At 38.8% G+C, this 72089-nt stretch overlaps 1 protein-coding gene across 10 annotated transcripts; it reads right to left on the bottom strand.

The window, feature by feature from the left end:
• Positions 1–7420: 7420 nt before the first annotated feature.
• On the bottom strand, positions 7421–57378 carry LOC106094446 (bridge-like lipid transfer protein family member 1). Of its 10 annotated transcripts, none has more exons than XM_059364179.1 (32): positions 56967–57378; positions 50490–50625; positions 50287–50430; positions 50098–50225; positions 47838–50033; positions 47408–47776; positions 46869–47338; positions 46585–46797; positions 46261–46390; positions 45780–46199; positions 45439–45722; positions 45254–45380; positions 44657–44752; positions 37662–38239; positions 35274–35610; positions 34059–35201; positions 30543–30707; positions 30271–30472; positions 26336–26435; positions 26067–26176; positions 25692–26006; positions 22392–22729; positions 22194–22326; positions 21259–22123; positions 20628–21183; positions 19757–20554; positions 19559–19681; positions 16415–19423; positions 15702–16353; positions 15294–15488; positions 15087–15217; positions 7421–8891 (listed from the first exon to the last, which is right to left on the bottom strand). In XM_059364179.1, the coding sequence occupies exons 1-32, from the start codon at positions 57069–57071 to the stop codon at positions 8169–8171; spliced, it is 15291 nt and encodes a 5096-aa protein (XP_059220162.1). In that variant the 5' UTR covers positions 57072–57378; the 3' UTR covers positions 7421–8168. The 10 variants fall into 10 exon arrangements, with proteins under 10 accessions (XP_059220162.1, XP_059220164.1, XP_059220163.1 ...); XM_059364181.1 differs by having other exon boundaries at positions 20634–21183; positions 26067–26122; positions 30220–30472; XM_059364180.1 differs by having other exon boundaries at positions 26067–26122; positions 30220–30472.
• Between the last annotated feature and the right edge of the window lie 14711 nt (positions 57379–72089).

Below are 72089 nucleotides of genomic sequence, written 5' to 3' on the forward strand. Positions count from 1 at the left end.
GGGTATACTAATTTCGTCATTCTGTTTGTAACTACTCGAAATATTCGTCTGAGACCCCATATAGGATATATATTCTTGATCGTCGTGACATTTTATGGCGATCTGGCCATGTCCGTCCGTCCGTCCGTCTGTCTGTCGAAAGCACTCTAACTTTCAAAGGAGTAAAGCTAGCCGCTTGAAATTTTGCACAAATACTTTTTATTAGTGCAGGTCGGCTGGGATTGTAAATGGTCCACATCGGTCCATGTTTTGATATAGCTGCCATATAAACCGATCTTGGGTCTTGACTTCTTGAGCCTCTAGAGTGCGCAATTCTTATCCGATCGGAATGAAATTTTGCACGACGTGTTTCGCTATGACTTACAATAACCGTGCTAAATTAGGTTCAAATCGGTCAATAACCTGATATAGCTGCCATATAAACCGATCTTGAATCTTGACTTCTTAAGCCACTAGAGGGCGCAATTCCTATTGGATATAGCTGCCATATAGACCGATCTCTCGATTTAAGGTTTTGGGGCCATAAAAGGCGCATTTATTGTCTGATGTCGCCGAAATTTGGGACAGTGAGTTAAGTTAGGCCCCTCGATATATTTTTGCTATGTGGCCTAGACTGATCAAGATTTGCATTTAGCTGCCACATAGACCGATTTCTCGATTTAAGGTTTTGGGCCCATAAAAGGCACATTTATTGTCCGATGTCGTCGAAATTTAGGACAGTAAGTTATGTTGGGCCTTTCGACATTCTTTCTCAATTTGTCTCAGATCGGTCCAGATTTGGATATATTTGCCATATAGACCCATCTCTCGATTTAAGGTTTAGGGGCCACAAAAGGCCGAAATTTGGGACATTGTGTTGTCTTAGGCTCTTTGATATTTTTCTGCAACTTGGCCCAAATCGGTCCAGATTTGTATATAGCTGCCATATAGGCCGATATCTCGATTTAAAGTCTTGGCCCCATAAAAGGCGCATTTATAATCCGATTTCATTGAAATTTGACTCAGTGGCTTATGTTTGGCTTTTCGAGATCCCTGTCATATAAGGTTCAGATCGGTTTATTTTTAGATATAGCTACTAAAAATATCAATATTTTGTTATAGACAATTGACCAATGACTTGCACTTATTAGTAAATGGAATTTTTTTTTGCAAATTTTGCCCATGTACATCCCAATAAGGAACAGGGGCAAACTTCTCACATATCAATGAGTGCATTCCGATTCAAGTTTAAGCTCAATGATAAGGAGCCTCCTTTTTATAGCCGAGTCCGAACGTCGTGCCGCAGTGCGACACCTCTTTGGAGAGAAGTTTTACATGGCATAGTACCTCACAAATGTTGCCAGCATTAGGAGGGGAAAACCACCGTTGAAATTTTTTTTTTCTGATGGTCTTGCCGGGATTCGAACCCAGGCGTTCAGCGTCATAGGCGGACATGCTAACCCCTGCGCTACGGTGGCTTCCGTACTTATTAGTATTTGATCCAAATCGGAACATATTTCGATATAGCTGCTAAGGGCCATAAGGTATGCATTTTTCACCGGATTTTGGTTTTACTTATATACGTTTTTTTGGTTTTACTTATATTCGGCCGGACCGAACTTAACACCTTTTTATTTATTGTTTTTTGAGCTTTTAAGAATGTACAGGTTTATATCGGCTCGCGACTTTCTGATAGATCAATTAGATTATAAAATTTGTTGAATTCAAGGAAGAGGCGGCGCAGGGGCCATTTTGTGCATAATAAGTTGGATATCATCTCACGGCAGCGCTCGCCATTCACAGTTACATTACCTTTGAAGAAGTACGGTCCAATGATGCCACCAGCCTACCGCACCAAACTGTGATTTTTTCTGTATGCATTGGTAGCTCTTGCAATGCTTCTGGCTGATCTTCACTTCAAAATCGACAATTCTGCTTATTAACGTACCCATTGAGCCAAAAGTGAGCATCATCATTCAATGGAAGAAGAGCCCTATGAATTAATAGAGCATTTAACTTTTTGATAATAATATTCCATTTGAAAGCGTTGTTCGTTTGTAAGACGGTTAAATTATAGACCAAACTGACAGTGAAACAAAACACAAAACGTGTGTAAGATGTTTAACCAGTGTTACCAAAAAGATAATAGTTAAAAAAAAACCCTTTATTTATAAACCAAAGGGAAAACACTTTTGTAACCCTCTTTCCAACCTAACCTAAGGTAAACTTTTCAGACAACATATTGTGTTTTTCACAGTGACAACAAATTTGCCACACATGGTCCGAATATGTCCATATTAGTCAATCTCCCAACTTGACTTCTTAATTCTCAGGTTGCAAACATTTTTTACCGATTTTCCAATATTTTACCAATTTTAGTCATCATTATGCAGTTGTCGCAAATTTAAAATTAATGTTGGCATTTAAACTCTTACCCGAAATGATATCGACAATGTAGCAATGCCTTCATGTTTCCCCATGGCCTTGTCATAGCTTCCATATTTGATATTGTAAAACACCAAGTGCAATTCAGCAGGTAAGCTCACATTGTTGAATCCCCATTCATCCGGTGTTTTCGTCAGCCAATGAAAATACATATGATAAAAACGATACGTGCCTTTGCCTTCCAAGGGTCCATCGGTAATGGTGGGTATTTTTTTCAATTCGTCAAACATAAAGGTAATTAATAAAGTTGTACCCTGATTTGTTATTACAGTTGAATCTGGTAGTTCTCCAAAACCTTTGAATGATAGTGGAGAGTATACTCGATCCACTGATTCTTCAGTTCGAAATGGTGAATTATATTTTCCAATACATATCGTACTTTCGGCAATCAGATCAGCTGCAAAATGGCATGGAAATTTCGAAATAAACTTTACTTTCTATATATAAAAAGTAACAAGTAAGAACGTGCTATGTTCGGCCCGGCCGAATCTCAAATATCCTCCACCTTGGATAGCATTTCTCGAGTTCTTTTCCCGGCATCTCTTCTTAAGCAAAAAAGGATATAAGAAAAGATTTGCTCTGTTATTAGAGCGATATCAAGATATGGTCCGGTTTGGACCACAATTAAATTATATGTTGGAGACCTGTGTAAAATGTCAGCCAATTCGAATAAGAATTGCGCCCTTTGGGGGCTCAAAAAGTAAGTAGAGAGATCGATTTATGTGGGAGCTGTATCGGGCTATAGACAGATTCAGACCATAATAAACACGTATGTTGATGGTCATGAGAAGATCCGTCGTACATAATTTCTGGCAAATCGGATAATAATTGCGACCTCTAGAGGCTCAAGAAGTCAAGATCCCAGATCGGTTTATATGGCAGCTATATCGGGTTATGAACCGATTTGAACCTTATTTGGCACAGTTATTGAAAGTAAGAATAAAATACGTCGTGCTAAATTTCAGCCAAATTGGATAGGAATTGCGCCCTCTAGAAGCTCAAGAAGTCAAGTCCCCAGATCTGTTTATATGACAGCTATATAAGGTTATGAAACGATTTGAACCACAATTAGCACAGTTGTTGGATATCATAACAAAATACTTCGTGCAAAATTCATTCAAATCGGATAAGAATTGCGCCCTCTATAGGCTCAAGAAGTCAAGAGCCAAGATCGGTTTATATGGCAGCTATATCAAACCATGGATCGATATGGCCCATTTACAATACCAACCGACCTACACTAATAAGAAGTATTTGTGCAAAATTTCAAGCGGCTAGCTTTACTCCTTCGGAAGTTAGCGTGCTTTTGAGAGACAGACGGACGGACGGATGTCTAGATCGACTTAAAATTCCATGACGATCAAGAATATATATATACTTAATGGGATCTTAGACGCATATTTCGAGGTATTACAAACAGAATGACGAAATTAGTATACCCCCATCCTACGGTGGAGGGTATTAAAACGTATTAAGTTCGGCACGATCGGAACTTTAGTTACCCACCACTATAGCCATATTCATATCCATAGTTATATCCTAATATGGGCTGATTTGTATCATATTTGATTCGAGCACTGAGAAGCCTTATACAGACCACAGTTTCAGCAAAATCGGTTTAAATAGCAGCTTTGTTTAAACAGAGTCCAATTAGAACCGTAAATGGCAAGGATGTCAAGGGATCTTTTATAACGCACTGTTATTAATTTCAGAGAAATCGGGCTATAAATGAGACTTCTATAAGTTACAGACCCTAATTCGTGAGGTTGGTCTATATGACAAATTTGCAAATTTTGCCCATGAACATTCCACTAAGGAACAGAGGCAAACTTCTCACATATCAATGAGTGCAGTCCGATTCAAATTTAAGCTCAATGATAAGGGGCCTTCTTTTTATAGCCAAGTCCGAACGGCGTGAACGCAGTGCGACTCCTCTTTGGAGATAAGTTTTACATGGCGTAGTACCTCACAAATGTTGCCAGTATTAGGAGAGCAAACCACCGCTGAAAATTTTTTCTGATGGTCTCGCCAGGATTCGAACCCATGCTAACCTCTCCGCTACGGTAGGCTCCTACATCAAAATATGGTCCAATCTGGACTATTTTGAGTTAGGGTGCGGAATGTTTTAATACAACTCACTATACCCAATTCTAGCGAAATCGTTTAACAAAAGCTGCATTTACGAGCGTAAGACTCTTAATCGGCCGAACGGTCTATATGGCAGCTATATCTAAATATGGTCCGATCTGGAGCATATTCGGCTTGGATATCGGGGTCTAATCATGACAATATGGGACTCGAATTAAAGGTATTTGAGACTAGAAAACGAATCTGATATAAAATTTTGGGTTTCAGAGTTTGGGTGTTTGAGGAGCCGCCCAACCTCGAAAAACTTCCCAAACCGGACATATTTACCGACCATAGCAATATGGGACTTAAGTGAAAGGTCTTTCGAAGTAGAGCACGAATCTGATATCAACTTTCGAATCAAGGGTCTTGCAGCCACCCTACCCCCATAACACCCCTCTAATAAGACATATTTGTTGAACTTGGCAATATTAGGCTCAAATAAAATATATTTCAGTGTAGAGCACGAATCTGATAGTTTTGAGAGGGACCAAATCTCTGGGTGGCCGCCTTAGCCCCAATATTGCCATAGTCGGACAGATATGCCGATATTTGCCAACTTTTGAAGTAGAGTAAAAATCTGATATCCATATTTGGGGCAAAGGGCCTGGCTACCCCAATCCACCAAACCGGAAATATTTACTTACTGTGTTAATAAGTGGCTCAAATAAAAAGTATTTGGAAATAGGGAACAAATTTTATATACACATTCGAGGCGAAAAGCTTGTGGGGACGTCCCACTCTGAAAATCCCAAACTCCGACTACCAAAATCAGAACTAAAATGACCTAAAACGGCTGAACCGATTACCTTGAAATTTTCACAGATTGTGTAGGTTGGTCTGGAAAGAAACATAGGTTGGTCTGGATAGAAACATGGGACAGTGAGTTAAGTTAGGCCCTTCGACATTCTTCTTCAATTTGGCTCAGATCGGTCCAGATTTTCATATAGCTGCCATATAGACCGATATCTCGATTTAAAGTCTTGGTCCCATAAAAGCCGCATTTATAATCCGATTTCACTGAAATTTGGCACTATAACTTATGTTAGGCTTTTCGACATCCATGTCGAATATGGTTCAGATCGGTTTATTTTAAGATACAGCTACTAAAAAGACCAATATTTTGTTATACACAATTGAACAATGACTTCTACTTGACTTGTGTTTGGTTCAAATCGGAACATATTCCGATATAGCTGCTATGGGGCATAAGGTATTCATTTTTCACCGGATTTTAACGAAAGTTGGTTTACATGTATACCCGAGGTAGTGGGTATCCAAAGTTCGGCCCGACCGAACTTTAAAGAAGGCACTTATTTCAACTGCCTGTCTATACGTTGTCAATATATGACCTTTGTAGAATTAGTTAAAAAATAATTAAATAACTTTATCATCATTTTTATCAGTCACAAACTTACCCCTTATTAAAAATGTATACAGCTCTCCATTGCCTAAAAAAGCTATGAAATGATGAATATATAAGATTTTTGATTAAAAAAATAACAAGTAAGAATGTTCTACCCACCACCACGGATATATACAAATGTACAACTTATCCAAATTTTGTCTTAATAGAGTAATAACTACTCATATTATGGACTAAAGACCTTCAATCGGAAGATCGATCTTTATGGTAGCTATATCCAAATATGGTCTGATATAGACCATAATTGGCAGGAATGTCAAGGTGTCCGAACTAACTTGCTGTTCCGAATTTTGTCGAAACCGGAAAAAAAATTCTCCCATACATATATCGATCTATATGCCCGATTGAGAACCCCCAAGAATATAACGAGGGTTTGACCAAACCAATAATTTGGGCAAATTTTCAACCCAATATCTTTATTTGTAAAGGTTGTTGAGGGATTACAGCAATCGGACTGCGAACAGATAGATGGACACTGGTCACAAAATTAAGACGATTAAGAGTATATACACTTTTTTGGATCTAGAAATGATGCAAATCTACATATATCGGCATGATGGTGGGTTTAAAAAATTTAGAAATTATTGTAATAAAAATAAATGTCTTGTAGCTACTTACCAAGTACGAAAATAAATTGCCGCAAGCTAAGTGTTTTCATTGCCTTTGTGTTGACTCTACAAAGTTATTTGGTTTAATAACAATAATTTGGTTTACGTTTGTTCTGAATACCATTTAGAGATTAGCTTACCTCTTGGGGAGTTATTACAAAATTTACTAAATGAAATGAGACATTTTAGAAGCATGAAACTTTAATGTTATTAAAATGATGGTGGTTTATTGCTAGAATGATATTAAAGCGAAACGGAATATGGATTTATAACTAAAACAGGTAAAGGAGCTTTTGGATCGGGTTAGCCGAAACATAACTACACGCAAAAAATTAAAACGTTTGGGAAATTTTTACAAAAACAAAATACTTTTAGAACGAAGATTTGTCAATTTTTAAAGATATATCCATCACAAAGTTGGTATTTAAATGTGCGAAAACAACAACAAAAGTTTTTTTGTTTTCTTTATTGCATTCTCTTTGTTTTTATCTTCTTACTCGCATATTCTCTGTTCAAGTACGCATACGTGTACGCAACGCAACGCTTAAAAACAAAGCTCAACGCTCTCATTCTGTTTTGGCCTTACGTCTATCTAGCCATGCCGCGATTGCATTCGTAGCGTTCGAATGTAGTGCTGGACAAAAGATTTCTTCATCATATTGGTGCCGATCTAAATCGCAAATCTAATTTCAACCATAACTGACAAAAACAACAACCAAATTTGTTTTATTTATATTTTTTTTAATATTTATTTTAAATATTCCCCATAATAATTGATTGGTTGTATAATTTATGTTATATTATGATTACTTTTAATTTAAAATGAATGTAATTTTTTTTTATATAAATTAAAATGGGTTACCTTCACATTCACTTAAAACAAACAAAAAAATTTAAAACTAAAAAATATGCTAAGGAATATTCAACAAACAAAACTCAATACAAAAAAGGCAGAATATATTTTTTTGGCTAATTAAATACTAAAAAATTATTTAATATATATAAATTGTAGATACTTTGATGCTTGATCTTTTTCTTTTTGATAATGATTTTCCTCTACATTAATACTTCGAGTATTAGTTTGTTCCAGTAGTAAATAGGTATTTTTTTTAAATATTTATATAAGTGTATATACGGTATATAGACAATGAAAGTAGAAAATGGCTACGAATACATAACATCACCTCTCGCATTGTTCTTTTTTCGTTTCTTTTTTAGTTTTTTTTTTGTTTATTAATCTTATACAAAAGCTTACATACATTATACAAAGTTATAAATATATATTTAAATTTCAACTAATAGCTTAAGGATTAAACTAACACAGGGATCTTCGTTAGAAAAAAGATCGATTAAACGATATAAGAGAATTTTATATAGAGTAAGAGAGTCAGGACTATTAGATGTAGGTATATATATTATATATTGCCATAAAAGTTACTTGGTATTGGTATTATATATGGTATATGCATGTAATTATGTATGCCTGTTTAAACTACCACATGTATGTGTAATATTTCGAAACTAATTTCAAGCTATAGTCTGTAGTATATGTATTATCTCAATCGATATAATTTATTTTTCTCTTAATTTTTGTTATTTTTCGTGCTAGACTCTTGTTTATTTTCCCTAATCATATTAAGCAATTGCAGCATCATTAAAGCCTGTACCTTGTCCAAGGGGTCCATGAAACCCCTTTGCAACCATTTGGGTATGGTGGTTCGAGCATGGCTGAATCCCAGCTTGTTGAGTATGTAATCAATGCCATATGGTTCAATGGATTTACCAGCCCAATATAAAATGCGCACCGTGGGCTCCAAATGCCATGTCTGGCACTCGAAATGCCGCCAATCACGGAAAAATGATTCTAAATCTGTATCGTTACTACTATCACCAGTTGCTGTATTTTGAGACGTGGATGGTTGATTTTGACTGCTACTTGCAGATGCCGCTGTCGCACTTGTGGCGCTATTACTGTTAGTGTGGGAGAGAATTGGTGCAGCGGTGCTTGTTGGATTCATGTTAATGTTTGATGCTTTATTTGTTGTTGAGTCTTTGGTATCGTTGTTTATGTTGTGATTACTACTTGTCAAATGTTGTGCTGTCATGGACTGTTGCGATTGATTTATATCCAGTGCTGTAGAACTTGCATTTTTGGATGAGAGAGTATTTGAAGCCGATGAGGTATTTGAGTTTGATTGCAAGTTCTGTGGTTCTTTGTGAATTTCATCGGCGACATAAGGTTTCAGTTGATGTTTTAGATTTTGAGATAAATTCGGCGAAGCAGCACGCGCAGACTGAGCTCCGATCTGTAATGGAAAGACAATTAAACGAGGGCGAATTTATATTAGTAACTTAGGATTCGACACACAACATTCTTACATATAAAAATCAATTTGTGCTTGTTTGTTTGTCTGTTCCGTATAGACTCAAAAACGGCTTAAACGATTTTCTTGAAATTTTTGCAGATGGCGCATAATGATCCCGTGGTGAAAATGGGGTACTACATTTCCCCTCCCCCTTACCCTGATTTTCAGAAACACCAGATCTCGGAGATGGTTGGTGCGATTTAAGCGAAACTTGTTCGCCCTATTATAGTAACCTTAAAATAAAAATTGGGGATCTAAATTACGGGTGGGGTGCCTAAGGGGCAACCAAAACCCACCAAATATATATTTGGACCAATCTCGACCATATGGGAATGAGTAGAAAACGTATATGATAAGAGTAGAAAACGTAGCTGATAAGAGTAGAAAACGTATCTGATAAGAGTAGAAAACGTATCTGATAAGAGTAGAAAAGGTATCTGATAAGAGTAGAAAACGTATCTGATAAAAGTAGAAAACGTATCTGATAAGAGTAGAAAACGTATCTGAAAAGATTAGAAAACGTATCTGATAAGAGTAGAAAACGTATCTGATAAGAGTAGAAAACGTAGCTGATAAGAGTAGAAAACGTATCTGATAAGAGTAGAAAACGTATCTGAGTAGAAAACGTATCTGATATCAAATTGTGGGACCAAGTATTTGGGGGACCGCCCCAGCCTCCGAAATACCTCCAAATCGGATATATATATCGACCACTGCAATATGGAACTCAAATGAAAGGTCTTTGGAAATAGAGCACGAATCTGATATCCAAATGCAGCACCAAGTGTTTGGGACCGCCCCTCCACCTAAACACCCCCCAAAGAGGACAAATTTACCGACGACCATAGCAATATGGGGCTCAAATGAAAGATATTTGGGAATAAAGCACGAATCTGATTTCAACATTCGGGAAAGTGTCTATGGGGCCACCCTACCTCATAACACCCCAAATAGAACGTATTTGCTGACCATTGCAATATGGGGCTCAAATAAAAGGTATATTAGAGTAGAACACGAACTTAATATATTTTAATATATATATTTAATATATAATATATATATTTTCAGGGCCAAGTCATCCCATCCCTCAAAACAACCCCACCCCAAACCGGACGTATTTGCTGATTTTTGCAATAAGGGGCTCAAATGAGAGGTATTTGTGATTTGAAAACGAATTTGATATCCAATTTTGGGGCTAAGAATAATAAAAGATATTTGAGAGTAGAGCACGATGCCAGGGTCTATACGACCGATCGCCGCGGGAACATGAGGGCCATTGGTTATTTAAAGGCGTCAATAACTCGCTTTGTTGAATCGAGCATCATAGGCACAGTATTTAAGCAAGAGCCGGTGCCTCACGGCCTCTCACTGAAACTCTCCACTCGATACCGTTGATTTGCCGCGACTGCAATTGCAGCTACTCCGTATGGAGCATTCCACTATCCGCAACCTGTGAACGCGCCTGGTAAATCCCAGCTAAGCTTCTCGTGATAATGAAGAACACCACACAGATTGGAGGATTGTTCTCAATTTCCTTTTCAATCCTTGATAAGAGGATACTCTTTCATTCATATATCGAAAAATTTATAATACTACTTTTATGACAAGACCATGCTAGATTATCTGTGGAACCTTTTTTGAGTTTATACGAATCACAGGAACAAATAATACAAAATTATTTTTATACCCTCCACCATAGGATGTGGGTATACTCGTCATTTCGTTTGTAACTTTTAGAAATATTCGTATAAGACCCCATAAAGTCCGGCGGTCGAAAGCACGCCAACTTTCGAAGGAGGAAAGCTAGGCGCTTTAAATTTTGCACAAATACTTTTTACTAGTGTAGGTCAGTTGGGATTGTAAATGGGCCATATCGGACCATGTTTTAATATAGCTGCCTATAAACTGATCTGGGGTCTTGACTTCTTGAGCTTCTAGAGTGCCCAATTCTTATACGATTTGGCTGATATTTTGCACATATCGTTTGGTATGACTCCCAAAAACTTTGTCAAGTATAGTCTAAATCAGTCCACAAGAATTACTCCTTCGCGGCTTTTGATGGCGCTAAGTGGCAGAAGGGCGCCAAGGTCATCGGATGCGGTATTAAGAAAGCTTTGGATTTTCTTTCGACCTGCATTGGTGCCCTTGACTCTCTTTGGCCTAGCATGAAGATAGAATTAGTCCCGATTGATCAGATCCCCGCTGGACGACGCTGCGAGAGTAAATTCCTCCTCTCCATATACCTACCCTACGATGTGGACAACCCCCATACAGACACAGTCCGGCGAGAAGAAGTGGCATGACCTTTGGTAGGGGGTGACGCCAATGCACACCATTGCTTCTGGGGAAGCACGGATACCAAAGGATTTTTAGATTACATTTTGTCCATGGGCCTGGTTGTATGCAATAGGGGCAACGCCCCTAATTTCTACAACCGGATCTGGAAATTGATTATAGATATAACGCTCGTGAGGAATAGTGACTCGGTGAAGGTTTTGGACTTGAACGTCTCCACCCAGTGCTCCTTTTCGGATCACTATAGGATTTGTTTTCAGGTCGAGCACGAAAGGGGGAAGAGGATACCATACAGAAACCCGAGATGGGCCGACTGGGAGAAGTTCAGGAAATAGATGCAGAAACTAGGGTCTGTTAGAGGGCCTCTGGAGGACGCAATAAATCTTGTCACGGGATGTCTGAACGAGGCCTTTTTAAAGGCATGTCCCGTACGAGTACCTGAAGGTGCTCAGGAGAGAAAGTAGAAGGCTTTTTTATAAGGCCAAGAGAGAGAACACGGCAGAGGACTGGGACAACTAGGCAAGATCAAAAACGAGACGAGGAAGGCGACGGGGAGTTTCTGGGCGAAATTCTGTGAGAAAATGGAAAGCACTAGTGAGGAATCTAGGTTGCGCAAAGTGCTCTCGAGGGATCCCATCACGCCTAACTCCCTGAGGAGGGAGGACGAGACTTACACCGGGAGTGGCCCGGAGACCGTGGAACTTTTGATTAAGGCGCATTTCCCTGGTGGCCAAAAAGAAGTCGGCGATCAATATATCGCAATACCTACATATGTGGCCTTAACAGATGACCTCATCAGGCCTGCCCTGACTCGAGCGGATTTTGCTAACGAGCCTGGCATGGTCCTACATATCAAGGGCTTGGAGGCAGGTCAAGGTGGTCTTTATCCCCAAGGCGGGAAAAATTAACCACAGTACGACGAAGGATTATAGGCCCATTAGTCTGTCATCGTTTTTGCTGAAAACACTGAAAAGAATGATTGACCTGAAGGTGAGAGGGAGACTGATGCCGGAAAACTTCCTTGGGGTACAACACGCACCTCAAAGGCAGCTCAGGAGAGATGGCCCTTCACGAGGTGGTACAGGAGGTCGAGACATCTCTCCGACAGAAAGAATACACTTTGGCGGCCTTCTTGGATATTAAGGGGCCTTCAATAAAGTGGAGATAGGATCGATAGTCGCCGCACTGCAAAGCACGGGGATTCACCCTATAATCTCTTAGTGAATCAATAATATGCTTTATGGCCGGACTTTTAATGCGAACCTGAGAGATAGTGTGGTCGGAAGCAGAGGAACCCCCCAAGTAGAGGTGTTCTCGCCGATATTATGGAACCTCGATATTAATGAAATCCTGTTGGATCTCGGTGGGGATGGCACGGGGATAATCGCTTATGCGAACGACGTTGTTCTGCTGGTTCGAGGCAGGTTTCTGTCGACGATATCATTGAAGGGTCCGTGAGGAAGTTGTCGCGATGGGTTACCAGAAATGGGTTGAGGACCAAGACAGAGCTGGTGCTCTTCACGCGTAGATATAGAATACCGAAGTTCAGACTCCCGTCCTTGGACGGAGTCACCCTGCAGCTGTCGAAGGAGGCGAAGTACCTTGGCATAGTGCTCGATTCAAAACCGTCCTGAAAGAGGAATACCGAGAAAAAAGGCCGTAGGGCACTGTGCGCTTTCTACGCCTGCAGGAGCATGTTCGGTAGGAAGTGAGGAATAACCCTCAAGATGTTTATTGGATATATACGGAACACTGGTATGGTGGAAGGCCGTAGAGAAGAGGAAACGTGCGAGGGAGTTCCAGAAGGTCCAGAGACTGGCCTGCGTCGGGGTCACAGGGACACTGAGATCCGCACAGCAGGCAGGCCTGGTAGCGATGCTAGATACGCAGCCCATTGAGGCCCATATTCGATTCTGCGCCGCCAAGGTAGCTCTTAGGCTGAGGGAGCTCGGCATGCTGAAGGAGGATGGCTTCGGCCACAGTTCGATTCTGGGTATTATGGATTATGGTCTGAGGAGGATCTCCCACTACCTGGCACCAGTGCCGACTGGGGTGAGAACATTGGCGATTCGTTTTCTTTGGAGGGATAAACGGAGAATGAATGCTGTACTTGAGGAGAATGCGACCTCGATCGACACCAATTGCTCCAAGATGGAGCCAGGGACTTTATTGGGGGTCTACTCTGACACACTCAATATCGGTATGTCTCTGAGACTGCCGGACTAGTGTACGGTCTTTCAGGCAGAGGTCTGTGCCATTACAGTTGCCGCAAGAGAAATTCTGGTAAGGGATTTACCGCTCTCAAAACTTAGGATTTATTTGGACAGTATGGCTGCGCTTAAGGCCTTGTGGTCGAGATGCGTGGCGGATTGTTTGGAGTCCCTGGATAGGCTTCTAGCCCACGATGTGACGCTGATATGGGTTCCTGGACATGAGGGAGTTCCAAGAATTAGAGGGCGGCCGAGTGCGCCAGGAGGGGTTCGTTTGCGCCGGGCGCACCAGCCACCGGTCTTGCCTACGAGCCATTTGACGAGCTACTGAACACAGTAAAGGGCATGGCCACGGTGACGTTGGTGGTGGGATGGTACTCGACCTGTCATCGACCGCAGAAGGACGAGGGAGTTGATGGCGTTCGATAAGAAGTCGATGAGTACCTTAACTGGGGTCATAACCGGCCACTGCGCCATAGGCCACATGGTGACGCACATGGCATGGCACAATGACTTCTGTCTCAATCAGAATGAGAAGGGGACTATCGAATACTTGCTGTGTCCGGATTTGCAGGGACGTAGGCCCTCCTTTCTGGGGTACCGTTTCTTCTGCGATCTGGATGAACTTGCGAACGTACCTCTGGTAGGTCTCCTGAAATTTGTTGACGGAACAGGATGGTTCCGACGGGGGGTGCCATAAGCTCCGACGTAGATACATCCGTGCTTGCGTGGGAAAGGGCATTCTTCACCCCCGCTGGGGTTCTCCATTCTACCTAATTTTCGTCTATTCATGTATAACCTCTAGTCCGAGGTCTCACATCTTCTTTCTCTTCCCTTTCTTCCTAGGGTACCACTATGGGCCAAACTGGCCTCCGTTCGGACACACCTTTGGGCAACCCACTCAACCTATCCTTCCTAAACAATAATTTGTTACTAAACAAAGGGAGCAACAGATACAGTACTGTGTTATGTAAAGTAATTCTTTCTCCCTAGTTTAAGGTTTGTTTAGAAAAGTGTGATAAAAAGATTTCTTATCATACCAATTTGAAAATCAGTTTTTTTTTACTTGCTGTATTAATGTCCGGGTCTGCAGGGACGTAGGCTCTCCTTTCTGGGGAACCGTTTCTTCTGCGATCTGGATGAACTTGCGAACGTACCTCTGGTAGGTCTCCTGAAATTTGTTGACGGAACAGGATGGTTCCGACGGGGTTGCCATAAGCTCCAACGTAGATACATTCGTGTTTGCGTGGGAAAGGACATTCTTCACCCCCGCTGGGGTTCTCCATTCCTCCTAATTTTCTTCTATTCATGTATAATCCCTATCCCGAGGTCTCACAACTTCTTTCTCTTCCCTTTCTTCCTAGGGTACCACTATGGGCCAAACTGGCCTCCGATCGGACACACCTTTGGGCAACCCACTCAACCTAACCTTCCTAAACAATAATTTGTTACTAAACAAAGGGAGCAATAGATACAGTGCTGTGTTATGTAAAGTATTTCTTTCTCCCTGGTTTAAGGTGTGTTAGGAAAAGTATGATACAAAGACTTCTTAACATTTTTAACAAATTTTATGACATTTTTAAGGTACCAATCATACCGATTTGAAAATCTGTTTTTTACTACAACTTACCACTTTTTCCTTTTCTTTGACATAGGATGTTATTAAATCATGCAAAAAGAAGAAAGCATCAGCATCAACAGTCACAAATATGTGATCATCGAATTCTGTAGTAAAACTGCAGATAACTTCTGGTTTTATATCTGAAAAACAAGAAAATAATAAATAGCCTGCTTGCTGTCTTGATTTCAAATAAAGCTCCATCTATAAGGACTTTACCTGATGGCTGTGGTGTAGAGGGTCCTTGCTTGTGCTCAGTTCTAAAATGTAAGTGAAGACTTGGCAAGGCAAATATTACTTCACGATCCTGCGACTTGGTGGAACTGGCAGTAGAGGAACTGGCTGATCTGGCACGCTCTATGGAATTCGAAGCTATTTCGCGATCACATTCCAAAATGGGGAATCGATCAACAGCTGTAAAAAAATTACCATGGTGTTTATTTTCGTTCACAAGCCAATCAATGAAATCAATAGTTATGGAGATTTTTTGCAATTTACTTTGGCTAAATATAGATGTAAGTTTGGTTTACTTGCTATTTGAGCATACTATTCCACTGAAAATATTTTCTCTTGAAAGTATTCAGAAAAATATTTCCCATGAATGTTTTTAACTCCTCTATAACTCACCATCAATTTCGCTATTAGCAAATGCATAATGGAACCATTCATTCAATGTCTTAAATTGTGGTGGAAATACAATATTTCTCGAAATACGACTAACAATAGCCATTGAATGATTTTGTTGTTGACCCTCAGCGTTCTGGCCCAAGCATGAGGTTAATGTTTGTGTTACAAACACTTCTCTGGTGTCTGAATCCTGATGGGCCTCAGTAGTGAAGTTAATAAATGGCGACTTTAGGCTGAACAAAGCCCATGACTTTGATTTGAAATTAATGCCATGGAAACAGGCCAATGAGATGTTATTGCCATGTAGTTTAACGGAGCCACCTAAAACATTACCATTACGTGGCAGTCGTGTTACCAATGTGGGCACAACGAGGCCTGCCACAATCTCCAGGGGCTTCTGCCAATGCCTATGGTGTCGAGCATCGGTGTTGCCAATGTCAAGGCATGGGGCCTCATTTCCACCACCACCACCACTAATCTTCTTCTTCATATGTTGGCGACGTTTCATGCTGGTATTGCGTTCATGCAGTCGTGGCTCCAGACTGGAGAACACACGTTTTGATGATTTAAATTGCTGAGTGAAAAACTCTTCCAGTTTGTAATACATTTTAAGTAAATCGGCAGTAGTTGATTTGGATATCATGATTTGCAGCTGAAAACGTATAGAACATAAATGCGATGCTCTCTAAACTATATAGGTAAATACTACACACCTGATCCCAGGAAAGGTCTCCATGCACGAATATTATTGCTTTGGGAGCGACACTGGCATCGTCGGTAGCACACGATTTCAACAGAGATGTTTTCCACTCATCCTTCATAGCTGCCGAAAAGGAACTTATTCTTGTCATTAGCACCGAAGTGCCCATGTAATCCAGTCGTAGCTCCAGCGCCATAAAACTCAAACGAATTGTGTGACATGGTTCAACGCCAGACTCCTCTTTAATGTGAAAACGGTTATTGATTTTATTCACTTCAAAACTACCACCTACAATGCCACCCTTGGCATCCAAAGAAGAACCCCCCAAGTAAATGCCAATATACATATTCTTATAGCCCGTACTGCCAATGGAAAGTCGCCCATCTGATTGGAAATCTTTTGTAAGCCACACCACATTACCCATAACATTGCCCATGTTCATTTGAACATTCAGCTTGGTAAAGTTCACGGCAAATAGAACCAAAGTTTCCCAAGCGGTAATCTGGTTCTTCTCTGAAGGTGGTGTACTGGACGATTCATTGCTGGAGGATTTTCCCAATGATTTCAATTTCCTTATGGCACTTGCTGAAGATGTTGGTGTCTGCATGGAATTTTCCAAATTTAATTTCATCTTTTCCCTGGCGTAAAATGCATCAGCTGGTGATTTATCCGGAGTCTTAGTTCTCTGGAAATCTTTGGGCGTCGTAGGCGTGCCGGCATATTCAAAGTCATTGCTAGTTTGCTGCACACTTAGGTCACCCAGGAACAAACGACGCACAATACGGCGGCGGTACCAGGCTTTGGGGAATGCCAAAATTTCCGTTAAACGCCGCATATCATATTTAAACGAAGCACTGCCTATATCAACGATGGTAGAGAATCTTACCACAGCTTTTGACTGATCCAACGACCTCTTCGATGAAGCTGAAGGTTCTATGTAGACTTTGCGACATCTGGTAATGTGGAATTTTACAAACTCCACATTGATGCTCAACGAATCCTTTCTCTCCGAATCAGTCAAGGGAGAAAATTGGGCCTCTTTGATGTTTGTTTTCTTGCCACCATAAGGATGGAATATATAGACATTAAAGTCTGCTAAGCAGCCTGTAACACTAAGCCCTCCTTGAGGTGTCTTATCCTTGTCCTTATCCTTGTCGCTGCCTGTTGTAGTTGAAGAAGGTGTTGCTGTATTGGGGTTGTTGTCGAAGGGATTTTGGTTATCTTCATCAGCTGAGCGTTTCGATGAGAAGACTATATCCAGACTTGGCAATTGCAACATACATTCCACCCTTGAAACGGGTAAACAAGAGAAGCGGAAAGTCGATGGCTGCATATGGAAATAGACAATGACATCAACTGGAAATGAGGCATATGTCACATAATTGGCAGGTAATATATCCAAATTGACGGCATTATTTGAGGGTGTCTGCGAACCGCTACTCTGTTCAGCCTTTGTGGGTATGGGTTCCAGGGTTTGTTCCAAGAACTCCAAGATGTGTGGTGAAATAATGGTCTCCTCGGGTATGGATTGCAATGTCATCCAAGCAAACAGAGAAGCTCTTTTAGTGCTTAGACGTCTGTTTGTACCGGACATCATTGATTGATGGCTATCGGTACTGGCCAACCGGGAACTTTCGTTTAAATTATGCTCAACCGTCCTTGACTGATAGTGCAACTTCACATCCAAACCGGGTATATGGAATATGGTTAAGTCTGAAAGCATTGCTGCACTAGAAGGATTATAGCGCAGCTTGCTCTTATCTCTGTGTCTGCGAGATGGTGTGGGACTTCCCCAATCATAACCAACACTTCGCTCCCGTTTATGGGTTTTCACTGTAGTGGGTCCCGATACAAAGAATTTATCGTCTGTTGTCTCTTTGGTGTGCAAAACGCATTTTCCTGAATTAACCAAAACTTTGATGTCCAGCTCAAAATCGATATTGGGCTCTTGTTGCTTCTGTTGGTACTGATGTTTTCGCCTCATTTCCACTGAGGTGCCATCGATATCAATTTCGCTGGGAGGTGTGTCAGTCGGCCCATCCTGCGAGTTAGTGCTTTGTGGTTCATCGTCACTATCAGCATTTGGCAAGGAAGTTTGCCGCATGGTCTCAGAGAATGTTACCCTATTAGCACCTGTAGTTCGAAGTGAGGCACTTCTAGAGTGACAGGAGGCCGGGGTTGATTGCAGACTCGATATTTCATCATTTGATGCTATAGGATCTAAACGTCTGCCCGAATAAGTGGCCAAGCCATCTTCTATATGATCACGATGAGATCCAATAAACGAGATGGACCTTTGTGAAGATTTCATGCTTCTACGCATTGAAGGTCTCTTCCATTTTTGAATCATATCGCGCCTAAAGAATTTATAGCATATGGCCTGTAGTTCCTGCAATCTTCGCTCCTCATGGGCTATGGTATTGTGGGTTGCCCCCAATGTACGCAAATCGTTGATAATTTTCAATTGTTCGGCCATCTCCTTTTCCATCATAAACGAACGCTTCTTCGAGTCGATGGTAGGATCAAAAACAAACGGTGGCAGATTCTCAAATTCCCTACGACGTCCAAAGGTATCACGCTGAGATTTTTCCTCTTCATCACTGTCCGGTGAGTCAAGATTGGTTTCTTCATCTTCGAATCCTGTCAACATGGTGAGGGTGTGACCCAAGGATGACAATTGTTTGCCAATGTTGATGTCTAAATGTATATCGACTCCCTCCATTTGCCATTTTACATTTAGAAGCCATTTTGCATTTTCATTTTTCTTCGCAGCGGTTGTACGGGAACAGACTTCATATGTACCCTCGGAGACAACGCAAACATTCATTATAGGTTCACTTGAATTTGGCTTCCAGTCATCCAGTGTGGTCTCAAAATCATCCGCAAAACGCAAGCATAGACCTTGGAATTTTCCTTTCGAAACAAGAGAACCGGAGTTGCAAGCCGATATTATGGTGTTCTCTAAGGTGATAACAACAGCTCCCTTAGGCTCGAAATCTTGATAAGATCTGGTGCCCCAAGACTGAAAGGAAAAAGATTAAAGAGATTTAATATAAAAATATAAAATCCTAATGCGAGACAATTCTTGAAGAAGAAACATGAAAAACGTAGGTCGGGCATGATTAAAAAAGGAAGATGTTTTCGCTGTGGTACTTACATTCGCCACTTGATTAAGAGGCAGACATATGCCCATGTCCTCCACTGTCAATTGCAAGAATAACGTGGATAAATTGGAACTTGCAATGTTGCTAAATTGACCAAAAGCCACTCTGTCAAAGACCTTTTTGCAAAAAGGAACATTAAAAAATAAACTAAGTCATCACTTCCAAACTCGTCTCATATTTTGTAAACGCACCTGTTGTGATTGTTGAGCACTTTCATAACTCAAATTTGCCCTCTTCTCCGCCCAGTATTCATAGGCATTTTTGTAATTTAACCACACTAATATGGCCTTATCAACAGCTATCGGCTGAATGTATACCAAAGGACGTTTTAACGTTAACAGTATCAATTCTTTATCCTCGTTAAGTAATTCATCTTGGAATGCATTACGTAAGCCGATAGTTGTGTGAAAAAACGCATATTGTTGAAACTCAGGTTCCGCTTCATCAAATATTACATTTCGTATCAGTTGACCAAGCGAAAGATTAAAATCTATGTGTGCCTTGCCGAACATTTTCCGATCGTTGCCTTCGCCCACATTCTTAACACGATTCGAAAGCTGTAGCTCCAGGGTGCCAGTTTCAAAACGCACTGCCGAATTACAGGGCGTAGTGGCAGTCAGTTGTATACGTTTCATTGAAACGTTAATGGAAAATAGTATACGTTTTAAGCTAGACTCTTGAACACTGCCGCTGTCGCTGTCTTCGGACCACAAAGGTACGGGTTTTTCACCGCCATAGACCTTTTGCAGAACTTCATTTATTTCTCGCATGAACACCTTTTGGACAAACACCAAATGATTGAGTAAATCTGTTGTCAAACATCTCTCAAATTCCCCAATTTCAGCTGAGGCATTTACATAGCCACCTTGCCTTAGGATTACTCCTTCCACACGTTCATGTTCATCCTGGCGATGTTCCGGTATGTACTCAGCGCTAACGTGAACTGGCGGCAAAGCAATACAGGCTTCCGAAGGCAAGTTCATTTCATTCTTGAGTAAAAGAGTTAACAAAAGCATACCTTAAGGATTAATTTTCTATTTTTAAAATTAACGAAAAACTCACCCTCACCTGAATTTTAGTATTAAAACTCAGCGTATGTGTTGGTAAATCTATAACAAATTTTGCACGATTTCCAGACACACCCGTAGAACTGACATGGTTCATACGATATTGGGCCTGCAGTGAGGGCAACAAAGCTGCATTGATAGACAGAGATTGTAGCAGGACATTGAATTGCATCACCAGCGGCTGTAATAAACCATTTTGCTGAGGTTGTGAGCGGGTGTGAGTATTGAATTTACGAGGGTGAGTTTGTGGTTTCTCCTTAGTGTCCATATTGGAGCCAGAGTTACGTGAATGGAATGGAGATTCTGGTTCATCGACATTGTGGGTCCTCGAAGCAGTACGTCCTGAATTACGCCCCACTCGAAGTTCTTGCAGGGTAGAGGAAAGCTGCTTCGAAGAACGGGTCATCATGCCATGCAAGGCGACTGGATGTTGTGGAATTTCAATGTTGACAGGACCTATGGATAGAAGGCCGCTATTTTTGTCGCGACTTCTCTTGGTTAGGCTTGAATAAAGGGTCTGACTTTTACCCACAGTCACCTTGACAACGGTTCTAAAAGAAAATTTTTAGATACAAAACACATTAAAAAGTTTTTACTTTGATAAACTTAAACATTATCAAACTTACTGCTGGTTTGGAGCTACTCCTTCCAGTAGAACAATCATAGCTCTTCCCACTTGACCGGTCAAAGAACATTCCAATGACACCGGTCTGGCTTTTTTACGCCAAGTTGCCGAACCATTTAGAGTAGTAATTTCCGCTTCCAATTTCAACCCACTTAGTGTGGCCAACAATCTCGTTTTATGTATCTTGGCTACCCCAAACACAATTAAACGTGTTTTCTCCTGCGATATACTATCGAAAATTTCCTTATGCTGTGGCAATGGTGTTGGAGCACTAGTCATATCATCCTCGTCGTTACGTGTCTCTTGTCGATTGTATGCACTAAAAGACTTCTTTTCATTGGTCAACGAAATCCTTTGTTGTACCGTTTTAGTCTCAGGCATGGTACCATATAATTCCAATAAATGGAAAATTGTTTTCCAACAATTCGGTGTATCCAACATAGGGGGAATAATGGCTGTAAACCCATTTTTGGTCATGGTATTATAGTCCCCACTAACACTTGTTGCGCAAGCACCATTCAGAGAGGCTTTGGATTCCAATGAGAGTTTAAACATGTGATGCTCAGACACCGATGTGGTGGGACTATCACGCAAGGGCGATGAGGATGACTCATTGAGATTAGTGTAGCCCAACTTGCCCTTTACCGATTTTCCAGTGGATCTTAGTTTTTGGGCAAACGATTGGGGTCGATTTTTAGCACTAGGCGAGGGAGTGAGTTGAATAAGAGGTCTCATTTTATTACCCGCCGTATGTGTCATGGTAGCCATCTCATTGAATTTGTCATAACGTTCATCTGAGGAATTCTCATTGTGATTAAATCGATCTGTTACAGAGCCAAAAGGCATAATGTCATTGGGCTCCGACGCTAAATAGAAAGGAAAAAAGTTATAACTTATTATTGTTTTTTTTTTTTTTTTGCAGAGTCAATAACATACCCAAGCTATATTCGTCTTTGGCATTTGATTTCTTACTGATGTCTGGCTGATCGTGGAACTCATTTTGGGCATCCTTAACATTTTGATACATATTGGTTATTTGATGTAGTAAACGCAGAAGGGGCATATTGACCTACACAAATAACACAAACTTGTAGGAAAAACATCTTTGGAAATTAAATAATTTCTTTCACTTACCTGTTGCGATATAAATCGTATATTTATGCTAAAATTAATCACAGTACTTGTATGTTTTTTCATTTGCCTTCTCGACATGTAGATGACATTTTGCCTAGCCTGGTCCACCATGCCATCGGACATTTTTAAAACTTCCAATTCAATGCCAACACGTTCACATAAAAACAAAGGGGTATCCATCATTATAGATGGCCTTCCATTGGGTTTTTTGCTGGACAATTTTGTAGTTTTAGCCTTATTTTTGTCACCGGCCTCAGAGACAACAATGTCAACACGTATGGAATCAAAAGTGCCGATTAATGATAGATTGGTGCCGAAATTTTCGAGAGAAGATATATCTGAAATGTTATCAAGGTAAATTGTTAAGAAAAAATTTACTATTAATTAGAATTGGCTTTGAGTTTGACATAACCAAACTTAACATGCATAACTTCTAAGTTAATAAAACAAACAAATATTGGGTTGCCCAAAAAGTAATTGCGGATTTTTTAAAAGAAAGTAAATGCATTTTAAATAAAACTTAGAATGAACTCAAATATACTTTTTTTCTAAAGCAAGCTAAAAGTAACAGCTGATAACTGACAGAAGAAAGATTGCAATTACAGAGTCACAAGCTGTGAAAAAAATTTTCAACGCCGACTATATGAAAAATCCGCAATTACTTTTTGGGCAACCCAATAGTTTAGCTGGTAAACCACCGGTTTCTGCTGCCTTTTTGTTCCTCAGCCGGGTAACTGCTTTGCTGACATCATTTTGACAAGGCGGTACACATTCAATAACCTCATCGTCAGCGGCATGGGAAATAATCTTCTTGCAGAATACTTATTGGTTTGCCCAAAAAGTAATTGCGGATTTTTTTAAAAGAAAGTAAATGCATTTTTAATAAAACTTAGAATGAACTTTAATCAAATATACTCTTTCTGAATTTCAGCGAAATCCGGTAACAAATGCGCCTGTTATAGGCTTAAGACCTTTAATCGTTTCAAATTTCAGCAAAATCGGAAAATAATTGCAACTTATATGATCTTTAGACCCTAAATCTGAAGATAAGTATCTAAGGCAGCTATATTTAAATACATTCCGACCTGGACCATATTCGGGACAGATGTTGGAAGTCTTGATAAAACTCACTGTTCTAAATTTTGGCGAAGTCGGGTAATAAATGTGCCTGTTATAGGCCTAAGATCCAAAATCAGCAGATGGGTCTATATGGCAGCTATATTCAAATTTATTCCGATGTGAACCATTCTTGTTTCGAATATCGACAGACCTAATAAAACTCGATGTTCTGAATTTCAGCGAAATCCGGTAAGAAATGCGCCTGTTATAGGCGTAAGACCCTTAATCGTAACAAATTTCAGCAAAATTGGAGAATAAATGCGATGGCATCAATCCCAAAGCAGCCGGTTGTATGTACCGGATTGACCCGATGAATTCCTTCATCGGCAAGGGCTGCCGCCTCAGTGTACCACACACAGCTACAAAACAACAACATAAATGCGCCTTCTATGGTCTTTATACCCTAAATCTGTAGATAAGTATCTAAGGCAGCTTTATTTAAATACATTCCGACCTGGACCATATTCGGGACAGATGTTGGAAGTCTTGATAAAACTCACTGTTCTAAATTTCGGCGAAGTCGGGTAATAAATGTGCCTGTTATAGGCCTAAGACCCAAAATCAGCAGATGGGTCTATATGGCAGCTATATTCAAATTTATTCCGATGTGAACCATTCTTGTTTCGAATATCGATGGACCTAATAAAACTCGATGTTCTGAATTTCAGCGAAATCCGGTAACAAATGAGCCTGTTATAGGCTTAAGACCCTTAATCGTTTCAAATTTCAGCAAAATCGGAAAATAATTGCAACTTCTATGATCTTTGGACCCTTAAGCTGAAGATCGGAGTCAATGGCAGCTATATCTAATTGAAGTCTGAAGTATACCATATTCGTGACAGATGTTGGTAATCTTGATACATCTCACTGTTCCACATTTCAGCGAAGTTGGGTAATAAATGCTCCTGTTGTAGGTCTAAGATCCAAAATAGCCAGATCGATCTACAATATATGGCAGCTATATACAAATAAAGTCCAATGTGGCTCATTCAAGAACTTAACCTGCGTATAGAAGAAATATGAGTCTGTGCGAAATTTCAACTCAATATCTCAGTTTTTAAAGGCAGCTATATCAGTTTATAATGGGAGCTATATCAGTTTATAAATCGATTTGGACCGAACTGGGTACAGTTGCTGGAAGTCATAACAGAACACTACATGCAAAATTTCAGAAAAACGGACAAAAATTTGCGTCTTGTAAGGACTCAAGAAGTCAAATCGGATGATCGGTTTATATGGAAGCTATATCAGGTTATAGACCGATTTGGAACGCACTTAGCACAGTTGTTGGAAGTCATAACAGAACACTACATGCAAAATTTCAGTGAAATCGGAGAAATTTTGGGGCTTCCAGTGGCTCAAGAAGTCAAATCGGGAGACCGGTTTATATGGGAGCTATATCTAAATCTGAAGCGATATGGCTTAACTTTGAGAGAGTCAGCAAAAGTTTATAACTCCGCACGCCCATAAACAAAGCGATCAACACCAGTTTTGAACAACCAAAGACTGGTTTACGCAGGAGAAGACCAACATTGCAATGGAATGGCGGCTTGTTGTACATACCGGATTGACCCGATAGAGTTTTTTATCGGCAAGTTGTGCAGCCTCAGACCAACAACAACAATCAAATGAATAAGGATATCTTTAAACTAGGTGTTTTAGAAACTGAAGAAGAGTTGCAGACTAGACTAGCACAGAGCTACTCTGTTACGCCTGGTTTCCTTCTTTTTTGTTTTGTGTGTTGATTACCACTGACCTCCTTTTTTGTTTTATTGATGTGGATCTCTGTCTCCGAGGCCTCTGAGTGATGAGGTTGGTACTCGAGTAACCTTTAAACTAACCTGAACTTAGTATGTAGTAGGCAACAAAATTAGTTTAAATGCAAATTTGTCCATAAATATTCCATTAAGGAACAGGAGATCATTTCATCACTCTCGGCTTTACGAAAGTATATCAATACTTTGTAAGTCAATGTGATACGAAATTGGATTTTGAATTTTTAGCTCGATCTAGAATACTGTTAAATTTATAGCTCGGTCTAGAATACATCCAAAGGTAAATTCAACAAATTAATAAAAACAATGGTAAAACGATTCTTGGCATAAAAAAAACAAATTTCGAAAGCAACTACTATCTAAATTACCGCATGTTTATCTAAGTATTGTAAGTGTTAAAATTTACCTGTATTGGAAAACTTATTGATCATTTGTTGCGGCATCACTCCCAGACAAGTAAGTAAAGGTTCAAAAATTAAATGGGCATCAAGCAAAGTAATCGAATCCTGCATTATTCCCGGCTTTAGTACATTTCCTGGCATTTTGTTCACCGGTGTGGGTCGTAAAATTTCCTTTTCAGCAAAGGCTTCCTTTTTCTTATTTTCCTGTTGTTTAGCCATCCAAAAATACAGGTCTTCTTTTTGATTATCCGATGGACCTAACCAAAATTTATTTACAGAATTGGTGGAACTTATAGAGCCCTCTTGTAAAGCCCCATATTCTATAAAGAAAATAAAATATAGTAAAAAATTTATATAACTACAAATGTCTCTTATTTTACCTATTTCCGCCGTTTGTTTATCCACCAAACCCGATATTATGGGCAACATTTGAATGCTGGAACGGGAAGAATTTCCATGTGAATAGGTTGAGCCTTTATGTAAATTTTTGCTATGGAGGGGTTACAAACCAAAACCATAGGCATTCATTTATGAAGATTTTTTTTTTGCAAATGTTCGTAATTGGAATTGAAAAAGGAGGACAACATAAAATATGTTACGCTCTTCAATTTTTACCTTAATGTCTACAGTTGTTAATCTCAATACTTACCCTTTGCGGGGCAAATGTATATTGGGTGATGTCGATGTTGATCGTTGAGATCCATGTAATACGCCGTCTGTAGTGAAGCCCATACCAAATTGGTTGGAATCTATATATTGGAAGCAAATATTAAGTATTTAACAACATGTGCGATTAAAAGCTAATCGCCAGAAGAAACTTAAAGGTTCTTTTTTTTTAGTTTCTTGATTTCGGTGCTACAAATATGCATATGCATTTTATCGATTTTGTGGTCATTTCTTATCAATCATTACGTTAAAATATACAATTATTGCATAGAAAATTCAAAATTTTGGTTTGGCCACTTTGTTTAAACAGTTTTATGCACATTTAGATTGGATTCCAAAGAACTGGATATTATTAAAGTTAAATTGGTGCCAAAATACAATTCATTGAAGAGTTTTTTGTATATACAACGACTTGTGCGTGAACCGTCATAAGTAAAGAAAAGTATGCAAGTTAGGTTAGTTTGAAAGTCGCTTCAATCGGTTGAGTGACGTCTTGTTCCGCGAAACGCTTAAGGGTCGATTACGAAGGGTCGAGCAACTATGGTTGCATTTCCAATAAATAATACCATGAAATATCCCTAGGTAGCCGGTTGTACGTACCGGATTGACCCGATGAAGTCCTTCATCGGCAAGGGCTGCCGCCTCAGTGTACAACACACTGCTACAACAACAACAACAACAACAACAACAACTGCCAATCCCATGGCAGTCGGTTGTACGTACCGGATTGACATATTTGGAAATTTTTCGCAAATTCATTCAATATCAGTGTTTTGAGCGTTCAGTAAATTATTAAAACATATGCGGTTAAATACAGAAATAGAAATTTCTAAAGCAAATTTGGCCGTTGACAACTCAATCCATAATCGACCCATTAGGCTCAGGGCTTGGCCTACCTGCAGCCCAGGCATCATTCACGCAAATATCGTATAAAGCACCCAACCTCTCAAAAAACTAACACAAGGAGAGTTTACTGCATCAGCAGCACAATTAGCGCTTGTCAGTAATCTATTCCTAGCAACCTCTTCGACCATCACTCCTTGATGAACAAGGACCCTGTAGAGCCCCATAGCTTTCACCATGATTCCAAAAAAAAAAAAAACTATTTGAAACACTACTCACGACGACGTCAACAGGGTCAACAGGGGAGGACTTGCCTGGTACATAATCCGTATAGCAGCAAATAGACTGTCGCCACCACGCACCACCTAGCCCTATCAGAACAAAATAATGTCCATATATACAGACATAAGATGGAGCATGGCGTTTAGTTCCTCAGAGTACCAGAGCACCTCGGTGATACCCTGTATGTTATTGACCATTCTGCGGAGGTTGCAACTGCCCAAAGCATGATGCCATACCAGATATTCATAGATAAGAATCACGCCTACCACCCAATTAAAATCTGATGTTGTATCTCCGGTTTGAAAACGTTGTTGGCGTAGGCAAAAGCCTTTTCCCTTTTCTTCCTCGAAGAATCTGGGAATTCCCCTAATAACCATAAGCCATAAAAAGGGGATAATTTCTTAATTGCTGAGATGCACACAATAACACATTTCCTAAAACAGCCCTCCGATAGTGATGCGTAGATTATACTGCCTTTCACCATCGTATCAACTAAATTCATCATTAGCGTAGTCATGTATAAACGTTCACTTAACGTTCTTTAAACCCCTCAATGTCCAAGAAGACGATTAAAGTTAAGTCGAAGAGCATTCAGAGATTCACAGTTTTCTCTTCTTTAAAATGAATCGGTTGGAATCTCAACATAACTGTCAAGAGCCTAGTCGAGGTAGTGATCATAGCTTATGTTATGAAGCGCAAAATAATCCTATTAACCCTGTCTAGATGGTGATATGCGATATGGCAAGTCGAGTTATTGGCGCCTTTAAATAGCCAATGGCCAACCTGTTCCCCCGGCGATCGGCTTTGGATCGGATTTAGATTAAGCAAGCAGTTTAGAAACAAGGCCATCTCTCGACAGACGAAGAGTAAACTATATAAGACACTGTTACTACTCGTGTTGTTATATGGTTCTGAGGCATGGGTACTTGTGAAAGCAGACGAGCCAGTGCTTGGGGTGTTTGAGAGAAAGATTCTTCGGAAAATATATGGACCAGTTTGCGTTAATGGAGAATATAGGCGTAGTATGAACTACGAGCTGTATGATGACGATAGCATAGTTACACGTATTAAAATACCATGGCTGTGTTGGCTAGGTCATGTTGTCAGAATAGATCAAGAAGCTCTAGCAAAGAAGTCTTTTAAAGGGAAACAAGGTAAATTGAAAATTTACAAATTTTGCCCATGAACATTCCATTTAGGAACAGGGGCAAACTTCTCACATATCAATGAGTGCAGTCCGATTCAAGTTTAAGCTCAATGATAAGGGGCCTCCTTTTTATAGCCGAGTCCGAACGGCGTACCGCAGTACGACACCTCTTTTAAGAAAAGTTTTACATGGCATAGTACCTCACAAATGTCGCGAGCATTAAGAGGGGAAAACCACCACTGAAAATTTTTTCTGTTGGTCTCGCCAGGATTCGAACCCAGGCGTTCAGCGTCATAGGCGGACATGCTAACCTCTGCGCTACGGTGGCCTCCACACACAAACAAGGTGGTACACGCAAACCGAGACGGCCAACAGCCCGATGGAAAGATCAAATGGTGGGAGACACCTCGAAACTTGGTGTCAGAGATTATAAAATGAGCGCAGAAGATCGAGACGCTTGGAACGCTATTCTATGTTCGGCTAGTGGAACAATTTTCTATCATAGCCAATTACAGTAAAGAAAATTAAAAAAAAATTGAGTGTAAGCGTGATTAAGTGAGTTCCCGCTCGCTCACCATTCTTATTCTTAAGTCAAATTAATTTTAGGGTTATATCCAACAAAAGGTACCGGATCATTAGGACTATGTTTACTTGGCATGATACTCAACCCATCCTTTTTATACGTTTGAATCCTTCAAATATTCTACGAATATATTGTTTAATATATTTTTTCCATTTTCTATACTCTTGTAATGCTTCAAATTGAAATTTCACCGTTGCCTCACACATTTATAACACCATAATCATTGATTGTAAAATAAATCGGAAAAAATTATAAAAAAAAAAATATTAAACCTTACAAAGTAAGAATTGAGAATATTAAGGCAAAATAAATGAGTTCTAGTAACAACTTATGTTGCGAATAAAACAAAATATAAGCATTTCAGCCGAAGATTGTCTAAGCCAAATCTATCCACCACAATCTTGCTTCTGGGACTTATACACAATACAAACTTACCATTGTAACTAGATAAACTTAATACAAAGAAATATGTTGTAATAAATCACATATAAATACTTATAGGATAAACACACATCTATATACAACATTGAGAGTGACTGTAATTGAATGCATAAACCAAAAATGCATGTACACCAAATAGCCTTAAAGTGCATAGAACACACACACACACAAATGAACATAAGAGCAATATATACAGAAAATGGCTTTAATGATAACCAAGCAAACCTTGAACTGAAATGCTTTCAGAGGAAAAAAAAAACAACGAAATAAAGAATGATGCCCTATGCTTAAAGCAACCCAAATTTTTAATTTGGACATAATTTTTTCTATAAGAAATAAAACCGAAAACAAAAAGGTTGTAAAAAAAAGTTCGGGTTAAAAACAAAGAAAATATTTTGAACAAACAAAACATTAAATTTTCTTCTCTTTCTTTTGAAATAGACCGCAGAAAATGCAAGGCATAACATCGTATTTAGAGCAATCCAAAATAAAAATTCAACTAAAGAAAAGTAAAGAAAATTTCTTGTTTTGTTTTTGTTCAAAATAAACAAAGCGTTAATCAAAAGAATACCAATATGAGTTCGATGATGCTGTGTTTGCCCAAGTAATAAAGCATTCTCACTCTCTTCGGGATTGTCTCCAACACCAGCATAAGCCCCTAAATCATTATCACCTTCACATTCAGGATCCTCGCATTCCTCTTCGTTTTGTGGGAATGAAAATGTGACATTAATGGGTCGTGCCAATTTATTTTTATACTGATGTTCAAACAGTATAGGATTGTAGAGAGTGTTTTTCCATTGGCGACTTAAAACAATGATACCCTGAAATGTAGAAACAGTGATCACGATGAGAAATATATAAATTGATTGTTCTTTGTCTTTGACTACTAACCTGTCTTAAAGTGTTAAGGTGAGGTACATCTCCTTGTTTGAAAATCCTTTCGACCTTTTTAACACCTTCATCGAGAACTAATTTTTGCATTATGAAACACAATTGACAGCTAGGATCTTCCTGTAGTGTCTTCGATAACAGGGTGTAGTTATTGGCATAACGGCTCTAAAAGAAAAACAAATAACATCGAAACTTGTCATGACTCACACGTGTACTTTTGCTAAGAAAATAAAAAGGTGAGGCATGGAAATTTGCTCTCAAGTTGCGTTCAGTCGTCTTTTGGAGCTCCAGAAGTCAAAGTGATGTATTGCTCTATACATGTAGAGGCTATATCAGAAATTAGACATATTCAGACCCATCTTAATGTTGATGTTAGGGGCCATAGTCATCTTGCAAAATTTCAGCTAAATCCGATAACAATTGCGCCACCTGAAGGAGCACCTATTCAAACCAACTTGATACAGCTTTTGGTAGTCATAGGTGTAGATTCATAGCGCAAATGCAAATTTGCCCATGAACATTCCATTAAGGAACCGGGGCAAACTTCTCACATATCAATGAGTGCTGTCCGATTCAAGTTTATACTCAGATAAAGGGCCTTTATTTCATAGCCGAGTCCGAACGGCGTGCCGCACTGCGAAACCTCTTTGATGACAAGTTTTTACATGGCTTCCATACCAAACTCAGACGTTCAGCGTCATAGGCGGACATCTGAACCTCTGAGCTTCGGTAACCTCCATAGTAATCGTGCTAAATTTCAGCCATATTGGATAAAATTTGCGCTCTCTAGAGGCTCAAGAAGTAAAATTCATATAGACGTCGGAGGTCATGGGGGAAGTCACCGTCCAAAAACACAGTCAAATAGTATTAGAATTGCGTACTATAGAAACTCAAGAAATATAATCGGCAGATCGGTTTGTATGAGAGTTATATCTATCCCTGTTTGTCCCATTTTCAATCCCAATTAAAAATCAATAAGAGGTATTTGTGCAAAATCGACGTCCTCGTGTTAACACCTCCGCCTGCAGGACCATTGTTCTTTTAGCAGTGTGTTATACACTAAGCCGGCTGCCATTCGATTGCCTGCAGGACCGTATTGTGATCATGCAGTCGAAACAGACCTCAGTACCTGGGTTCTTAAGGTAGACCCCCAGGTCTCCCTAGATTTGATCCATCTGTATACCATCAACTACCAAATGCCAATACCAGAGTTCCGTCAATCCAATACGGTGTCAGGTATTCGATCGGAAACCTCTTCTATTCCTTCCATATCCGATTGGAAACCTCTTCCATTCCTTCCAGGTTTCCTTTTGCAGCCTTGTTTATATAGCTTTTGTTTGACCAGCACCTATTCTCTCTCCTATCCCTGAACCTTTTGTATTATCCTTACGTTGCACTTTTTCTCCATCACAGTCCACCAAACTACTGAGGAGTAAGTAAATATTGGTCTAATCACGCTCAGGCCCCATTTCGAGCCTACGACCCGTCTACATAGTACTCGACATCTGTCAGCCTTATTGGTACGCCAAATGGCAATACCAGAGTTCCGTCATTTCAATACGGTGTCAGGTATCCGAGCGAAAACCTCTTCTATTCCTTCCATATCCGATTGGAAACCTCTTTCATTCCTTCCAGGTTTCCCTTCGCAGCCTTGTTTATATAGCTTTTGTTTGACCTGCACCTATTCTCCCTCCTATCCCTGAACCTTTTGTATTATCCTTACGTTGCACTTTTTCTCCATCACAGTCCACCAAACTACTGAGGAGTAAGTAAATATTGGTCTAATCACGCTCAGGCCCCATTTCGAGCCTACGACCCGTCTACATAGTGTTCGACATCTGTCAGCTTTATTGGTACGCTTCTGAATGTGACACCTCCAATTCAGTATCCTGTCCGAGATCACTCCTAAGTATTTGACCTTGTCATATATCGAAATCTTTGTATTGGGAAAACGGGGTGCGTCTAATTGGCTCATCTTCGTCCTCCTTGTGAACAGGCAGATTTCAGTCTGCCCTGGTTTAACATTGAGACCCTTAGCTGGCAAACTATCTATAATCACAACATTCGGTATTTTCGATAGTTTTAATAACAAATATCGATAGTTTCGATACTATCGTTAATTTCCCATCACCTATATTTCAAACGAAAGTAAGAAGTAAATATCAATGCACAGACCAAATAAAACCAAGGTTAATAAAGTCAGTTGGAAGTCATAAGTGAAATCATTGCACAAAATATTAGTCTAATGGGATGGAAATTGCGCCCTCTATAGGCGCAATGTATCTTAAAGGACACATTCAGTGTCGGATTGCTTATTTTTGTTTAGTTTTGCAAAAAAATTAACTTTTACGATAGTATCCATTGGAAAAATATCAATCGATATTCGGCCAAAAAATTAAATATCGATTGTGTCATCGATATTTTGCCAGCTCTAATACCATCTCCATGACCCTTCCGGCACTTCTACACAGTTGATTCGGATCCTTTCCCCATAGAAGTATTATAACTTCGCCTGCGCTGTAGACGGGTTCAAACACCTCCTCAACCACCATCCGTAATAGGTTATTTATGGTGGCCACCCATAAGAGTGGCGACGTGCCCTGTGCCAATTTCTCCCATATATTTATATCACAAGGCCCAATCCACCTATTTCTTAGCATATAGTTAATCCAGTCTTCGAAGAACACGTCCACCCGGTGCTGGTCTAAGAATTGGATCGGTGTGTCGGTCCATAGTCTCTTCCGACCTTCCCTTGACGATTGTTAGTTTTCCTTTCGATACTATGAGCAAAGTTATTTTTTTTTAAATTGAACAAAAATAAATCGATTCGACACTGTATGTATTCTATAAGGTACATTGCATCTAAAGAGGGCGCAATTTTCATACTACTACTATTAAATTTCCCATGAACATTCTATTTAGGAAAAAGGTATACTCAATGATAAGGGGCCTCCTTTTTATGCCGAGTCCCATGGCAGGGCTGCCACTTATGGTACATCACACTGCTATAACAATAAGTTTTAACATGGCAAGATACCCCACAAATGTAGCCAGCATTAGTAACTACCGCTGAAGATTTTTCCGATGTTCATGCCGGGATATGAACCCAGGCGATCGGCGTCATAGGCAGACATCCTAACCTCTGTGCCTCGGTGGCAATTTTCATCCGCTTGGGCTAACATTTCTCTCATGATTTCCAACTGACTTCATTAAAGCAATATCTGTGCATTGATATTGTATTTGTATAAACCGATTGATGTTTACTTCTCATTTGCGTTAACGATAGTATCGATACTATCGATATTTATTTTAAAAAATATCGAAAATATCGAATCTTGCTATTACCGATAGTTTGCCAACTCTAGTAGGCATGATGTTTGTATTTGAGCAGTTCGCAGGATGTCCTACTCTTTATCATGGGTTTGAGTAGAAAGGATGTAGGGCTCATAGGTCTGTATACATGTAAGTCCTAGGCACGCTGTGAAAATAGTGACTACTTACTATACTCAAACTCACCTTCTTAATTTTGGGATTCCTTTGAATTTGCTCATTCTCCAAAGCATCGGCCATTAAACAAGCTGCGACAGATGTTTGTCTGGAATGCAAGGCCTTAAGTAATGCAACAATTTTAATGGCCAATCTGTTGCTGGGATTCATCCACGCTGTTATAGCCGGCGAGGCTGTACTCAATAGATTCCAATCGAGTCTTGTTAGATCAATTTTTCGCGTTATAGGCACACACGGAGGTGCAGCAAAATTAAGCCACACTGATTTCAATTCAATCACACATGAAGAAGTCTTATCCGTTTCCTTATTGGCCACTTTATCAAAGCCTTCGGATTTTCCCGTTTTTCCTTGTGTTTTACCCTTTTCAATGTCTTCTTCTGCAGGTTTCGGTGTGGATTTTCGATTATCATAAGCAGGATCTGCTCGCTCGGTTACTATGATATTTTCCAAAGCATTTTGGAATTTCTCTTTTGGTGTCTTGGGTGTTGGTGGTTTCTTAGTTAGCAAACGCCATGCAGCCTCGGCCCGTGAAGTTGCAGACACATCAATGTGGGTATTATTAGTTGCAGCCGATGTTGTAACTGTGACATTTTCCACCAAATCATTTAGTACACCATCTTCGGCCATTTCAGCCAATTCTTCTTTCGAATTTTCAGACTTTTCAAAATGTGAACGTTTGACGATTTTCACACCAACACCTTCAAGACCGCATTCGAACATTATGTAACCAATGCTATCAACGCCTGTGTTGTCGGTCTTTTTCAAGCATTCAAACAAAACTTTACTCTTAGGTTCTGGTATGGCAGTAACCATTATGGGAGATTCCTGACCAGTGGTACTCTCGGTCTTCAAACGTCTTAGCTGAGCATGAGCTCGACCCACATCAAGAGTAATGACAAGTTCCTCCAACTGCTTTTCAGAAGTTTCGATAAGTATTGGCTCACCTTGCACATTATCTGGACGCGATTGTGATGAGAGATGGGCCAATAGGGCTCGCGTTCCCTTCATAATGCCACCTTTTTTATGACTATTGGATTGCACAGTTTGTTGTATATAAACATTGTGCATGGAAGCACGTGTTGTTTTACCCAAATGAAATTTCGTGGAAACACCTTCAATATAGAAAGTCAACAAGGACACACAACTGAGATCCTGCAAAGATATGGCAAATTAACATTTATATGATATAATCAATGTTGTGTGGATTGTAGCATAAATACTCACTTGAACATTGTCCAATGCAGCAACAGATATAACTTCTTCAATTATTGACGATTGCAGCATTGTAATACTAACTTTAGGCAAAACAATTAAACCTTGCGTCTTTGTTGAAATACTCTCCTCATAAACGTCACTTAGAAATGAATCACCAGGACCTAAGAGATTTCTTTCTGTTGTGGAGCGTTTTGAGTTTGAATGCACCTGAGACCAATAACTCAAAGATTGATCACGTTTTAGAATGTTATCATTCTTCACTTTTCCAATACACGAGGAGTGTATGTAATTCACAACAGTTAACAGGTGCATATTCGCAAATGTCGGTATGGCCGCTTCCACCATTCTGAATTGGAAGAAGAAAAAACAAAACAATTTTAAATGGATCAAATGAGAGGGAGCATTTAATAGTTGTTATATTTGGCAAAAAAAAAATCCACAAAAAAGTTTTGCTTGTGTTGCTAGTTGATCAACGGTTTAATGAAACGATTGGACCTTTAAACTTTCATAACGGTCAGATTTGTAGCTTAGGGTAAGAAATAATAAGTAATAGGTAAAGCTATAATGTGAAAATCGTGCAAAAAAGGGCACTACATTGGTTGCCCAAAAAGTAATTGCGGATTTTTTAAAAGAAAGTAAATGCATTTTTAATAAAACTTAGAATGAACTTTAATCAAATATACTTTTTTTACACTTTTTTTCTAAAGCAAGCTAAAAGTAACAGCTGATAACTGACAGAAGAAAGAATGCAATTACAGAGTCACAAGCTGTGAAAAAATTTGTCAACGCCGACTATATGAAAAAACCGCAATTACTTTTTGGGCAACCCAATATATAAAAAAAAATTAAAATAATGTTTTGAAGTTAAATAGAACATTATGTTTAAACTTTGCAAAGAGCATTGTTAGGAGTTGATTTTTCATGACTGAAAACAGTTCATTGTACTGTAGCGGAAATAGACAGTTGGAGCTACATTTGCAAATCCTGTGCGGATATTCAGTTTGTCATCATCCAGTTCAATTAACTTAATACGAGGGTTACCTTTTATATTTTGGGATTAGAGAACACAAAAACAAATATTGATCATCGAAAACCGATTTATTGTTTTTCAAAATATTCCCCATTAAGATCCATACACTTTCGCATGCGTTTGAATCAATTGTCGAAGCACTTTTGCCACTCTGATTAAAGTATCTCCAAAACATGCATTCTGAACGCATCAACTGCTTCTGCAGGTGTCGAAAAACTTTGACCTCTCATTTTATTTTTTACGTACGGGAAAAAAAATCATTCGGTGCCAAGTCAGAACTATACGGCGAATGACTCATTAAATCGATGTATTGAGTGCCCAAAAATTCAGTTGTTTGAGCCGATTTGTGAGAGTTCACTCGTGGTGAAGAGTGATCCCTCTTCAACAGCTGGTTTTCCTGATTTCTTACAACCTGCAAACAAATTGTTGTGTACCACTCAGAATTGATTGTTCTGTGTTGTTTTAGTGGTACGATTGCGGCATGTCCAGTTTTTCCGAAAAAACTGGCGATTCTTTGCTTGGAAGTGCTTCGTGCGCGAGCAACTTTTGTTGGATTTGGCTCATTTTGAAACACCCATGCAGTCGACTGCTATTTACTTTCGGAATAATACGCGTAAGTCCACGATTCATCACCTGTCACGATTTCATAGACTTGTTTCGAAGCACCGCGATCGTATTTTTGGAGCATTTCTTTCGACCAATCGACACGAGCCGTTTTTTGACGGTCAAATGTTCATGCAATATTGAATGTATGCTAGTCCCACTAATGCCGAAGGTTATCTCAATCTCACGATAGGTCACATGATGATCTTGATATATCAGTTGGCGCACAGCATAAATGGTTTTTGGAACAACAACTGATTTTGGACCTGATTTTGAATTCACCACTGGTCCTTGATAGAGCTTCAAAACCTTGGCTTCTTCGCCAAAAAAATTAATTAAGTTCATCGATGCACCGTTGTTGAGTTAATCCACGTCGAAAAAAAAATAATCGCACGAAAATATTCACGATTTAATTCCATTTTTGGACGAGAAGAATCTTTTAAGTTACTGTAAACAACACAAATAGCGCTCGTATAACGTTTTAAGTACGTTTAACCTCAAAAATGTCAAGCTTTACGTTAGAGCTGTCAGTTGGCAGATTGCAACACTGGGGTTGTCCAATCCCCAAATATAAAAGGCAACCTTCGTATAGAAAATTTTAGAATCGGAAATGATTATGTTAGTTTAAGGACGAAGATATTTTTCCCAGCGAAACAAGCGCTGGAAACACCAGACTAGATGCTAAATAATCGACATTTTCCAAATGTTTAAAAAAAATCCTATAAGAAACAGGAAAAATTTAATGCTTTCTTTTGATCGCTTACCTTTGTAATCCTTCCAATAGTAAAGGTGTTAAAAATATGTTAACCTGCCCCTTAAGACGGGCCACAACCGAGGTACATGCCGCTCCTTCTGCTTGCAGACTCATAAATTCGCCATCATCAAAACCATTTGTGGATTTATCGCTTTCCTCTTCTTTCAGCAAAACACTGGGATCCCATGGATGTGATTTTGGGCCACTCATAAATGTGGCTGAGCTATTACTACCGGTGGTATTCTCATAGCGAGGCACCACCTGGATTTCACGCCATGCAGAATACAAATCAAAATGTGGTATCATTCTGCTGCCGATGTAGGTAAGACCTCCTGCATCATTCTCATGGAATAAGGGTGTGGAAAATACATCCGAACCAGATGGGAATGAACATGAAGTCCAATTGAAACATTTCACTTGAGACAAATGATTTAAATAGCTGGCCATAAGCAGTGGTGAGTCAATAATAGGTCTATTCACTTGCTGATGCAGGTTGACGAGGGCGACATCTTCTTGCGAAGACATTGCAGATATAAAGGAGTTTGATGACAAAGAGGGTGTTCCCGATGACGAAGCTCTTGAATCCACCTATGTAATGAGAAAAACAAACATATAGGATATGGATAAGCATAAAAAATAAGTTTCTAGACAGAAATATAATTGGATGCAAAAGTGTTTACTATATCTAAAAATGATGCATATACATAGTCTCAAGAAAAAGCATTCATATGAAAACAAAACAAATGATAACATCAACATCAGACTCACTAACTTCCGATAAAAATTATATTTTCCCAGAACACAAAAATTAGACTTAGTGTCTCTTTCACCCATCTAATTTTAAACAAATGAAAATTAAATTTCATAGAAATTTTTCTAGGAAAATAAAAAATTACTACAATTTTAAATATTGATCAAATTTTCTAAAATTTCTAATTTCGAACAATTTTTTTTTATTAAATTAAATAAACTACATAATTTTCTATGATTTCCCTTTTTAAAATCAAGTGATAAATAAAATTTGAGATAAGAATCAGACGTCGAAAACAAATTTCTAGGAATGTATTACTATTGGGAAATTTTGTACTAATCACATTAAAAACTGAAGTAAAAATGAATTAAGTTCGAGCGAATCAAATATTGAATACCCACCAAATTCAAATTCTGTATAATTATAGAATAGAAACTACATCAACTATCCACTTATGGGCGCCTTTTAGGAGCTCAAAAAATTGTCTTGAGGTCATTCTGCATTGCACTTAAATCTAAATGTCGATCGGTCTGACTAGTTGTTGTTGTTGTAGCCATATTGCATGCGGGGTTAGTGATCCTCGTCAAACTCTTAAAGATGAAAAAAAAACTCGCTTGTCATGTCGAGCATCGTAGGCACTAAGTATTTAAACAAGAGCCGGTGCCGCCTAGTCTCTCACTGAGACTCTCCACTCGATACCGCTGATTGGCCGCGACTGCAGTTGCAGCTACTGCGTATACGAAGCATCCCACTATCCGCAACCTGTGGATGCGCCCGGTAGCTCCGATCTACCGGGATGCGCCCGGTAGATCGGAGCTCAAAGTTTCAGCATCAGCCGGGTAATATTTCGCATGTGTTTTAAAGAGGTTAATAAATCTTATCCATCTATAATGGGGCTATATCAAGATATGGTACGAAATTTGTTACGCGTCCCTTATGCGGCCTAGAAATTACTCAAAATTCGGCAGTGCCCGGACGCGATTCAAACCTGGGCACACGGAGCAACAACTTCCAATAGATGCTCAGAATAATGTGTACCACGGAAGTAGTGTAATTGTCGCAAAAAAAAGTCTGTCATTACAGAAAAACACATGCATTAGGAAAATTACAGTTATTAGACAGCATTGTTGAAAAGTCTCTTAACCAAAGACGAAACGCGTCTCATAGTGGTTGGTATGTGTTGCTATCTCCAGCCATTTGCAAAAAAAAACTCCGATCATTGGACTCGTCTCAAAAGACAAACAAAAATTGTAAAATTTAATTCTTTAATCTTCGCCCTAACAGGCAAAAAACTTCAAAATGAAAACAGACCAATTTGACACATTTTTTCGATTGTGTATCAAAATAAACTTAAATGCTTACATTACCCTAACTACAGAAAAAACAATGATAAGAGATTAAATTTTTTATGTATTGACGCCAATAACTGAAGCAAACTATTCGGGAAAATTCAGAGAAAACCTCCTTTTATTAACCTGTTTTCACTCAAATCTTCAAAGAAGACATATTTTTTTCCAGTATCCATATTTAATTTTTCGTTTTTCTATTTTCGGCACTCTATGCGTCTTTTTCTTTTTTTTGCTAGATCCCAGGATTCACTAATAGAAGGATAAAGGATAGGTCAAAACAAAAGTGGATAGACCCCTTGAACATCATTAAGAATGTCAAATCTGCCGATTTAAAATGTCATCAAATAGAAGAAAACGTAAACAAAGAATAAATTTAAAAGAGATCAAGTTGACACCCCCAATGCCAACTACTGCCAAAAATTAACAAAAAGTTTACGTCGGCTAATCGCTTGGCTTAAACTTATTCAGTGAATCCTGGCTAGATTTCTACTCAATTTTATATTCTAACAAAACGTCGGTTTCTTGAACGAAAACTGCCGGCAACAACAATTTTGACCAGTGTATTTCGGTTATTATGGTTGGCAACGCGTTTCGGTGATGTCTGTCAAATGAAGAAAACAGTTGTGCATATTAAACCATATTTTCCCAGCACACAAACAACTTATGCCGCCGCAGCAATAAAATTTAAATTAATCAAAGAAATACAAACAGGCCAATAACAGGGCCTTTTGCCGAAAATAACAAAAACTTTTACCTTTTAGATCCAAAAAGTGGCTTTTTAACTTGTTTTTACTATCATTTCACCAACCCTGTTTATCATCCCTGATGTAAAGTTTGAATTTTACCGTTATTTCTCAAAGAGTAAGGTTTAACCTCTCTTAAATGTCGAAATATATAATATAGTCGTTACACACAGAAAAATTTCAAAGCCTTGAAGGACGAAGTTATGCAGCTCACTGAAGTCTTTGCTGGCTTGGAGAGAGCACGAGAAGCGGCCGAGGCAGAACGGTATTAAAAAGCCGAGAAGATGGCCGCCAATGCTAGTAAGGGCACTCTGATGGGAAATATTACATATCATTCACTCATCGCTAGAGTTGTGTACTTGAAGCGAGAAGGTAACTGCTTAGCGCTCGCTGCCAAAGTGTGGTGGCTTAAAAGAAGGATGTGAAGCACTCAACGCCGAAGTGTTTCAGGAAAGTTTATCGCTCGCTGCCAAATTGGTAAAATGCAAAGGAAGTCGGTCACTCGCCGCCAGAGAGAACCTTGAGAAGGATAAAGGACTGGCACTCAACGCCCGAGTGGTTAAGGAATATTTACTACTCACGGCCAAAATGGTAAGATGCCTTAAAAGTCGAATGCTCGCTGCCAGAGTGATCCTATTAGAAGGAGCAAAAACACCCGGAGTGCTAGGTCTCAGAAGGAAAAAAAAAAGCCGCCAAAAGAGCCAGATAGGGGTAAGATTACAGTGTATCGTATATATAGTTTCTAAGAGAATTTACTTAGTTTGGTGATATACATATAGAATTAAGATCACCTTCAGCGTCTATTGTATTGTATGTACGAATTTCTTATGTTAAAAGACGGAGATCTTTTAAGGCGGGGAGTATGTACAGTTTTGTACTTTAGTTTTAGGATAGGACAACAAACCTTAAACATTTGTATGTAGTATGTACTGAGTTAAGGGATTTCCATAATTAGATCGTAAAATGAGCACATGTAGGGATACTAATGTCGAAGCAAACATTGAAATGTATTGTTTATCCTACCTTAAGAGTGCATGTGTTTCATCTAATGCAGGTAATTAGTAGACTACGTGAAAATTCTCTGTGTGTGAAAATAGGCTACATTTGTTTTGTATTTGTTGTCCTTAATTATTAAGCCTTGTATAGAGTAGGGATTTTAAGCATGTATTAGGTATATAGGTTTGTTTGTAAGTAAAATAAATTGAGTTCTTTTTCAACCATCAACAGAGACACTCCATTTTTCCCGGCACACTTTTCGATGTGCAGCAAGCAAGCGCTGCACAATGGCAATATGGGGCTCAAGTAAAAGGTATTTGAGAGTAGGAAACGAATCTGATATCCAAATTTGGGATTAAGCATTTGGGAAGCCGCACCTCCAAAAAAAAAACATCCCCAAAGAGGACAAGAGTGAGAAAGGTCTTTGCGAATAAAGAACGAATTTGATATCAACATTTGGAAATAAGTGTATATGGGGCCTCCCAACCCCCATAACACCCCCACATAGAACATATTTGCTAACCATGGCAATATGGGGGTTCAAAAGTTATTTTAGAGTAGAATACGAATCTGCTACATATTTTCGGGGCCAGGTCACTCAGTGACCCGCCCATCCCTCAAAACACTCCCCTAACCGGACATGTTTGCCGACTATAAGATAAAAGATATATGGGAGTAGAGCACGAATCTGATATCAATATTCGGAACCAAGGTTCTGGGGGCCCACCCCTTCCCCAAAACTCCCCCCAGCAGAACTTATTTACAGGCCATTACAATATGGGACTCAAATAAAAGGTATTTGGGAGTAGAATACGAATCTAATGTCCAAATGTGAGACCAAGTATTTGAGGACCGCCCCTCCCCCAAAAAACACCCCCATAGAGGACAAGTTTACCGAGCATGGCAATATGGGGCTCAAATGAAAGGTAATTGAAATTAGAAAACGAATTTGACATACAATTTTAGGGCTAAGTGTTTTGGGCGACGCCTCATCCCATAAACGCCCCTTAAACCTATGGCAATATGGGGTATTGGTATTTGAGAGTTGAGCACGAAGCTGATACTTTTTCAGGGCTAAGTGTCTGGAGGAGTGGGGTATTCCTCCAGACACTTAGCGCTAAAAAAGTATCAGCATCGTGCTCTACTCTTGAATACCATTCCCCCAAACACCCCTAAATCGAACATACATATTTATTGGGTTGCCCAAAAATTAATTGTCGGTAATATACAATGGTAGTAATATAGTCGGCGTTGACAAATTTTTTCAACGGCTTGTGACTCTGTAATTGCATTCTTTCTTCTGTCAAATATCAGCTGTTACTTTTAGCTTGCTTTAGAAAAAAAGTGCGCGAAATTTTGTTTACATTTGTTTGTTTGGCGTCAATTTTAATATGGGTACCACATGCATTGAAAGAAATTCATTTCACAAACCGAATCAACGCTTTTAAAACGAATCATAACTGGAGATGAAAAATGGATTGTTTACAACAACGTTAGTCGAAAACGATCATGGTCCAAGCATGGTGAACCAGCTCAAACCACTTCAAAGGCTGATATCCACCAAAAGAAGGTTATGCTGTCTGTTTGGTGGGATTGGAAGGGTGTGGTATATTTTGAGCTGCTTCTAATTCGGATGTTTACTGTCAACAATTGGACAAATTGAATACAGCCATCAAGGAGAAGCGACCAGAATTGGTCAATCGTAAAGGTGTCATATTCCACCAGGACAACGCTAGACCGCACACATCTTTGGTCACTCGCCAAAAACTGAATGAGCTTAGCTGGGAACTTTTGATGCATCCACCATATAGCCCTGACCTTGCACCATCAGACTACCATTTATTTCGATCTTTGCAGATCTCCTTAAATGGTAAAACTTTCGGCAATGATGAGGCTATAAAATCGCACTTGGTTCAGTTTTTTGCAGATAAAGGCCAGAAGTTCTATGAGCGTGGAATACTAAATTTGCCAGGAAAATGGCAAAAGGTTATCGAACAAAATGGCAATTATATATTTGATTAAAGTTCATTCTAAGTTTTATTAAAAATCCATTTATTTTCTTTTACTTTTTAGGCAACCCGATATAGGTAGCCCAAAAAGTAATTGCGGATTTTTTAAAAGAAAGTAAATGCATTTTTAATAAGACTTAGAAAGAACTTTAATCAAATATACTTTTTTTACACTTTTTTTTCTAAAGCAATTTAAAAATAACAGCTGATAACAGACAGAAGAAAGAATGCAATTACAGAGTCACAAGCCGTTGAAAAAATTTGCCAACGGCGAAAATATGAAAAATCCGCAATTACTTTTTGGGCAACCCATATATACATACATTTCTCAAAAGTACCACAGAATTGTATTGGGGTGTGTGCTGTATGCATAAACTTTTTAGTTTATTTTTTTAGGTTTTTTCCTCTTTCATAGTTTTTAGAAATAAAATAAGTGTGACGTCTGAATTTTTTGTTATACCAACTATTGGGTTGCCCAAAAAGTAATTGCGGATTTTTTAAAAGAAAGTAAATGCGTTTTTAATAAAACTTAGAATGAACTTTTATCAAATATATAGTCACAAGCTGTGAAAAAATTTGTCAACGCCGACTATATGAAAAATCCGCAATTACTTTTTGGGCAACCCAATAGCTAGATGAATATGTGACTCAAGAAAGTAGAAGGAGTAATATTAAGAAATTTTATATTATGACCGTTTTAAGCTGACTCTTTTTTGTTGAATAAAAGTTGTGTGCGTAAATTTACTTGACTCACTGTACGTATACCATATTGGTTTCGTATGAATTTTGATTAACACTAAGGTTTATAGAGAAAACTACGTCCTTTAATTTTAATTATAACCACATTTAGTGAATGCTTATTTGTAACATAACGGAAACCATGCAATTTAGGTATAATTACGTTCGTAAAATTAAAAATTTTAAACTAGTACTATAGCTACCAATTTTAGTATATATACATAAATAAAGATAAACTAGCCAATTTCTTAAATTCCAACTAAATTTTAGGGAAAGAGAAATCAAACCAAGAAAACGTACTAAGAAACAGGTTATCTAAGTCATAAACAGATTCTAGAAAACAACAGAAAGTCTAGTAAGGGATTGGAAGGAATTGTGTTTTTCTTTTTTTTTGTGTAAACACTCTAAAAACTACTCACATCATGAATAAAATGTCGATACTCAGGTCTTGATGAGATATTTGTAAGTTTTCTGATTGGTGTAGCAAGACCATGAATACGTCTGACGTCTTCGTTCTATGAAATTGATGGAATTTACGATTTTTAAATAGAGATAATTTTGAATTTGGCAAAAAGTCGTATTTCAATTTGTTTAAAATCATTTTTCAATTTAATTGAAAATTGGCATGGAAATTATAGGATACCATATATGTTTGTATATATATGTACAAAGAAGGAAAGACGAATTCATGCAAAAAGAAATAAACAAATGAATGAAGATTTTAATATAGACTCATTAGTTGGAAGTTTTTAAAGATCGTTGTAATTTTGAAAATAAAAATTAATTGAGGCAAAATTTGCGTAGTTTATATAAAAAAGCTATAATTATCATTATTCATGATGAGACAATGTACTTGAGCTTTTATTTTTTTAATTATTTTTGATTGAATTATTTTCATTTATTACATTTTTTCAACAACAAATTTAAAAAAAAAAAATATGTATTTGAGTTTATCTAAAAGTGATTTTATGTTTGAGATGGAAATAACGGAAAAAAAAGATTAATAAGAGACTTACCAATTCCGTGGTGCTTTGAGGTCGTTTCGATAAAGATTTACTGTTCGTTTCGGGAGCATGAATCTCCAAGTCACTTCTGTAGGTGTTTAAAGAAGAAAGCGTCGGATTTTCATTTTGATTGCCAATACTAAAAACCAACAATAAACGTTATAACTGCACAAGTTTGCAAGTTTTTTTGATCCTACCTTAAATCGGAAGAAAATCTCTTTTTACCCGAAAATACAATCGAACCATTGTGATTTTTAATTGAACCACGTTGTGACATCATATTGGATATATCTTCTTCGGCTGAGAAAAACATTTCTGAAGGATTTTCTGATGTTAGAGATATGGTTCGTTGAACTTCCCTTGTCAAATGTTCGCCATTTGTCAGGTCATGATGGGCTAATTGCGATTGCATATTAATATCAGCAATCTCAAACTCCAATGGATGAGAATGAGGTGCTGAATGAGACATCTCATCAGGAATCTGAAAATTAAAAAACAATTAGTTTAAAATAAAAAAATCTAAACTCACAGTTTCTACCTCCAGATCATCTTCAACGTTAACCTCTCCCGTTAATCGTGAGTCGGAAATACTCGTCTTTGGTGGCGATACACGTAATGTGTTATTTTGTGATTTATTATTCGTATCAGAGCCCCTACGATAGACAATCACTTGAGAATCTGCCGATTCTTGTCGAAGAAGTTTTTTCGATGGGCTGTCTAGTAAACGCGCATAGGGAACTTCAACTGACGTTTGTCTTTGCGTGGAATATGAATATCTTTTACTGCGTCTCTCCAAGGTATTTGGAGAACCAATACTCTCCCTAGACTTTCGTCCATTCATATCTTTGTCCAAAGTGGAAGCTCCACCCAATTTCATTTTTGAATTTAATTCTTTGGCCGTTATATCAGATTTTTTTAAACTACCATTAACCGCAGTCGGAGGACGATATTGCTTGCCCTAAGAGAAAATGTAGTATACGTTTTTAAGTAAAAACTAGTCTGTTAAAAATTAACTTTACCTTGCCAGTAAAATCAGCAGAATCATGCAATGAAACGGAATGCAAACTATAGGGCGGTGTATGAAAAACTAATTGGCCTTGATGTAAAATACTTTCACCAAATCCATAGTCCTTATTGTTATTAATTATGCTAAAAAGTAAAGAAATCAATTGAAAAATAGAATTACAATACGAAAACGTGCCCGTGAACAATCCATTAAGGAGCAGGGGCAAACTTCTCACATATCTATAAATGCTGTCCAGTTTAAGTACAAGCTCAATGATTTCAATTTGTGCATTGAAGCCAAAACTCAAGTCTTTGTCTTTTCAGTTTGTCATACTTACAAATATCTTGCCACATTATAATTATCCTGCGAATCTTGCTCTGATGATGGCTTGAAAAATTTTAAGCCATTTCGATTGCTGCCGAAGAAAGCACAACCCCCAATGCAGCCACAACGGGATATATCAGCAACACCTGCAACATTTCCAGACGTTGATGAATTTGACCACAAGAACCACAAGCGCTTAAACTTCATATCATGTTCCCGTAAGAAACTAATAGTTAAAAAGAGAAAAATATTCCAAACAATTAGGAAAGTGTATCTTGTCTTGCCTTGATTTCTTACTTATGCTGCACTAAATGTAGTTTATGATCTGGTATAGGTAAAGCCGAAGCTCCTTCCAATAATATGGGACCCAGAGAGGTATAACCAACTTCTACCCAATTTTCAAAAAACTCACTATCACATACGGCTGTATTGGGTCGACGACATTCCGAGAAACTGTCACGCAATTTACGCGAACATTCTTCGCGAGAGTCTCTGCGCTGAGAAAAGGAGTTTGAACTACGTTTGGCTTTGGCTTGATGAGAGCCACCATGATGAATATCTGATTTGACTGACTCTTGGTCGGCGCGGCGTAGTTTCCCAGAACGATTACTGCCAGTTGTGTTTGTATTATAAGAGTTAGTCATATTGGGTGTACAACCCGCGTTTAACATAAGCAGTCTTATCGATATTGAAGGTAACAGGCCGGAAATGCCGGACTTTACCCGCTGACCATGGAGATTGCAGTTAGCCAAACGAATAGGTGAGATCTAGATTTGAATTGAGAAAGAATAGTAAATCCAATTGGCCCACCTTGGAATGACTTTCAATTTGCTTACCCAAGCATGCAGAGCTGTACCGCTTTCAATTAAGTATACATTCACTGCATCAACACAAACTCTTGTCATTTTATATTTAATATCCTCCGCTGAGGGGCATTTATATTTATTTTCCTCCTTGGTATGGGGACATTGATTACTTGGTACACCATGATGACAATTTCGTACGGTTTTTGGTGATTTGAGACAATTTTCTGGATCCACAGCCAGCAAGGCCAAGGTTTCCAGACCCACCGCCACATTAAAAAGTTGAGGCAATGTGAGTTTTCCCGAAAGTTTGCCCAATTGGACCTCTATCAACCATGAGTATTCTAAAGTGTCTTCATCTAAAGCACAACCTTCATTGCTGAACATAGCATGCCCACGAACCTTAAACAGAAACGGAAATTGTTGTACTTTCGCATTATTATTTTTCTTACAACTAGCTTACCTGCACTGCGGATAACATTAAATGACCTTGGTTGATATGTCTTTCCCGATTCTGCCTCACTACCAAATCCGATGTAATCAAATATGAAGGACTTACTAAGACCTGCAATGTGGTTTCGTGATAGCGTTTGTTCATTTCAAAACCCAGCCGTTCAATCAGAACCACCGGACATGGGGGATCATTCTCATTGCAGTTCTTCATAACGTGCGCTTGTATGTCATGAATTATAACCGACACAATCACTTCCAAGGGTCTATAAAGACGCGGATCGAAAGGCTTTTGTTTCTCTTCGGGCACTGTAACTTCCGATATAGATTTGTTGGCCAAATCTTTGTCCTTAGATAACAACTGATCTTTGGGATTTATAGGCGGCTGTGGGGGAATTTCTTTCGTTTTTATATTTGATTGCTCCATGTCAGTAAAGTTCTGGTCTTCGCCAAAAATATTCTCTTTGAGATTTATAAAATTTCTTAAAACATTGCCATAGCACATTAAAACCGATGATCCTATTTCTAGTTCAACTGTTACATGATCGGCTGGCAAAGTAGAGGGGTCGAATTTATGTTGTTCGGCCGGTTTTTGCCAATTAGGATTAGGTGATTTTCTGGTCTTGGGTATCCGCATGGGACTGAGCAAAATTTCTTCTTTTTCAGGTGTTGTAATATCAGCTTGAGGAACCGGGCCCAAGGGTGGGGCGGGGTGATAAACATATTGTATTGAGAGAGCCACAATAGGCACTGTCCAACAATCTATCCAACCGGCAGATCGTTGACATATCTTACGCCATTTTTTCGTATACAATTCAGGACGGATCTTTACCTTACCGCTCCTGGTCAACAGGCGGGCATTTTCATCGATGGCCAATACAATGGGCTTTGTGGAGGACACCTCGGGCACATAAAGACTCAAATCTAAGCCTTCACCATGTATCCAAAACTTCAGCGTTACAGTTTTGGGCAAAAACTCTTCAAAGGGCAAAGCAAAACTCATATCGAAGACATCTCCACAAAATGCCAAGTGGTTATTTTCCTGGTTGGCACTGGAACAATCTATCCAGTTGTACTCATTGCACAACGTAAGAATTTCAAATTCATTCAGGAGTATATTAAATTTACATGTATATGGCACAAAAGTTAAGATATCGGGTCTGGCTTTGCTTGCCCAATCTTCGATGAGATCTTGAAAGAAACATTTATGCTTGTACACTATATAGGCGGTGGCTTTGCAACCCGACAATGAAATGCTCCAACTTTGGGGGGCGTTCCATTTGGTAGGATAGTGTATGCGGACTTTGTATTCCAGCGATTCAAATTCAGCTAAACTTCGATATTGCAATGAAGTTGTGGCTTCAACATGAAGCAATTGACCTTGAATTTTGGAAGTGTAGCCATCGGCAAGGGTGACCCAGGGAATAGTCACTTCAACACATGATGCCGATCCCACAGTTATATGCATAGCGTTGGTTTCTTTCTCCTTGGAAAACAAAATATCAATTTGTGCTTCATTAAGAACACACAATGTGACGTCAAAGCATTGATAACTTCGCAATTCTCCTGGTTTGGGTGTTGGTGTTACTTGCATTTCTTTCCAATCGGGAGGATAGAAGAATTTAAACAGATGATCTCTCTGCCTGTCGGCCCATGGGCCATAACTAAAGTCGGTGCCTTTCAAGCATTTGATTTCGATACCCAAAACGGGTGGTGGGGGCTCCACTTTATCACCATTGGCCAAAATAATGTGAACAGGCTCTTCGGGCACCACTCCCGGCTCATCCATATAAAAATACAAATCCATCTGGTTTGACATCATTACAACAAAACCTTCGCCCATGTAGCGAGGAGGTTCATCCACAAGACCTGTATATTTAGGGCTGGGCGCAAACATTACTTTTGCACTTTCAATTTTTGCCTTAACGAAATGCATAAAATGATCTAGACGGCAGACAGCGGGCTTTGTACTGTATGTACAGTGGGCTTCTTCCATGGATATTGATAATGTTGTCGGTGTCAGACGATTGCCAAATACAAAACGTCCTGAGCATATGTCAATTTTAATAACAGGTATGAGATCACGCCACGTTGTGGCTTTCATAGCTTCGGAATGTTTAACACTTTGTCGTTTGCTTTGGCGAGCATTTTCCATATTCATGGTATGTTCCTTAAGTTTGACACGCTCTTCCGTGGAAAGAGAATCAGTCTGTATGCAACAAAACAAACATTGGTTAATTAAAAAATTTTTGTACCTAGATCTCTATGCATACCGGTATGAGCACTGAGGGCTTTAAACCAAATGTTCTCTCTAACTCATCATAAAGCTGAGATCGGTTATATATGTGCAACTCAAATCCATTTAATTGCACTGACAATCTTGTATCCGAATGAGACAAATCTGTGAATAAGAAAGAGAAATTCGGTATTTTTCAATGAAAATTTTTTTCCTTTTTTCTTACCTTCGGATACGTCTTTTGGAACATAAGAACGCCACCATCGAAATATAAAATAACCGTCTTGTATTCGTACCGAATAGTCAAAGGTTATGTAAACAAAATCGCGAAACATAATTTTACCAGCTAAAGGATTTAGGGCTACAGAACCTGCGAATGAAGATAACGATAAAATGTAAGTTTTTCCAGTATGGTTTTAAACGTCTTACCAATCTTAAAGAACGCTCCCTTAATGAACCAGCGATTTGCAATTTTCGTTATTAACATTCCCATCAAGCGGGAATTGTAGAAGGTAATATAAGTTACCCATGTTATAGAAGTCAAAAGGGAACAGAGAAGCCATATCTGAAAATAATATTAAAATTAAATGAAATTGCTGTGAGCACTTTGTCAACGTTTTAAATTTATTTAAATGAAATAATGTCAATGAATTTTTTTGTTTTATTATACCCACCATATAGGATGGGGGTGTACTAATATAGCCATTCCATTTGTAACATTGATCTAGGACCCCGTAAAATATATTCTTGATCATCTCGACATTCTGAATCGAACTAGCCATGTCTGTCCGTCTGTCTGTCGAAATCACGACAGCGGTCGAACGCGTAAAGCTAGCCGTTTGAAATTTTGCACAGATACTTAATATTGATGTAATTCATTGGGGATTGCAAATGAATCATACCGGTTCAGATTTGGACATAGCTCCCATATAAACCTATCTCCTGATTTAATTTCTTGAGCCCCTGGAAGCCGCAATTTTCATCTGATTTGGCTGAAATTTTGCACATTGTGTTCTGTTATGTCTTCCAGCAACTGTGTCAAGTATGGTCTAAAATCGGTCTTTAACCTGATATAGCTCCCATGTAAACCTATCTCCCGATATGACTTCTTGAGCCCCTGGAAGCCGCAAATTTTGCCCGATTTGGGTGAAATGTTGCACATAGTGTTCTGTTATGACTTCCAACAACTGTGCTAAGTAAGGTCTAAAATTGGTTCATTACTTGATATAGCTCCCATATAAACCTATCTCCTGATTTAATTTCTTGAGCCCCTGGAAGCCGCAATTTTCATCTGATTTGGTTGAAAATTTGCACACAGTGTTCTGTTATGACTTTTATTAATTGCGTCAAGTTCAGTCCAAATCGGTCAAGGACATGATATAGCTTCCATATAACCCGATCTCCTAAATTGAATTCTTGAGCCCTTACAAGCCCTGATTTTTATCCCATATGGCTCAAATTCGAACATAGTGTTTTGTTATGACTCCCAACAACTATGCCAAGTTCGCTCCAAATCGGTCAATGACATGATATAGCTACCATATAAAGCGATTTCCCGATTTGACTTCTTAAGCCCTTACAAGCCGCAATTTTCATCCGATTTGCCTTTTTTTGCATATAGAGATCTGTTTTGACCCTCAACAACTCTCCCAAGATTCGTCCCGGCCGCACTTATCACGCTTTTACTTGTTAATAATTCCTTTCAAAGAATTTGCATATTAAGTCAGACTTGTATCTTCTTTACAGAACGTTATCCAAGTTAAAGCCAGTAAGGAACCCACCACCCCTTATTGTGATTCCCTTGACGAGGATCACCACCTCCACATGAAAATGTGGCTACCACAACAACATTGGTTCTTAGACGAAAATTTCGAGGTGTTACAAGCGGAATGACGAAATAAGTACAGCCAGGTGGAAGATATAAAAATGAAAGTAACTCGTGAACATTTTCCTGCGACAACTTTTCAGAACTTTCGATGTGAATTATCACGACGAGAGTGTATTGATGAACTTAAATCATTGTATGGCAATCAATCACCATCCTATAGCACTGTGAACAATCAATTGCAGTAGTGAACGACACTCGCTCAAAGTCGAATTCCGTGAAGGTTGTCCAAAAATGGTCGTTGTATCAGAGAACATTGATGCCGTGCCTTGCCGTAAAAAAATCTTTGCTCTCGTTTGATACTTTGACAATCACTTGCCTCATGTCGATAAGTGCGAAAAGGTGTGGAAAAATACGATCGCATTGCTTTAAAACATGTTTATAATATCGTTACAGAAGTCGAAGTCAAGCTAAATCCAAGTCTTGGGAGAAATTAGAAAAACGAACAAGAGAAGATGAATCATTGTTCACAATGACAATACGAGCTTTCACACATCAGCGTTTTTTTTACCAGTTAAAACGTCGAATTGATGGAGTGGGAGCAATATCCAATACTAAACCAATTTCGATGGGCTTCAGCGGATGTTTTCAGATGGGTTATTAAACAATCCGTATCAAATTTCAAGCAAATATATTCAAACTGTAAATGACAACATTATTGCAAATTAACCAAAATCTGACGAACATTTTTATGGGAGCTATAAATAAATCTGAACGGAATTCGACCAAACTTCTCAAATATTGTAGTAGTCGTCGAGTAAAGCGTTGTGACTCTTAGAAGTTAAAATCGGGCGATATACATATATGACAGCTATATCTAAGTCTGGACCGATTTCTATGAAATTCACCAGTAATTTCGAGGGTTATAAAAAAAACCTTCGTGCCAAATTACGAGAGAATCGGTAAGCAATTGAGCACTTTATTGCAATTTTTCTCAAAATAGGACGAACATATATATGGGAGCTATATCTAAATCTGAACCGATCTCGAGAAAACTTTATAGATATTGTGGTAGTCGAGAAAAGCATTGTACAAAGTTTTGGAAAGGTTGGTCAATAAATGCGCTTGCTGTGACTCCAGAAGTTAAAACCGGGCGATATATATATATATATATGATAGCCATATCTAAATCTGAACCGATCTCCATGAAATTTACCATGTCGAGAGCCAAGAGAAAATCCTTCCTGCCGAATTTCGAGCGAATCGGTTAACAAATGACTATTTTATTGCATTATTACTGCAAATTGGACAAACATATATATGGTAGCTGCATCCAAATCAGAACAGATTTTTTCCAATTTCAATACGATTCGTCTCTAAGCAGAAAAACTTGCCTCTACGAATGGGCGAAAACTGCGACCTGTACTTTGTACACAAATTAACATGGAAAACGGCCTTTGCTAAATCGAATCAGAAAGTGATTCTGAGTCCATCGGTATACTTATCAATGGGTCTATCTCTTTTTCTTCTGGGTGTTACAAACAAATGCACTAATTTACAACAGTTACACTAAGTTACAACCTGTACCACAGTAGCGGTGTAGGGATACAAATTAAAAAAAACCAACGTGAGTTTGCAATTGCTGTAACTTCCTTAGTTTTGCAAACTTTTGAATTTTTCAAATTCCGTTGGATTCGTGAGGAAAATCGCTTCCATAGTGGTGCTGGATGAAGCAATATTGTAAAGTTTTCTGCAAAAAAACATCGCAAAAACCAATTTTTTAAGCGTAAAAATTCAAGGTCGTTTTCAAACCCAAAAACGATGTAATTCCTTCATTTTTTCGAATTTCGAAAATTTTCCAGCATCCCGCAGTTTGAAATTCGAAGAAGATTCCTACAATAAACAGAAATACTTAAAATTTTACATTTTATTTTTTTGCATTTTTTTAGCAAAGGCTAACCCCTTATGAAAATTTGCAATTTTTTGTGCGAAAACTTTTTTCGAGTTGAGTATACAGTATTAAAGATTATGGCAAAATATTCGGATTAGTGCAACTCGTATGTTTTTTCTTCAAAAAACAAGCTCAAAATTGCAAAATTAATATCCGAAAAATGCTCAAAGTGAGTTTGAAATTGCTGCAACATCTTTTGTTTTGCGAACTTCAAAATTCTGAGGATACCGATGGATTCGCGAAGAAAATCTAAGTTTCGAGAGAATCGTTTAACAAATCACCATTTGATTGCAGTATTATTGCAAATCGGACGAACATATATATATGGGAGCTATATACAAATCTTAAACGATTTTTTCTAATTTCAATAGGTTTTGTCTCTAGACCGAAAACTTGCCCGTACCGAATTTGAAGACGATCGGATGAAAATTGCGACGTATTGCTCGTACACAAGTTAACATGGACAGACAGACGGACATAGCTAAATGGAAGCAGGAAGTGATTCAGAGTTAATCGGTATACTTATCAATGTGTCTATCTCTCTAGCTCTTGGGTGTTACAAACAAATGCACGAAGTTATAATACCCCGTACCACAGTAGTGGTGTAGGGTATAAATATGCATTTTCATTATCAGGCCAGAAATTTTTCTGGCAGCCCTCGTACTGCGCTCGAATTTCACAGTTGCTTGAAAAAAGCATTGTTGTAAATTCTGGTGGTACTTAAACTTTTCTGAGGGAGCTTAGCCAACCCTCCAAGGACCTTTCTACGCTTATGGGGCCTTTAAAATTGGTGAGCTCGGAAAACTTAATTTTGACTGCCAGAGACGTATTTATTGAGCAATTTAAAAACAAAATTCGAATATCGGATATCTTTATGAAGTTTTAAATAGGAATACCCGAGGTAATAACCAGATTAACCCCAGCGTTCCATGGTTCAAGAAGACCCATGGACCTATTTGTGGGGCTTCAAGTTGACTAATTGCCATACAAAACCTTGTTTGTGCTGCTATTTTCAGCCCGATTTCGCTGAAATTTGAAAAAGAAACTTGTACTAGTGTATTTTCCGATTTCGATGAAATTTGAAATAGTGAGTTGATTAAAGCCAATTTAGGTAGCTTCCCTGTTTAGTTGTTGTTGTTGTAGCAGTTTATTGTGTTCTATCTGCTTGGTTCTGTGAGTGTCAAGACCCAGGAACTCTGCGACTAAGATGGGGTGCGTCCACAGAACGTAATTGAGCCAGAACTACTCTGGTTTGCCGGGGGAGGTCGATTTCTTCGGGTGCAATGAATGGGCGTCGTTCTCCAAGGACCACCCGGTAGCCAATTACCACGTCTGCTACCGTGTCTGCATAAATGTTGTTTAGACCCGCTTGATATGCCACTTGATCTAGAGGTTCTCTCTTGTAGCGCTGAACCTCGCGCTCTAGATCGTGTAGATCTACGTGTTCGTCCCTGTTTAGTAAGGAGAGCTAGCCGTCATTTAGAATAACAAGCTGTCTGTTCTCAGCAAAGGCTTATCAAGCATTCCCTATCCATATCATTAGGAGTCAGAGGATTACTGCCAGACAGTGCCATAGTTGGCTCAACAATTTGACACATAGAATTCAATCCCATGGCAGCCGGTTGTATGTACCGGATGGACCCGGTGATTTCCTTCATCTGCCCCCTCAATGTACCACACACTGCTACTACAACAACAAGACATAGAATTCTCGCAAACCTAGACGGCCAAACGCCCCATGGAAAAATCAAGTGGTGGGAGACACCTCAAAACTTGAAGTCAGAGATTATAAAATGAGCGCAGAAGATCGAGGCGCTTGGAACGCTAAGCTACGTTCGGCTATTGGAACAAATGTTCTCTCATAGCCAATTAAAATAAGTACCCTCGGATAAAACGGCATAGTTTTCTCGTAAAACGTGTGATTGTTAAGGCATAACTAACCTAGACTACAAGTCACATTCTGAAAAATATAGAAATGAACAATCCTTTCAATTACGAGTTTTCTGAATTGTTTCAGTTTGAGAGTTTTTTTCAGTTGTTATATTTGTTTTTTGTGATTCGTAGTAAGTAACTGCTATGTATTGCTTGAAGAGCTTATTTTTGTTGGGTTTTAACGTTCCCCTTTAGGTTCTTATTTCTTTGAAGACTTGTCTGAATGAACAGATGTAAAAATTCGCAACTTATTGGACTTTTTGAAACGATCTATTGGTTTAACATTAAGAACTAGAAGGCATGTTACTTCTACTGTCCCTGTTGCATAATTATGCATTAAATTGCCTATGAAAGTCTGCTTGCAAACCGCCACCAAAACCTAACCCAAGCACCCTAACTTCCCCAACCACTTAAGCACACATTCATATTGCTACCGGCATATGAATCAATTTGCCGGTTTCACCAGCAGCATAATAAATGCCAATGACACCTACATTCAAACGTCATGAATTAAAAGCTTCCCTCAAAGTGAAGTGAGATTTCATAAACAACAAGTGTTTCTGCGTGGGTGCGATATTTACGTACATACATACATACATTGTTTACAAAAACATAAATTGTTTACAAACATTCAACAGGTTTATTTTCGTTTTTTCTTTCTTTATCGAATCAAAACATATGATAAACAGCTGTACTACAAATAGTGAACACAGCTACAAAAATAAAATTAATTTTGTTGGAAGGGGGTCAAGGTGGCGGTGGTGGGGGCAACTAAGAAAGAAGAAGCAGAAGCCCCACATACAAAAATAAATGAATGAACTTAGTAAAAGGCAAAAGCAAAAATATTAAATATACATGATTGAGAATACGAGGCTTCTGCCCGTGCCGTCCAAGAGATTGAAAGCAAAAAGTGATTAAAAATGTTCTTGTTTCTAAAAAGAAGCCAACTAATTGAATATGTATAGAATTTTATCAGCGAATAGAAAAATGTATGTCGCAAAAACAAAAAAGAAGCATTTTCATAGCTTATTTGCTACATTTAAAGTGAATTGGCTGATAAGACATTAAAAACTCTAATCTTGTTTTTCAGCAGAGAAAATGTCCAAATTGCCTTGATATCATAAAAATACAATAACTTGAAAATAATGAATCATTTTGACACCACCCCATCAAACCATTCAATCCAATTTATACTAACCATCGGAGCATCGATTTTCATATTCTCTAGGGCGATGTGGCCCGTGGAATTCCATGTTCCTGCATCGGCAAATCCGAAGTTAATTTCGTTTTCCTCATCCTCCATAGTGATTTGCCTGTAGTTTGTTATGCTTTTTCACAAAACTATTGCACTTTGGACATGGAAAATAATTTTTTTCTTCCTGTATTTTCTTTGTTGTGACTTCGATTTTTCGCACTTTCAGGGCTGGGTCCGTTCACATAACCGCAGCCACTTTTCGAATGAGGGCTTTTTTACCCAACTAATTCGTATTATTTCTAATAAATTTACACACTAGCATTAACTTTATGATTATCTTAATGTTACAACACATTTTGTTACAAGTTTTTCGTTTGAAAATGCATCTTATTTAAATTTTTATTTTTTCTTCGCACAATTTTACATTTTACGTGTATCTGAATATCTTGGTGAATGAAAAATCGGTTTTACTTGATTATCGATTATAAGACTCCTAATCGATTACCTACAAGACGATTTTTTCAATAGGATAATAGCCTTGTTTTCTTTTTGCACAAGCATAGTAAGTCATCTGTTTCTATTTTCACATAAAAAAAGCGGGAAAGAGAATTGGTATCTCGATTCCTATTATTTTTATAATATTCACAAATTTATTGGTGTAAATAACCGTATGTATGTTAGGCTGGACATATGTTTGCATTGAGAATAACGCGGAGAGTGTCCTACTACTATATCTGATATAAATGATTGGAGGTACAATATGCCTGGTAATAGAATGTATGTATGTGTATATATATCATATATATGGATTGTTTCTTTATGGTATACTTTAATGAACTAACAAAGTATGGGTATATCGAAAAAGTTACTAGGTCTGGGTGTATCGGTAGGGTTGACATATTAATGGGATATCTTCGTGTTAAAACTTCAGTGGGTTCATTAACCAACGGACTAAATTAGAGCTTGGTTGTTGTTGTGGTATCGGTGTTGTGTTGTGTTGTATACTGAGGCGGCAGCCCTTGCCGATGAAGGTCTCCATCGCGTCAATCCGGTACGTACAACCGGGTGCCATTGGATGGTAAAAGCTTGGTTTTAAGTCGTTGGTGTAAAAAGCTGGCTTTTGTGAACCGTATATAGAATTTTGGGAGTAATCCAATTTTGACGAAATCGAAGAATCAAGACCCAGTGGGCACATTAGGTCAAATTGATAAATCGATTTATAGATGGTCTATATGAAAAATTAGACTAAGAACGAAAAGAAACGTCAAATGGCATGGAATTGTTGTTGTCGTTGTCGTAGGCGCAAAGAGACCGATCGCCACGGAAACAAGGAGGCCATTGGTTTTTTAAAGGCGCCAATAACTTGTCGTTTCGAGCATCATATGCAGTCAGTATTTTGTTACATTCCGCCTTCAACGGCGCTATGGTGGAGTCCAGCTAGCTATCGGGTCTCAAGGAGGTTCCAACCCTTCCACCATTAGCCCAGGAGGATGAACCAATAAATAAGAAAAATTGTAGGAAATCTAATAAACACATAACAAAACAAAAAAAAAAAAACGCTAACACACCGTACACTGATAACAAGGGAACTTGATGTACCTGCTCCCACACATTGCCCGCCCAACCTTGACCCTTTAGTCCAAAAGAATATAATTTAAAAAGGGCCCCTGTTTCCACACACACTTACCTTATGACAACATACACCCTACTTCCCTCTCTAACGAAACAAAATTAGCACATCATGATTAGATTTTTCACATAGACATAAAATTTTTACATTTGGTTTTATTTATAAAAGTCCTTAAATAGCCTAACATTAACACATTACAATAAACCTTTTCCCTTTTTTTTTTTTTTTTACAAAATAACACACACAAAAAAAAAAATATATATAACCTAGAAGCTTCTAACACCAGCAGATCTTTACTCTATCTTTTGTGAGCCATTTGGCACGAATTCACATTAAATAAAAATCATATAGACACTTGGAGCCTTTTGATTTTCACTCCAAAGCACACTAAAAAAAAAACTAACAAATTCCTAATTGAGAGAGCTCTCTAAATTGGTATCATAAAAATCATATCCCATCAAACTTTCAATTTTGGCCTATATGGTTTCCTTGTAAACCCTGCGCTCACCAACAATTTAACATTTCTGGCATTAAACACTTTTACACGCATAAATACTTAAAACTAGTAACTACAAACATAAGACATTATAAAACACCACCAAACATCACAAACATACACTTAACCCAAGGTCTAAGGTTTTTTTTTTTTTTTTCAATTTAAGGCAATTTTTTTTCTTTTTAGTGGATTTAAAGAATATACTTTTTTTTGTTTTTTTTTTTTTTCTTTTGGTTTATGACAATTATTCTTTTGCTGGCTTTAGTAAATATTTCATTGGTATTCTATCTCATTCCAGCGCTTTTCGCCCGGTGGGTTCTCTGCCTAGGCCGCTGGCGCATGTGTGCAGCAATTGCCCGAACACAATTTTTCCGCCACGGTAAGTTGATTACGTCTAATTTTACCTGAACTTCCACTCAAATGGGTTTTCGTCTATTCAACCTTTAGGATCCGAACTTGGACGTTTTGGTCATATATAGCCTGCCTTAATGATTGCCAGATGATGGACCGAACCCTGGAGCAGTCGCAACCACGACAGGGGACAGATGATTCCAATTTTCCTCCCTATCAAACTACGCTGGCCATTTACTCCCGACAAGACTTTACGTTGAACCTCACAGATGTGGTTTCTTCCTGAGGGCGCTTTAATTGATAACAAAGGGACATAGATAACATTGCTGAGTTGTACCCAATTAACCTCTTAAATGTATAAGAACACTCACTTTATAAGTTTTCGCCCACAATTTAATAAAAAAAAACACACACACAGAGGCACAAAGTTCAGCTTCAATATATGTCATTCCAAACACCACAATTGATTGTAACCGTTTTTCTATGTTCCGGACAGCAAAAAAAAAACACAATGCTACCACAGAGCTGCGAGGGCTGGATATGAAACAATGGCCGTCTTTTCTCCTACCGTTCCTTTTTATAGCCTCAGACGACTCTATTTTCCCGCGCATTTTCATAGCTTTCCATTATAGTCATTGTTATTAGGCATCTTCTTATTAGTTCCTAATTCTATTTTCCTAATGACATTCACTAATGCTCAGTGCTGCTCAATAACGTATAAACGCCTTTCATTTAGGCCAGCCCACCAATCTTCGCCTTGACAGGCGCCAATGCGCAAGCAGCCAATGCGCAAGCATTACATTTGAGATTACAACTCATCGTAGTATTTCCTGTCACATCATATCATTCTGACTCAAGCATCAACACATCCATCACCCTCCTTAACACAAGCCACGCCACTTTACAGCTCGTGGTCGCAAAACAAAAAAAACTTCGCACCTTTTCTCTCCCCGGGACTAGGAAAGCTTCAAGGGCTGGAGTGCAATCCTCGTGTCGTAGACATACCCAGCACAAAGAGTTCCCACATTCATCTGTGACATACATTGGTCAGAGGATGACGCAAAAAAAAACAAAAATAGTACAGCAATAATTGCCCCGTAATAGCATTACAAATATAGTGCGGATTGTTATTGGGTAAGTCTTCAAACCTATGAATTAGTCATATGGTTATATTTTGTTCCCTTTCTCCAATGAATTTTGGATCATCATCAATATTATTCGAGCAAAACAACTCATAGAGAATCGAATAACTTCTACGCTAAAACCATATTCGGATACGTCACGTACTAATTGTACCTTAACTGATTCACTAGTAGTTTAAAAGTCACTATAAACAGCTGTCCCTCTTCTAGACCCCATCTCGTATTACACTTTGTTTACATTAATTTCTTCCTCTTCTCGTTAATAGCACCCGAGTTTGACTTGAGGTACATACATTATCATGACCTTTTTCCCTATTGTCCCTGGTCATAGCGACATAAACGATCTTCCAATCGAGAGGTAAGTACGAGGGCGTTATGAAAGCTATGACGTCGCTGTCTTAATGCATCATACTATTCCAGGTCACCCTATCAATATTGACGAGGCATTTCGGAATCTACTTTGTCCGCCGCAACAAAACTTCGAGCTTTTTCCCGGTAGGGAAGAAAAGAACGATGTGCGGTTCTTGAACGAATCCCAAGGCAGTACTTGGTAGCGTATCATCCTCTAAAATGTCTTCTCCTATGGATATGCAGACGGACAGCCCTTATTAGTATTGCACTTATACCCGGTAAGCGCGCATATATCAATCGTTAAGTGGTCTGCAAAAGCAATAAGTAGCGTGAAATGTAATCTATACAAAAAACTCAGTGCAACATCCATGCCACAAGCGTGTGTCGTTATTGTTTTATTGCCAATTAAACATGATAACAAAAAAAAACAACATCCTACCTAGAGCGGAGCACTATTCACATTATAGAAAAGAAACCAAACGCAATATATTAACAATACGGTGAATGTTCTGTGGTTAATACAAAAAAAACGATGTGGAGACATTCGGTCAGCAAAAATGGTTATTCCGACCAGACGCAAGGTGTCGTTCAACAATTATTTCTAGTGTCTATGAATCCGGGCAAAATCGTGAGGGATATAGAATCATCATCAATCAACGTATGAACAGAAACAAATCATCGCCGTGAAAATAAGCTTAGGTGTCGTTAGGTTTCCCCTATGTGGTCGGTTCCACTCTTGAACCTCATATTCTTTTTACGTGGGGAACTCCCACACCCTGAGATGCTATCAGCCGGGCTTTAACCTTACTCATATATCCATGCCGACCTTATAATTCACGTCCAGCCGATATTAAATAAAAAAAAATATTCCCGTGGTATGTATGCAGGTACAGTGGTTCGCAGTGTTGTGGAACAGGTAAAAAAAATCTAAACTTTACAAAAAAAATTGGCCAACCCCTTGTGCTGAGAGTTACAATCTTGTAGTCTGTTGTTCCCATCTCGTCACGCGTAAAGATAATGTTTCATTCGAAATCAATCGGTTCATTTCGTGAGAGATTCTAAACCCAACCTCCATACTGCTTGGGCCTCGCCGCCAGAAACCTGCTGGCCTTATCAGGATCATCGGAAATACAAAGGAAATAATGTGAATACGTGTTGGTAAACAAAACGTGCTAAAAACAACAAATTAATATCGATTATGCTGAGTCGTAAATACGGGTGACCTGCGCCGCCGTATTTAATATCTCATTATAAATAATAGTCTTACTATTCGCATACACTATAACAAGTGGAAATAAATGGTCCAAGATCTATTCTTACATTTGCAAAAAAAAAACAATAATTGTTTAGTCGCTCATGCTATTTCGTAAAGAAAGTTCCACCAAGTGTGTAGATTATTTCATATTCCCCAAACGTAAGAAAAATTATTTGTACAAAGGACAAACATACACAGAATAAAAGTTAACTGGTACAAAATCTTGGCATGACACAGATAACGAAGCACAATCACAGAATGTTTCACAGGACATGAACTTATTCTATATTGCATTTTATTTATCCGTATCACAGCTATATTGCACTTGTTCTAAAATTTAATATCCTTTGCGTGATAATGGCCTAAAGGCTTGCCCTGAAACGTCTCTAATTCATACATATTATTACCAACCGGTCTGACAACCCTACACTTCAAAAATTTCTTTGCGAATTTTGCATTTATATTATTTTTAAAATCTGATAATATGAAGTTCCGGCGATATACCTCTTGACCAGGCTGAAACTTAATTACTCGTGACCTAGCATTGTATTTACGCGAACTAGACTCATGTGCTCTATGCATGTTCTCCTTTATCTTCTCCCTCATCATTGACATTTTGTCGCTCTTATTCAATTGTAAAATCTGATGATCGGTTAGGGACTGTAATTTACGAGCTAGTCTGTAGTCAGCTCCGCTGGTATACATGTTGTAGCCGAACAAGGCAAAAAATGGGTTCACCCCTGTAGCGGAGTGAACTGCTGTTCGCAGGGAACATTCAACTTCGGACAGATATAGGTCCCAGTCACGATGATCATTCTCGACATACGTCCGTATAGCTGCCAGTACCGATTGATTAACTCTTTCTGCAGCATTCGACTGCGGTGAGTAAAAGGCCGTCTTCATGTGGTTGATACCATACGTCTCCACCATCTCACAAAAAGTTTTGGAAACAAATTGTTTCCCATTATCGCTGTGAATGGTTTCGGGCACTCCGAATTTGTGGAAGATCTCCTGTGTCAGGAATTCTATGACATTCTTAGCAGTGGCCTCTCTCATGGCACGAAGAAAAATGAATTTTGTGAAATGGTCAAGGACGATGAATATATATGCATTACCCTTTTTCGATCTGGGGTATTTTCCCAGAAAGTCTATGTATAATTTCTGGAACGGCCTCTCCGTCACCACTTCCTCCCCGATCGTAGGCCGCAAATTCTGGTTTGAAGGCTTTGATTCCTTGCAAGTTTGACACCTTTTCACGAACTGCCGTACTTGACTTGCCATCTTTGGCCAGTAATAAAATGTCCTTAAACGGTTCAGCGTCTTCGCAATGCCTCCATGGCCGCTTATCCGCCCATTGTGTGCCTTCTCCATTAAAATATATGTTATGTCCTCCGGAATCCATAGTTTCCATTGGGAATCCACTAGGCGATCATCAACTAGTCTAGGGCGAATAAATATCTTCTCTCCGTCTATTTTGAGGTCAGGCAGTTTCTCTTGATTCTCCATAATAGTATTTCTCAACTCAGTGTATTCGGCGCTTTCAAACGCATTTGTATGGAAATCAAAGATATCGTCCTCCGCAATTTCTTCCACCTCGATTCTACCCTCCGCTGGCATTCTAGAAAGAGTATCTGCCACAATATTTTCAGAGCCTTTGCGATGTATTATTGAAAAATTATATGCCTGGAGCTGCAGGGACCATCTCGCCAGGCGTCCGCTTAAGTCCTTTAACGACATTAGCCACTTTAAGCTCGCGTGGTCTGTAATCACAGTAAACTTCATCAATTCTACATAAGGGCGGAATCTCTTTATCGCCAATACAGCAGATAAACACTCCTTCTCTGTAACAGAGTAGTTCCTTTGGCAAGCATTCAGCTTCTGGGAGTAGAATGCTATCGGGTTCTCCTCTCCACTCTCCGTCTTCTGAAAAAGTACAGCCCCTACTCCATAATCAGAGGCGTCACACTGAATGAAAAATTCTCTGCTAAAATCAGGGTGGCGTAGTACAGGCGCTGTTGTCAGACAATACTTTAGTCTATCAAAGGCTTCTATGGCCCGGGGTGTTAATGAAAACTTTTGGCCTTTCCTGAGGGTATCGGTGAGAGGTGAGGAGATCGAGGCAAAATCCTTAATAAACCTGCGGTACCAGCCCGCTGTCCCCAGAAAACTTCTAACCTCTCTAGGGGATTTTGGCAATTTTATCCCTTGGATTGCCGACACCTTTTCAGGATCGGTCTTCAACATTCCTCCCCCTATGATAAAACCTAGATAACGCAGTTCTTTAAAGCAAAATAATGACTTTCTAATTCCTATTGTAAGGTTGGCTCTATTCAAACAATCGGCTACCTCTCCGAGAATCCTTAAATGTGTCTGGAAGTCATCAGCGATAATCAATAAATCATCTAGGTATATAAACACGTTGGACTTCAATCTCGACGGGATGACCTTGTCCATGAGCCTGCAAAGTCTTTGCGCAGCGTTGCATAACCCGAATGGCATGACTCTGAACTGGTAGAGGGGGCGTCCAGGAACCGTAAAAGCGGTATATGGCTTAGCTTCCTCTTCCAGTTCAATTTGCCAAAAGGCGTATTTTAAATCAACGCTGCTGATATAGTAAGTTTGATCAATCCTACTTAGTATGCCATCTATGTTTTGTAGTGGGTAAGCGTCCTTTATGGTCAGTGCATTTAATTTCCTTGCATCGAGGCAGAACCTGTTCTTACCTGGCTTTCTTACCACTGTTGTCCTGTTACTCCAAGGGCCATTACATTCTTCTATCACGTTAAGTGCTAGCATATTGTCAATTTCCTTGTATACTATCTCTTGAACAGCTGGGGACAGTGGGTAGTGTTTATCTTTAACTGGTACTGCGCCCTCGATAAGTCTTATTTCATGTTTCTCCAGAGGAGTGCAGCCTAAACCCTTTTCCTCAAATGATGGGAACTTCCGCACTACTTCAGCCAATTGCCTTTGCTGGTCCTTCGTGAGGTCATGCATTTCCGATCTATCATTGGTAGAAGTACCATGGATCTCCGCCTGCAACTCCGCATTTATTTCTGCTACGGGGAAGAGTTCCGGGGCTATCTTAAATCTTTCCCAAAAATCCGCCCCTAAATACAATTCCTGATCTAAATCAGGGCATAGAAAGAGTTTTAGCTGACTATTCTTCCTGTTATACTCCATATTCACAACAATGTGTCCTAGTATTCTATGGACTCCACCCGATGCGGTACTCACATTAGAGACACAAGGTTTGATTTCCATGCCTAATTCTTCCACCACTTCACGGCAATTCTTTCCCAATAAACTGACCGTTGCACCGGAGTCTAAAAGACCCCGTATCTCTTTCCCCTCGACATTAACTACTGCATACGGTCTTGGATCTCTTTTAAATTGACTTCGCATGATGGCCTCGCAAACCGCCTTGTTAACCATTTTGTTCTCTCTTCGACGTTGTCTTAGTATCATTATCCTTTGTCTTTTCTTGCAGTGAATAACTATCTTATCGTTATTATTATCTTCGTTAATCTTCTCATTTAGTTCAGGCTTATCGTCATCAAAAATTCTAGATCGAACAATCTCATAGTTGCGTTGCCTATCCTCTAATGGCAAATAGTGCCGGACCGCAGGGTAGCTTGCCTCCTCACTCCCCTCGTCATTGGCTACTTGTTCGATTGGTTCGCAAGTGCGGGGTTTTCGGAGGAACGATGGTTCCCCGCTGCAACCATGTTCTTCCGCGAGTTTCCCGTGGAACAATTCGCACATTTCGGGGTTATGGTGTTTTGCCTTCCGCACTTGAAACAAAATAGATTCCTCTGTGAGGAACTACAATCCCTGAAACCATGACCAGCAATCTGGCAATTCCAGCATTTCAATTGGGTCGTAATAGCCGATACTTCAGCCAAATCATCGGGCTCCTCAAAATTCTCAAAAACGATCGGTTCATCCTGAATTTCGCTAACCCGAATCGGTCTATTATTTAAGGGGACAGGATGTGGTATGGGGTCCTTTTTGAAGAAGGTCCTTTCAATCTCTAGGCATTCTACCCTTAACTGTTCGAGTGATGACACAGGCATGGAGTAAACTATACTCGACAAGGATTTACGTAGATTCTTCTTAACTAGTGAAATCATTTCATACTCAGATACTGGCCTCTCTAATTTAGACCTCATAAGGTTCACATCATGAAAGAATGAATCTATTGTCTCCCCAGGCAACTGCTTACGTTCCAATAAATCTCTCATCTCCTCAAAGCAAGTACGTCTCGTCTTGAATCTTTCTATCAACGCATGTTTCAATGACTCCCAATTGGAAACATTGTTGGTTTTCTGTTGGAGCCAAAACCACTCATAGGCCGGCCCAGACACCAAAATGTGAAATTCGTTCAAAATATCGTCCCATTCTAGCCTATAGTGTCGCTGGAAATACTCCAACCGATAAATAAAATCCTCCACAGATAGAGTATTCGGTTTCCCAGAAAAATTCAATCCAAAACGATCAACCTTTATACCTTGCTGCCCGTTACTAATGGATGGCGTTACAGTATTCCTGCGGATGTTCAAGTTGCCGTCCCCATACGAAGGCGTCGGGCCAGATCCAGTGTGAGCTGGTGGAATGGTTTGGTTCATCTGATTCGACGAGCCACCGCGTCCCTCAATCGACAACCTAGCAACAGCCTCATTCAATTTGTTCACCACTGAATAAACTTTCTCCATTTCCCTTCCTATGCTCTCTTGTACCAGTGAGTTTAGCCCCAAACGAGCTTCATTCACGCTCTCATAAACCATATTCCTTATTACTTGATCCTCCTCTCTTGGAAGATCTCTTTCTAACTGGGCACTATGCTGTGCTGCTCTAGACGTAGCACTAGTACTAGCATTAGGATTGTTGATAGTCCCGGATAAATCCCTCATAGACGCGTCTCTATTCGTGGCTGACTCCATTCTTCCGCCGGAGCCCTTTTTCTTAAATTTCGGTCTGGGTGATTGCCCTGAAATTCTACTAATATCAAACGCTAGTGATCTATTTCTCTTGCTGCGTCTTTTACCTGCAGCGTATTCACTCATCAGTCAGAATATTTAATTATAAGGTTGAGAATTTCCATAGATATTAAAAAAAAAACATATATTGGGTTTGGTTAAAAAAAATAAAAAAAATTAACTACTACAAATCTAAAAAATTAAAAAAATAAAAAAAAACACATTTGACAAAACAACAATCTGATGTATAATTAGTAAACAAATGAATTACAAATAAATTAATTGTTAGGAGAGGTAAAAAAAAAATAAAATAAAAAATAAGCAAACGACATACACAAATTATTAGACACGAAATTAGTATAAAATAGTGAATATATAGTAATAATTGTTAACAATGTTTCTAGAGAACCGATATTTACTTGCGAGAGTTTGTAGGGTATTTCTTTCAATTGCCAATGTAAAGTGTGTGGAATATTTCTCATGTATGAAAAAAAAAAAAATTTTTAATATCACAGTGTCCTAATAAGGTTGTCATAGTGTACTGTCACACCGCTATTACATTTAGGAACAAAACATATTTATGGGTAACATCACGGCATATTTCCCTTATTCACAAAGGAAGAAGATCTCGTGACAGGATATCGTACAACGCAGTCTGTGACACGTTTCGTCCTAGCAGCCATTGCACTCTGTCCCTATGCTAACCCTAAAGCTATTGACGTTAATTAAAAAAAATACACGAAACAGAAACAAACAGAAAAAAACAGGTCATTAAAACAATACATTCTTTGTTACATTTGACGAACAAGAGCTATTGCACTTGACCCTATCAGTCTGGAAACGAGTATCCAAATTTCCTTATAACCTATACTAAATATTGCACAATTGTCACCTTTTATCATAAAAATGTGGTTGCAATATTTGCAAGCTTACTAGAAAACGCGATACCACGTTTTAAATCTATTTCACCCTATGGTCTATTGCACGGTGCTTTGCTGTTATTGCACTGATAAAGAAAAATTATTTTGTCGACGCCATCATGGCTTGCCTCGGTACTGTGTTTGGCGCAAACTTCTTTGCGCCCGAAAGTTGGCTTGGTATCATTTCGCCATAGTCTCAGCGATCCGACATTATCATTTGTTTGGGCGCCATATTGTTACATTCCGCCTTCAACGGCGCTATGGTGGAGTCCAGCTAGCTATCGGGTCTCAAGGAGGTTCCAACCCTTCCACCATTAGCCCAGGAGGATGAACCAATAAATAAGAAAAATTGTAGGAAATCTAATAAACACATAACAAAACAAAAAAAAAAAAACGCTAACACACCGTACACTGATAACAAGGGAACTTGATGTACCTGCTCCCACACATTGCCCGCCCAACCTTGACCCTTTAGTCCAAAAGAATATAATTTAAAAAGGGCCCCTGTTTCCACACACACTTACCTTATGACAACATACACCCTACTTCCCTCTCTAACGAAACAAAATTAGCACATCATGATTAGATTTTTCACATAGACATAAAATTTTTACATTTGGTTTTATTTATAAAAGTCCTTAAATAGCCTAACATTAACACATTACAATAAACCTTTTCCCTTTTTTTTTTTTTTTTTACAAAATAACACACACAAAAAAAAAAATATATATAACCTAGAAGCTTCTAACACCAGCAGATCTTTACTCTATCTTTTGTGAGCCATTTGGCACGAATTCACATTAAATAAAAATCATATAGACACTTGGAGCCTTTTGATTTTCACTCCAAAGCACACTAAAAAAAAAACTAACAAATTCCTAATTGAGAGAGCTCTCTAAATTGGTATCATAAAAATCATATCCCATCAAACTTTCAATTTTGGCCTATATGGTTTCCTTGTAAACCCTGCGCTCACCAACAATTTAACATTTCTGGCATTAAACACTTTTACACGCATAAATACTTAAAACTAGTAACTACAAACATAAGACATTATAAAACACCACCAAACATCACAAACATACACTTAACCCAAGGTCTAAGGTTTTTTTTTTTTTTTCAATTTAAGGCAATTTTTTTTCTTTTTAGTGGATTTAAAGAATATACTTTTTTTTGTTTTTTTTTTTTTTCTTTTGGTTTATGACAATTATTCTTTTGCTGGCTTTAGTAAATATTTCATTGGTATTCTATCTCATTCCAGCGCTTTTCGCCCGGTGGGTTCTCTGCCTAGGCCGCTGGCGCATGTGTGCAGCAATTGCCCGAACACAATTTTTCCGCCACGGTAAGTTGATTACGTCTAATTTTACCTGAACTTCCACTCAAATGGGTTTTCGTCTATTCAACCTTTAGGATCCGAACTTGGACGTTTTGGTCATATATAGCCTGCCTTAATGATTGCCAGATGATGGACCGAACCCTGGAGCAGTCGCAACCACGACAGGGGACAGATGATTCCAATTTTCCTCCCTATCAAACTACGCTGGCCATTTACTCCCGACAAGACTTTACGTTGAACCTCACAGATGTGGTTTCTTCCTGAGGGCGCTTTAATTGATAACAAAGGGACATAGATAACATTGCTGAGTTGTACCCAATTAACCTCTTAAATGTATAAGAACACTCACTTTATAAGTTTTCGCCCACAATTTAATAAAAAAAAACACACACACAGAGGCACAAAGTTCAGCTTCAATATATGTCATTCCAAACACCACAATTGATTGTAACCGTTTTTCTATGTTCCGGACAGCAAAAAAAAACACAATGCTACCACAGAGCTGCGAGGGCTGGATATGAAACAATGGCCGTCTTTTCTCCTACCGTTCCTTTTTATAGCCTCAGACGACTCTATTTTCCCGCGCATTTTCATAGCTTTCCATTATAGTCATTGTTATTAGGCATCTTCTTATTAGTTCCTAATTCTATTTTCCTAATGACATTCACTAATGCTCAGTGCTGCTCAATAACGTATAAACGCCTTTCATTTAGGCCAGCCCACCAATCTTCGCCTTGACAGGCGCCAATGCGCAAGCAGCCAATGCGCAAGCATTACATTTGAGATTACAACTCATCGTAGTATTTCCTGTCACATCATATCATTCTGACTCAAGCATCAACACATCCATCACCCTCCTTAACACAAGCCACGCCACTTTACAGCTCGTGGTCGCAAAACAAAAAAAACTTCGCACCTTTTCTCTCCCCGGGACTAGGAAAGCTTCAAGGGCTGGAGTGCAATCCTCGTGTCGTAGACATACCCAGCACAAAGAGTTCCCACATTCATCTGTGACATACATTGGTCAGAGGATGACGCAAAAAAAAACAAAAATAGTACAGCAATAATTGCCCCGTAATAGCATTACAAATATAGTGCGGATTGTTATTGGGTAAGTCTTCAAACCTATGAATTAGTCATATGGTTATATTTTGTTCCCTTTCTCCAATGAATTTTGGATCATCATCAATATTATTCGAGCAAAACAACTCATAGAGAATCGAATAACTTCTACGCTAAAACCATATTCGGATACGTCACGTACTAATTGTACCTTAACTGATTCACTAGTAGTTTAAAAGTCACTATAAACAGCTGTCCCTCTTCTAGACCCCATCTCGTATTACACTTTGTTTACATTAATTTCTTCCTCTTCTCGTTAATAGCACCCGAGTTTGACTTGAGGTACATACATTATCATGACCTTTTTCCCTATTGTCCCTGGTCATAGCGACATAAACGATCTTCCAATCGAGAGGTAAGTACGAGGGCGTTATGAAAGCTATGACGTCGCTGTCTTAATGCATCATACTATTCCAGGTCACCCTATCAATATTGACGAGGCATTTCGGAATCTACTTTGTCCGCCGCAACAAAACTTCGAGCTTTTTCCCGGTAGGGAAGAAAAGAACGATGTGCGGTTCTTGAACGAATCCCAAGGCAGTACTTGGTAGCGTATCATCCTCTAAAATGTCTTCTCCTATGGGTATGCAGACGGACAGCCCTTATTAGTATTGCACTTATACCCGGTAAGCGCGCATATATCAATCGTTAAGTGGTCTGCAAAAGCAATAAGTAGCGTGAAATGTAATCTATACAAAAAACTCAGTGCAACATCCATGCCACAAGCGTGTGTCGTTATTGTTTTATTGCCAATTAAACATGATAACAAAAAAAAACAACATCCTACCTAGAGCGGAGCACTATTCACATTATAGAAAAGAAACCAAACGCAATATATTAACAATACGGTGAATGTTCTGTGGTTAATACAAAAAAAACGATGTGGAGACATTCGGTCAGCAAAAATGGTTATTCCGACCAGACGCAAGGTGTCGTTCAACAATTATTTCTAGTGTCTATGAATCCGGGCAAAATCGTGAGGGATATAGAATCATCATCAATCAACGTATGAACAGAAACAAATCATCGCCGTGAAAATAAGCTTAGGTGTCGTTAGGTTTCCCCTATGTGGTCGGTTCCACTCTTGAACCTCATATTCTTTTTACGTGGGGAACTCCCACACCCTGAGATGCTATCAGCCGGGCTTTAACCTTACTCATATATCCATGCCGACCTTATAATTCACGTCCAGCCGATATTAAATAAAAAAAAATATTCCCGTGGTATGTATGCAGGTACAGTGGTTCGCAGTGTTGTGGAACAGGTAAAAAAAATCTAAACTTTACAAAAAAAATTGGCCAACCCCTTGTGCTGAGAGTTACAATCTTGTAGTCTGTTGTTCCCATCTCGTCACGCGTAAAGATAATGTTTCATTCGAAATCAATCGGTTCATTTCGTGAGAGATTCTAAACCCAACCTCCATACTGCTTGGGCCTCGCCGCCAGAAACCTGCTGGCCTTATCAGGATCATCGGAAATACAAAGGAAATAATGTGAATACGTGTTGGTAAACAAAACGTGCTAAAAACAACAAATTAATATCGA

This window comes from Stomoxys calcitrans, chromosome 3, assembly GCF_963082655.1.
Source record: "Stomoxys calcitrans chromosome 3, idStoCalc2.1, whole genome shotgun sequence".
Lineage (NCBI taxonomy): Eukaryota > Metazoa > Arthropoda > Insecta > Diptera > Muscidae > Stomoxys > Stomoxys calcitrans.

What these genes read in the sequence shown, in the direction of transcription:
- LOC106094446 (XM_059364177.1), bottom strand. Translation starts at nt 57,071, where the DNA reads ATGGAGGATGAGGAAAACGAAATTAACTTCGGATTTGCCGATGCAGGA. An exon ending in CTCAAAGCACCACGGAATTG is followed by an intron (nt 44,753 to 45,253) that starts GTAAGTCTCTTA and finishes TCAATTTCATAG; the next exon opens with AACGAAGACGTCAGACGTAT. An exon ending in TACGATTTATATCGCAACAG is followed by an intron (nt 22,327 to 22,391) that starts GTAAGTGAAAGA and finishes TTATTTGTGTAG; the next exon opens with GTCAATATGCCCCTTCTGCG.